Source organism: Macrobrachium rosenbergii, chromosome 22 (genome assembly GCF_040412425.1).
Source record: "Macrobrachium rosenbergii isolate ZJJX-2024 chromosome 22, ASM4041242v1, whole genome shotgun sequence".
NCBI classification, from domain to species: domain Eukaryota; kingdom Metazoa; phylum Arthropoda; class Malacostraca; order Decapoda; family Palaemonidae; genus Macrobrachium; species Macrobrachium rosenbergii.
This window is the reverse complement of record NC_089762.1, coordinates 35,603,391-35,668,390: the sequence shown is the minus strand read 5'-3', so window position 1 is coordinate 35,668,390 and position 65,000 is coordinate 35,603,391. Positions and strand designations below refer to the sequence as shown.

Here is a 65,000-nt window from a genome sequence, read left to right as displayed (position 1 = left end):
TGAAATGGAAATTGACAGTACAAGGTTTGAAAGGTGTAACAGGAGGAAATCCTCGCAGTTGCGCTATGAGGCAATTCTTAAGAAAGGGTGGAAAGTAAGATGGAAGAAAGACATTGTGAAAGGAGGTACAGTAAAAAGGACCGAAAGGGGTTGCAGCTAGAGGCCGAAGGCACGCTGCAAGGAACCTTAATGATCGTATATGTACTGTTTTTTTAATGACATAGAAGAGTACTCTCTACAGAGTTTGATATACCTTGATGAATTGCGCGGTAACTGAATAATATTTTTGTGGCGAGTTGTACTCTACAGGATAATGAATGGTTCTGTTATATACGTTTATTCATAGGAAGATTGGTGGACCGTTCTAGGAAACTGATTCAGCTTTCGCTAGAATCTGAGTCAACTTTATGTTTATATTTATTAGGGTAGGGGCTATTTCAAATGGAAATATGAATTATTGGCAGTTCAGAAAGTGGGTCAATTTTTTCTTAACATCTTTTAGAAGTGCTACTAGTGTGGATTCCTGGTCTCTTAACTATTATTTATTTGTCTGTCGTCTGCAATGCTCAGTAATTAGAATCATGTAGTGAATGAGAGAATTAGGAACTTTTTAAAGATCCTAGTCAATTGTCAAATGACTTGCGCATGTGTGTGTGCGTGTTTGTATGCATAAATGTATGAATATATGTATACACACACACATATATATATATATATATATATATATATATATATATATATATATATATATATATATATATATATATATATATATATATATATATATGTACACACACATATGTGTGAGCGTGTGTGTGTGTGTGTATATATACCACGCACTCACGCTTCCATACTAATAACACGCAGACGAACGAAGAAAGCATACGAAAAACACATAGCCAGGTCAGCTTGACACTGCTTTTAGAACTTTCAGGTCTACATATCCATTTAGGAGTCATGAAAGGAGGTTTAATGGCGTGGGAAGATGTCAAACAAGGTCAGGCCTAATTAGCGCTGCAGTTTCCTTGTTGACTGTTTAGGCAGGAATGTACTTTACCTTCTCGAAGTCACTTGGTGGACTTAAGGCGCAGGTGACTTTCGCTTTCTCTTTCACTTTATTTGAACTTTTGTTTTTTTATTAAAGCGAATGCCATTTTATTTAAGTGCTCGTGTGCCTGTTTTTCGAATAAAATGTGTAGTATTTTCATTACATGCTTAGGTACCTTATCAAGATTTTTTTTCTTATCGAAAAGAATACTGTTTTATTTGAATGCTCATTCACCTGGTTTTCGAATAAAATATGTTGTGTTTTCATTAAATGCTTAGGTACCTTATCAAGATTTTTTTTCAAAAAGTACTATTTTGTTCAGATGCTCAATGCACCTGTTTTCGACCAAATTGTGTAATATTTGCATTAAATGCTTAGGTACCTTATCAAGATTTTTTTATCAAAACGAACACTGTTTTATTTAAATGTTCATGTACCTGATTTTGGATTAAAATGAGTAGTATTTTCAAAAAATGCTTAGATACCTAATCAAGATTTTTTTATTAATGATTAGTATTTTCAAAATTGCTTAGTTGCCTTATAAAGATTTTTTGAAAAAGTACTATTTTGTTTAAATGCTCATGCACCTATTTTTCGACTAAAATGTGTAGTATTTTCATTAAATGCTTAGGTACCTTATCGAGATTTTTTATTTCTTTATTATAAAAAAGATTACCATGTTATTTAAATGCTCATGTACCTGTTTTCCGATAAAAATGAGAGCTATTTTTATCAAATACGTAAGAACCTGGTCTAAATTTCTCTTCCCATTACAAAAATTACAAAATGAAAACTTCGTACTAAAATATTTGGTCAGATTCAGCCATTGTTGTTCATACAAACCATCACAGTTGTTGTCAGATTTATTTATTTCTATTTTCGCTCTTGTTTTTAGATATCTAAGCATTGTTCCTTTGTATTTCTTATAATTTAATGCATTCCTTCAATGGCTTTCAGTTCTTCATTGGACAGATGGGTAGAGCTCTCGGCTAACACGCTGTTGGCCCAGCGTTCGACTCTCTCGTCATAATGTGGTTCGGATTCCCGTTGCTAGGTAACCAGTTGGTTCTTAGCCACGTAAAATAAATCCAATCCTTCGGGCAAGCCCTAGGAGAGCTGTTAATCAGCCCAGTGGTCTGGTTAAACTAAGATATACTTAACTTTTTTCAATGGCTTTCATGGATAGGGTCTATTTTCCGTTTGGATTTTCACACACATATTTCTGTTTATATAGACAGTCTGTTTGGAGGCTCGCAGTTAACCACAGTAAAAAAAAGAAGAGCCTCGGAATAATGGAAGGAGTGATGCATAGTCTTTTCGACATGAGTTATCACTCTCTCGTACGGAATTAGTGTGCGCTTTTATTTTATGTTTGGGATGAATAAATAAAGAAGTAAATATATACTGTATATATATGTGTGTGTATGTATGTGTATGTAAGAATGTATGTAACTACGTTTTATATATATATATATATATATATATATATATATATATATATATATATATATATATATATATATATAAATTTATATATATATATATATATATATATATATATATATATATATATATATATATATATATATATATATATATATGCACCACTTCTCCTTTGACTTGACAAACAAGTTCAGAGCAAAATATGTTTGCTAGCAAATGTTCCTCTCGGATACAATAAAGTTTGTTTGACATGCAAAATAATACTTTTAGATCACACGAAAGATACGCTGTTTTGACTCCGCGCTAAAAATCAGATACAGAAATTAAGAGTCACCGAATTATTTAGAGTGCGTTGCCTTTTGAATAAATCAAAGGCAGGTGAGTCAATCAGTGACATTCAAGTATCAGGTGATCTTTTAAGCTTATTTTGAACCCCATGATATCATAACATTTTAGTTAAATGTTAAGTATTGTTTATATCTGTAAAATGAAGAATGTTTGTACGTCCAATAAAACACCATGAAATCATAACATTTTCATAAAATAGTGATTTATGTTTTTCTGCAGATGTAAACATTCTGAAGAATGTTTACAACTGCACTGAAAATGATTTATATGCTTACACTTGGTGCTTGTCTTTAATCATTTATATTTTTCTAGAATACTTTGAAGTTATATTTTGTAACGATCAGTGACGCAAAGCGGAGTCTTTAAGCGTTAATTTGAGTATCTAAACTTTGTCATAATAGATATTAAAAATTATTTTTTGTTTTGGCTAAATTCAGACTACCTGAATACGTCGAAATAAATTTTGCTTGTTTGCCTCATACTCCTTTCGTGAGAAACGATTCATCATGCATGTTTGTTTTCCATTTATAATCCTCTGTACGACGGAAAAAATATATTTTAGACATCTATAAATAGTTCACTTTATTTTTGTTCATTTTGTAACCTTTTCTTAATCAAATATACTGAGTAAAGAATTATCCCTCTGTTTACCGTCTCATGCATGCTTTTGGTAAAAAAAAAAAAAAAACTTCATGGCGCATGCGTAGGTGACGAGTTTCCCGCTGAAGAAAGAAATGGTGGTTCCGTAAGCAAGTCTTGACTTTGAGAAGAGAGGAATTCTGGGTTTTGCTCTTTAGACAGGACGCCAAGTGACGTCAAGAGCTTGGTCATTAAAGTCCCTCTTCCCCAGCACCTCTCTCTCTCTCTCTCTCTCTCTCTCTCTCTCTCTCTCTCTCTCTCTCTCTCTTCTTGTGAAAGCTCTTGCAGCTTTTAAGCAAAATGTCATCGTCTTGCACGAAAGGAAGTGTTCATGCTGGCCTATTTGCTCTTATGCTCCTCTTAAAAATGGATGCTTCGTATGTTCTAACATTCATCCAAACAAACAACGTTGAATACTTAATAGGTGATGAAGGTAGGGTATAATTAGTATAATTAACGAGCAATTAACTAAATGCACCATCGGCTCCTGACTATAGCGCCTTAATTGGATGAATGTGTCGAGATGCGTTATAATTGAATCTTGCCGTATTAATGCGAGGTAATCATTATGTAATAAGTTATTACCATTAGGTGATTATAACAGTGACGTGAGAACCTCAGGCATTAATCATACTTAAATCTTAGGAAGACAGACCAGAGGGAAATAGAGTAAGAAACATTAGCATATTAAAAAAACATATTCACGGAAGAAGAGAAAGAGAGAGAGAGAGAGAGAGAGAGAGAGAGAGAGAGAGAGAGAGAGAGAGAGAGAGAGAGAGAGAGATTTTTTTTTACGAGAATGGAGTGAAAACTTTAGCGCATAAAATATTCTGGGTTTCATACACGAAACAAAGGAATAAAAGCAATATATTGTTTATAACTTATTGAACAAAGCAAAGACCTCGATAGATGTATGTTAATCACAGTACTCGATAAAATACGACTCACTGAAAAACAAAATTGTACAAGATGTAGGCTTCAAAGGGTGTTTGCTTTTGTCCTGCAATTTACAGTCTAAAAAAGACCAGGCGCTCAGTAGTAAATAAACTAACGATTTTATGATCTTGTAGATTTAAAAGAAACCGCTCAAATGATCAGCCTAAAGTATAAGCATTATAAAATGCTCGATATCTCATTCAGTAGCCTTTGAAGATGATGATTCATAAACCAGTCTTCATTTTATAGGGGTTAATATTTGATCATTTTATAAGAGCTAATATTTGATCATTGTATAGGAGCTAATATTTGATCACTTTATAGGAGCTAATATTTGATCATTGTATAGGAGCTAATATTTGATCATTTTATAGGAACTAATGTTTGATCATTGTATAGGAGCTAATATTTGATCATTTTATGGGAGCTAATATTTGATCATTTTATAGGAGCTAATATTTGATCATTTTTAGGAGCTAATATTTGATTATTGTATGGGAGCTAATATTTGATCACTTTATAAGAACTAATATTTGATCACTGTATCGGAGCTAATATTTAATCACTTTATAGGAGCTAATATTTGATCATTGTATAGGAGCTAATATTTGATCATTTTATGGGAGCTAATATTTGATCATTTTATGGGAGGTAATATTTGATCATTTTATAGGTGCTAATATTTGATCATTTTAAAGGAGCTAATAATTGATCATTGTATAGGAACTAATATTTGATCATTTTATAGGAGCTAACTTTTTATCATTTTATAGGAGCTAATATTTTATCATTTTATGGGAGCTTATATTTCATCAGTTTATAGAAGCTAATACTTGATCATTTTATAGGAGCTAATATTTGATCTTTTTATAGGAGCTAATATTTGATCATTTTATAGGAGCTAACATTTGATCATTGTATAGGAGCTAATATTTTATCATTTTATAGGAGCTAATATTTGATCATTGTATAGGAACTAATATTTGATCATTTTACAAGAGCTAATATTTGATGATTTCATATGAGCTAATATTTGATCATTTTATAGGAGCTAATATTTGATCATTGTATCCAGTTAATATTTGATCATTGTATAGAAGCTAATATTTGATCACTGTATAGGCGCTAATATTTGATAATTTTATAGGAGCTAATATTTGATCATTGTAAAGGAGCTAATATTTGATCATTTTATATGAGCTAATATTTGATCATTGTATAGGAGCTAATATTTGATCATTTTATATGAGCTAATATTTGATCATTGTATAGGAGCTAATATTTGATCGTTTTATAGGAGCTAACATTTGATCTTACTCAGAATCCAGATATCTTCACAAACTTCCAAAACATCATTGTCCAATTGCTCAATCTTCACAAAACCATTTTTAATTTGAGAATTATCCAGAGACATTTATCTACCCAGAGTACGAATTCCTACTCAAATTCCAAGAGATTCCAGCAAATTCCTAAGATAATATTAAGCTATGTTTAATAGAAATTTATGTGTGAATAGCTTCCTCGCGTCTTGACGTCCTCAGGTGAGAGGTCTTATATTGGCTCGAGTATTTGTGGGCGGAATTCTTTTGGCTACCAGGAAGATGTGGGAATTATTTGGTGAGCAGGAGACAAGGCTCACGCTTTTTTTTAATTGTTTGGCACGCGTGTGCAAGAACACACACATGCAATGTACGTGTGTATATATATATATATATATATATATATATATGTATATGTATATATATATATATGTGTGTGTGTGTGTGTATATATATATATATATATATATATATATATATATATATATATATATATATATATATATGTATATATATATATATATATATATATATTTATATATATTATATACTGTGTAAATCGTCATTTTATATAGATTAAATATAAATCGTCATTTTAGGATAGGAGATTAAAACTGTAGTAAATCGTCATTTTAGGATATTAAATATAAATCATATTTATATTAAAATAGTAAATCGTCATTTATATTATGTATAAATCGTCATTTTATATTAAAACTGTATAAATCGTCATTTTAGGACACACATTAAAATAGTAAATATCATTTTATATATATATTAAAACTGTATATCATTTTATATTATATATAAATGTATTTTATATAAATAAATGTAAATCGTCATTTTACATACATTAAAATATATATTTTAGGATGTGATTAAAATGTTCGTCATTTTAGGATAGGAGATTAAAACTGTAGATTTACTACCAGTAACTCATTAGCCTCCATTACACCAACGTAACTTCACGACCAAACGAAAAAGTAAAAAAAAAAAATGAAAACGTATTTCACCGATCTCAAATACATGCATTCGATTATCCACAGTTATTGTCTGGCCTAACTCGCTGCAAGTGCTGTGCTTGCAGGCATGCAAGACTTTAACTTTCCCAGTGCTGCAAATCAATCACTGTCAGTCACGTCGCTGTGGGATTCGTTATCTCCTCTGCCCTTCTCCTCTTTCAGCGTGAGATAAGGTTTAGAAACGGGGAATAAAACGCTGAAAATACTATACAAGATTTACACCCAGCCTTTGGCTACAGACTCTGAACTTGGAGGAACTGTTTCTGGTAATCTAGTCCGTTCAGATCACATGTTTTAGTTTTTGTTCAGATCACATGTTTTAGTTTTTGTTCAAATCGCATGTTTTAGTTTTTATTCAGATCACATGTTTTAGTTTTTGTTCAGATCACATGTTTTAGTTTTTGTTCAAATCACATGTTTTAGTTTTTGTTCAAATCATATGTTTTAGTTTTTGTTCAAATCATATGTTTTAGTTTTTGTTCAAATCACATGTTTTAGTCTTTGTTCAAATCACGTGTTTTAGTTTTTGCTCAAACCACATGTTTTAGTTTTTTTATCAAATCACATGTTTTAGTTTTTGTTCAAATTACATGTTTTAGTCTTTATTCAAAACATGTTTTAGTTTTTGTTTAAATCACATGTTTTGGTTTTTGTCCAAATTACATGTTTTAGTCCTTGTTCAAATCACATGTTTTAGTTTTTGTTCAAATCACATGTTTTGGTCTTTATTCAAAACATGTTTTAGTTTTTGTTCAAATCACATGTTTTAGTTTTTGTTCAAATCACATGTTTTAGTTTTTGTTCAAATCACATGTTTTAGTCTTTGTTCAAATCACATGTTCAATTTTTGTTCAAATCACATGTTTTAGTCTTTGTTCAAATCACACATTTTAGCCTTTGTTCAAATTAAACATTTTATTCTTTGTTCAAATCGCATGTTTAAGTCTTTGTTCAAATCACTTATTTTAGTCTTTGTTCAAATCACATATTTTAACCTTTGTTCAATCACATATTTTAGCTTTTGTTCAAATCACATTTATTTCTAATACAGAGGTCGATCGAGCAAGTGCTTTTCCCCTGACCAGACTTAATTATTGTCTTTCCTGGTGACTGAAATGAAATGAACTGGTTTCGAGGTGTCAGGGAAAATCAGTTCTGAAAATAGTTTTGAATAGTTCGATTGCTCTCGGGGTTACAATTCGAATCCTTACCGACATTATGCTGATAGTACAGTACTTTGCAAAAAATAAAAAATGAAGTCTTCAAGAAATGAGTACCCCTTGGGAGGTTAGCGCCGTCAGTGCACCTCACACGGTTCGTTGTAGGCATTAATCAAGGTTCTTTGCAGCGTCCCTTCTGCCGCCTAACTGCAACCCCTTTCATTCCATTTACTGTACCTCCGTTCATACTCTCTTTCTTCCACCTTATCTTCCACCCTCACGTAACAATTGTTTGATAGTGCAACCGTGAGGTTTTCCACCTGTTACACCTTTTAAAACCTTTTTACTTTCAGTTTCCCTTTCAGCGTTGAATGACCACATAGGTCCCAGCGCTCGGCCTTGTGCCTAGATTTTATATTCCATTCCATTAAAGAAATAATGAGATGAATTTTTTTTCAACTTTTAGCTTTAAAAAGTTTTGAAATACGCTAGGCGCATTCCTCTCCCAAGATAGAAAACCACTTGGCTAAAAGTTGAAAGTTTGCGAGTACTCGACAGCTTAGGAAAGCGGCGTATCCAAGGTGAATTAATTCTTTACACGAGAAAGCAGGACCCGTGAGCCTGTTAAAACTTAGTTGACAGAGATGTCAGGAATCTGGGAGATAAAATCCTCGAGTGGAGAGGGGAAGGGCAGGTCTTTCCTGATGGAGCCGTGAAAAGTCGATAAAAAAAGATATAATATAAAATATTTTTTTAGGAATTTTACATCCTAAAAATATTAACTTCAGCGTAAGGGCTCACATATAACACGCCTGCAAAAAAATATTTTCATAAAATTGTTGAGGAGAAAAAGTACAACGCAATTTGATTCATCGGTTTTTTTAACTGTTTTATGTAGTTATTTTCTATTTGGTGGTTATCTCATATTTGGATATTTAAGATAAATCTTGGATAATTGTTTGTCATGAAAATACTAATAGAGGCATATGATGTTTCATAAAATATTTTTTTAAATTATACTCATTTCAGAGAACATCGTTTTAAGCTTCTAGCACTGTACCGTATCAAATGATACGTTATTTTTATTGAAGAAACTTTTGTACTTTTAAACTGTCTTTTATATATGTGTGTGTGTGTGTGTGTGTGTGTGTGTGTGTGTGTGTGTTGTGTTTGTGTGTGGAATGACAACATGAATGAATTTCCATAGGTATAACGCAAATACATATGAAAACTCTACACCTGTTCCTTAGTGTTATATAGATATATATATATATATATATATATATATATATATATATATATATATATATATATATATATATATATATATATATATATATATATTTTTTTTTTTTTTTTTTTTCTTTTTTTTTTTTTTTATAAATAATCTAAAGAAAACCAACACGTCATAGGTATACATTCGGTCATTTTGTCTTCCCTAAGCTTCTCCATTAGCCACCCAGCAACCGAACAGATGACAGGAAGGCAATCATCAGATATTATAGAAACCAAACATGAATTCCTTCAAGTACGAAAAATCATGTAACGTAAGAGAAGAAATCCATTAATACTCTCTTTCAGCCCAGTGAATACCCTTGATTTCCGCAGGCAATCCTTCCCGCATTTTTCGTCGTAATACATCTCTCTCTCTCTCTCTCTCTCTCTCTCTCTCTCTCTCTCTCTTTCTCTCTCTCTCTTCTCTCTCTCTGGTTCTTTCTTTTTTGGGCCTGTGGTCAAATTTCTTCTAGAATGAGAATTACTTGGTTCTTGAGGCTTTGTGGTAACAAGCGTATCTAGAATAGAATAAATCGATATATATAGTTAAGAGGGCGTTGTGGTTATTACAATTATGTGTCTATATAAATATTATATATATATATATATATATATATATATATATATATATATATATATATATATATAAATATTTTTATTCATATATATAATATATTTGATATTATATATATATATATATATATATATATATATATATATATATATATATATATATATATATATATATATATATATATATATATACATATACAGTATATATCTTCCCCAAATCCTACCTATCATCACGTCAGAAAATGACATCAAACTAAGACACATGATCCTATTAGACCCCAAAAGCAGAGATGACAGTCTTCCGATTCTCTATCATGTTCCTCAGCACAAAAGATACCGAAAGTATAAAGAATAAAACCCTGGAGTTTCCAGAAAACCTCAAACCTCACCCGGCAAGAAATAGGAGGAGGAGAACACTGGCAAGAAAAAACCGGTGCTTAGCACAGGTAAATCCAGGATTCGCTTGAACCCTGTCGATGATCATGTCAGGAACTTATTGGGCTCTTTCTCGTGTTCCAAGAAATGCGATTATTTCTTTGCTTGATAAGTTTTGGCATCATTTTTCCTCGGAATTCGTGAATGCTTTCGTTATTTTGTACAGGGTGGTGCCTCAGTTTGGTCAAATGATTTCAGACTTTGTTGCTTTAGTTGAAGCTGCTATTATTATTATTATTATTATTATTATTATTATTATTATTATTATTATTAATGGTTAGTGTCGTGGCATGCCACGCAGATGTCGTGGGTTCGCGTCTCCCCCAGGGCGATGAAAAACCACTGGCTCTGTATCATGATCAGTTACTGCTGCAGTGTGGGGTCTGCGGTGGGAGGTTGAAACCAACATTCTTTGGAAGCTTGAATTTCGAGTCAATGGTCCCTTTGGTGTGCTTGTTCCATCTGAATAGCTTTCATCTACTGAAATAATAATAATAATAATAATAATAATAATAATAATAATAATACTGTTATTATTATTATTATTATTATTATTATTATTATTATTATTATTATTATTATTATTATTATTATTATTATTATTATTATTACTCTGGTAGAAGACCCTCTCAAAAAACTTCATTGAACTAAATAGCCGTCTGGACGCCATTTCATTTTGTATTGTAATTTCTCAGAGTCTCTCGAACGAGTGTCTTTTTAGCAGCAGGTAAGTTATACAGCAGCTGTCCAAAGTTCATTTATTCCCTGCCATTTCGGCAGTAATCTCCCCCATTTAACAAAAGGCGACTGAAGCCAGGGATACAAATATGCCATATTTATACCCGCGAGCGGACTTGCAGGAAATTTTTGGCCATTTTCTGTAAGCTCGCTACGGGTATAAATATGACAGAGCTGTACCCCTGGCGCCAATTGCCCTTTGGAAAATGTTAGAAAGCTTGACCGAAATAAAGGAATTAATGAACTTTGGACAGCTGTTGTATAATTTACTCTCTTTGGAGAGATTAAGAAACTGCAAAACACACTCAACGGCATCCAGACGGCCATTCTATTATTATTATTATTATTATTATTATTATTATTATTATTATTATTATTATTATTATTATTATTATTATTTATGACCTTAGAGAGAGAGAGAGAGAGAGAGAGAGAGAGAGAGAGGTGAGACCGGGACAGGGGCGTTATACTTTATCTTTTATTCTTGTTTCTTAATATTGATAACAAAGTTCAGAGCAGTAATTTTGTCATTTTTGTAATATTTGGGTGGAGTTCCTGATTGCTTATATATCGTATTCGTTACCTAATGGTAAGTTCATAAACATGTATTTATCCCTACCGAATAAGCACGATCACTATATTCATTATTTTCATCTTCATAATATTTCAATTATCATTATCTTTTTCATAAGTTGTGCTTTGACAGAGATCTTTCACAGTCACATAAGTTCCTCGTTGGAAGAGTCGGTAGAGTTCTCGGCTAGCACTCTGCTAGGCCGGAGTTCGAGTCTCCGGCCGACCAATGAAGAATTAGTGGAATTTATTTCTGGTGATAGAAATTCATTTCTCGCTATAATGTGGTTCGGATTCCACAATAAGCTGTAGGTCCCGCTGCTAGGTAACCAGTTGGTTCTTAGCCACGTAAAATAAGTCTAATCCTTCGGACCAGCCCTCTCTATAGGAGAGCTGTTAATCAGCTCAGTGGTCTGGTTAAACTAAGGTATACTTAACTTTTCACATTCACAGTTGATCCCTGGTCCCCTTTTCCTGCCGAGCGCAACCAGGTTTGCTGAACAGCAGTACCAGTATACAGTCAATGTGCCTCGCTTTAGAACGCCTCAGTTCCAGAGGTCCTTTATTCCTCACACCGCTGGACTGTGGAACACTGAGGCTGTCGTGCGACTGGAACTTCAAAAGTTCAAGAGAAGATGCAATGCATTGCTACCCTCTTGCAATTCTCCTTGCATTTTAATCACTGACTTAAATTTTGATCTGTTTATTAATTTGTTAATTCATTTTTTTCTTTTCTAATAAGTGAGATCTCTTCTTTCTGTATTTCCCTTTACCTCCTCTTACTTCTTTCTATTGAACACCATAATATTCTTTGGAAGCTTGAATTTCAAGTCAGTCGCCGCTTTGAGCTTGTTCCATATGAATAGGGTTCTTGATGATGTCTTCTTGATAATAATAATAATAATAATAATAATAATAATAATAATAATAAGGATCTTTCCTAGACAGTGACCCCAAGGGTTTTCGGGGGTCGTTATCTAGGACTAATATTTCTTGGGGGTCATTATCTTTATGATATTTACAGTCTTTTGTTTATGTTTTTACGGTCATCCCCAACGGGCTTGTACTAAACACGCCACAAAGGTGGATACATACCTAGTTAAAACCCTTCGGGGTCACTATCTAGGAAAGATCTTAATAATAATGGTAATATTAATAACATGACTAGTAGTAATAGTACTAGTAATAGTATCCTAGATGGTGAATCCCTGAGTGGTTTTGCTCCTCCGTTGCAAATCATCCCATTCCCAACGTTCCTCTCCGAAGTGCGTCTGAACATTCACGCCTCCAGCGGAATGGATGGGATCTCCTTGGGCCGAACTTTATGGGATTACCGATTCGATCCATCGACCGAATTAGATTTCCCGAATGAGATTCACCATCTGGAAAGAAAGTGGTATTATCGTAATTGAGAGAGATGCTCTTTTTTGAAACGGAAATTGTGAATCCTGAACTATTGTTTCCGTTTCAAGCCGAAGGGGAAGTCGGTTTCCCGCCAATGTGATTTCTTTATGGAAATGCTGTAATGCCGTGGTTTCCTATCACTCTTCTTCTTCTTCTTCTTCTTCTTCTTCTTCTTCTTCTTCTTCTCTCTCTCTCTCTCTCACACACATACATAGGTTATTCGTCTCAGATCTCGGTGAAATCTATAAAATACTGAACTGTCAAAATAAAGGCAAGTGGTTTATGAATTTATATCTTAAGCAAAATTGCAGCTGAAGATTTCCAGACGTAATCCGAGAACTCTTTGACATTTCTCATAATTTTTTTTTGTATTTTTATCATTATAAACCCTTGTTTATGTATTAGGGATTTCGTCAATCCAATAAATTGCTAATTTCCTGTTCATATTTCTTTATACATACATAATACAATTTAGGCCGAAGGCCAAGCTCTGGGACCTATGAGGTCATTCAGCGGTGAAAAGAAAATTGAGAGTGAAGGGATACAAAGGTGTAACAGGAGGAAAACCTCGCAGTTGCACTATGAAATAATTGTTAGAAGAGGGTGGAAAATAAGATGGAAGAGCGAGTATATGAATGGAATGAAAGGGGTTGCAGCTAGGAGACGCTGCAAAGAACCTTCAGTAATGCCTACAGTGCACCGCGCGTGAGGTACACTGATGGCACTATCCCCCTAAGGTGCATATTTCTTTATGATTACATTTCTATATGAACATGTTCGGAATTTCAAGATGGATAAGGCAAGGGAATACAAGTACGTTAGATCATTCTTCTGTTAACAAGAAATCCTTCTTTCAGCAATAATAATGATACTCGCTTTCCATTGTTTACATGACTTTGCATGATTTGTGTGTTCAAGGTGATTATTTCTGTCCATAGTTCTTTGATCACCTAATCTCCCCTATTTTTCAAACTGATACATTTAGGCACTTTATTCAGGTCATTTTATTTTAATATCATTGAAATGTTCTCATTTTGTTTACATTCCGACCCAGCTCTGCTTTTGGAGGCTGTGGAGTACCTTGATATCCACTAAAGCTCGTTATTTTTTTTTTTTTTTTTTTTTGTTTATTGCATCAAAAGACAGGATGTACAGTTATTCCTCATCTTCATTTTTTCCGACTTAGCTCCCCAAAATCTGGCGAGCGACTTACTGTATCAAGACAGCTTTCAATCTATATGATTCGATCTTATTTTTATCATTTAAAAAAAATCATTTGATCGTAAGCTTTCTATGATAAATCTGCCTGCGTTCATTTTCAGTTTGGAGACCTCCGAAGCTTCCTCCTCACCTTTGTAAACACATGTCACGTCAGTAATGGAACAGAATAGAACAGAATATAGAATTTAAGCCAAAGGCCAAGCACTGGGACCTATGAGGTCATTCGGCGCTGAAAAGGAAATCGACAGTAAAAAGGTTTAAAAGTTGCAACAGGAGGAAAACCTCGCACTTGCGCTATGAATCAATTGTTAGGAGGGGCTGGAAGGTAAGATGGACGAAAGAGAATATGAAAAGAGGCACAGTTAAAGGAATGGAAGCTGGTTCCAGATAGGGGCAGAAGGGATGCTGCAAAGAACTTTGAGTAATGCCTACAGTGCACCGCATGACGTACACTAACGGCACTAGTCCCCTACGGGGTTTTCAATTTTGAGACTTCCAAAGCTTTCTCCCCGTGTGGCGTCAATAATGAGATCCAGGTAAGGTAATGGGTTGACCTTCTTGCAGCCTTCATTTCGAGTTGACAGCAGCAGTTAATCTCAAAGTTTTCCATCACAGAACTCGGAGTGACGTCTATGACCCACGCGAAGATATGGGACGAAAACCTTGTAATCGTTTTCAGAACGTTACACGTTTGTATGAGTTCTTTGATCAAGCCAGGCCGAATATTTCTCATCTGAATCTTCAGTCAGAGTTAATCTGAAATTTTTCTATCCTGAACACCGAATGACGTCTACTGAACATATGACCCATGTGAGGATACAGGATGAAAAGCCCTTTAATCACTTACAGAACATTATACTTCCATATAAGTTCTTTGATCAGGCCAGGCGGAATATTTCTCAACTGAACCTTCCTTCCTCATTCTACCCAGAATATAGAATTTAGGATAAAGGCCAAGTGCAGGGACTTAAAAGGTCATTCAGCGCTGAAAGGGAAATTAACAGTAAAAGGTTTGAAAGATGTAACAGAAGAAAAACCTCGCCGTTGCACTATGAAACAATAATGTTAAAGAGGATAGAGAGTCAGATTGAAAAAAGAGAATAAGAACGGTGGTACAGTAAAAGGAATGAAAGAAGTTACAGCCAGGAGCCTTAGGGATGCTGAAAAGACCCTTAAGTAATGCCTAAAGTGCACCACGTGAGGTGCACTGATGGCACCGCCCCTCTACAGGGTCATTCTACCCAAAACAGATCACATTTCCAGATGTCAGTGAAATGCTCGTCCCCATTTGCACTAAATTCTGCTAAAAAGATTTCCAGATGCTTCCAGAGTGCAATTTGCCTCTTGTCTCTTTGAGGGAAGCGGAGTCCTTAATGAAACTCTCTCACTCTCTGAATGGATATTCTCTGAAAGGACTTAGAATTCAAGAAGGAAAGTGTTCGCAGATGACTATTTGGCAGTCCTGCCATTATTGCTTTATTGTATTTTTCCAACTTGTTTGAAAATGTCTTTGAATGTGTGTGTATATATATATATATATATATATATATATATATATATATATATATATGTATATTTATATATATATATATATATATATGTGTGTGTGTGTGTGTATATAAATATACAGTATATATATATATATATATATATATATATATATATATATATATATATATATATATATATATATATATATATATATATATATATATATATATATATATATATATTATATATTTCCACAGATGGGAACCTCTTTTCTTGCAACATCACCCATTTTTACATTTGCAAAGTAAATGAGAAAGATATAAAAAGTTATTGTCACTCATTAATTACTAGAACTGTGGGTTTCAACTCGCCCCTTCATAAACTCTCTCTTCATTCCCCAAAATGGTTAAGCCTAACACCCCCCCTCTCTCTCTCAGTTCAAAGTGACTGCTTTTAGGCCTAATTCCAGCTGACTGCCGTACCTTCCAATGCAAGGGAGGAGCCAAAAAGAGAAAGTTGGCCCCCCACCTCACCCTGGACCCTCCACGTGGGTCGACTGACACCGTCGGGAATTTCCTCGATAGGCACTGTATCATTGTGCCGATAGTCACATACCAGGTTTTCTCAATTTATTTACAAAAATAAAACCATCTCAATCACCATCCTTACTCAACAATCACACAAAACCTCCAACAAAAGCGCAACAACGAACTTACAATCCACGTGCCCGCAACATGAAACATGTGGGCTACACGACTGCCTTCAACCTCAAAATCACTGAAATTTAATTACAACTAACATAATGCCACCGCAGCCCACAAACTCCCAAACAGTTATTCTCACCCAATCACTCTCATTACACGTTACAACTATGTAGGAGCACTCACAATTTCAGGCTTTACACCAACCTTTAGGATCCCAAAAACACACGTGTATCCAAAACGAGATCCCTGGAGTGACAGGCGTGAGATAATGGCGCAAGAGTCTCACTTCCCTGTCCAGGCGGTTGCTAATTGGGATAATTTATTTCTACACACTTGGGCTTAAGGACTCCAAACCTACAACAAACCACTAGAACAAACAACAAGACGAAACATGACATTGCATACTGTAGCGGTACGTGCATTTCAATAAATATGCAATAACAGTCATGTTTATGTTGTGCCTTGACCAGTAAGTTCCAGCCATTCTGTGAAACCCCATAGAATCGGCAGGAGTTTGAAGGGAAAAAATCCGTGCACTGAACTTTTTCGCAACAGACACCATGCAGTCGTCATTATAGAAAAGGTGACGAAGATTGACCTTTGCTCCATCTGGAAGAGAAGCGATGCGTAATCCCCGAAGGATATTTATAGACGCTAAAACGAGAATCGAGAGAGAGAGAGCACTCAGAACACAACCAAGGGCAGACGTCCTTACCTTGCCTGTCCTTCTGAACCACGTGTTCGACCCCGGGGCTGGAACCAGTATACCTTGTAGTGGCATTATAATTCGCTCCTCCATCGCCAGCACCATATCGACGAGGACACCATCATCTTGACGAAGGTAATATGCCAGAATAAGGTTCTTTTTAGTCAGTCACGATCCCTGTTATTTCTCTGTCTAATATTTTATTTTGCTTTCCATTGTGCGATCACCTTCAGTAATTTGTGTTGGAGTATTCAGTGTTAAGGTAATTATGAATTAGTGTTGAAATGAGTTATTTGGCACCATCTGTGCATTCCTCAGTTTCCCTTTGAACGTCTTATTATTATTTCAAGTAACTGTCTTGCATATATTTGCAGATAGGCCTCGACTGTGGAATCTCTCGGCTCCATCCATGTACAGTCCCCCTTCTGTCCCCCACTGCGACGTTCCTGTTATGAAGACGTCGTCGAAGTAGAATATTTATTCTGTGTAGCATTCATTATTTTAGCAGGCCCTTGTTATTACCTGCTCAATAATTCGTCATTCTTCTGATCTGTGTTTGTTATGTAAATATAAATAGTTAAGAGAACCCTTCAGTTTACGTAATTTCCCTCACATGAAGAAGGCCCTAAGCCATAGATTTCTTTTGTTTTGTCTACGAATTGTCCTAATATTAGTCAGATGTGTAATAAATATAAGGAACTCCCTGCGTTCATCTGTTGCCGCCCAGAATCAAGTAAGTATCTCCAGACATTCGTAGCAATATACAGTATATATACAAATATATACTTATATATATATATATATATATATATATATATATATATATATATATATATATATATATATATATATATATATATATATATATATATATATATATATATATATATATATAATATATATTTATATAGGCACTCAAAGACGTATTCAAACAAGCTGGAAAAATGCGATAAGCGCAATAATAGCAGGACTACCAAATAGTCGTCTGCGAACACTTCCCTATATAAATTCTAAATCCTTTCAGAGAGCATTCATTCAGAAAGAGAGAAGTTTCATTAAGGACAAGCTTCCCTCAAAAGAGAGATAATTGCACTTTAGAAGGATCTGCAAATTTTTAAATACATACATATATATATATATATACATATTATACATAATATTCTTAATATATATATAGAGAGCATTCATTCATATAAGAGATATATATATATATATATATATATATATATATATAGTTTCATTATAGGACTATAATATATATATATATATATTATATGCACTTTAGAAGCATCTACAAATATATTATATATATATATATATATATATATATATATATATATATATATATATATATATATATATATATATATATATATATATTATATATATATATCCTTTCTCCTTTGGTTGGGCTTCAGATTATTTTCTGTTATATCATTTTTTTTTTATTCAGTTTACAGTACTATTTTTATATTGACTTTCTATAAATATCCAGAAAAAGTGAGATTTTGGCCATTAATATTCTCAATCAGGTGCTGATTTTACTGTACTTTTTATAAGTTAATAAATTCTCTAGATTTTCATTTATCTTTTTCTAAATAACTATTTATTTCCTTTCCTCTTGAATCTTCCGTCAATTACATCTAAAGTGTTCTATGTAGAGCTTACTGTTTGTTGCAAGTCATCATGGCAAGTTTCTCATCTTATATATTTTTTAATTCTGACTTTTCAGTTATTTCTCCTTTCTATGCTTTTATTTAATCTTATCATTTTAATCATTTATTAATATATTTTATCAATTCCTATATTTTCTTTCCTGTAACTGATTCAGTTTTGCTAAAAAAATTGAAGTCTAAATCCTTCAGGTACTCTTTAATTTATTTCGGTTTCATTCTCTTCATAAAATTCTGCCTTATATCTTCATTAACGAATTCTCTATTATACCTTATCCCAAGAAAGAGGTTGTGGATGGAATTGAACCAGAGTTTGGTGATGGCTTCTGAGCCACTAGGTCAATTTTCATATTGGATGGTTTCCTTAGATACAAGCATAGTTAGAAAATCAGTTTATTCAGTTGTAAACTGTAAATTCAATAATTAAATAACTAATTACTGTACAGAGATCAAATTCATAATGTTAATTACAAAAACGAACAATGCATTGTACAGAGTCCGTGACTTTGGTCAATGAAGCATTGGGAGACAACACAAAATCAATCAGTGACTTTAATGCCTCCTCATGTGCTGACAGAGTTTCTCCTTCTGGAGAACAACTTCGCTCGCTCACTACAAGCTTAAGGCCTCTCCCGTGTGGATTATGGTGTGGGACTTGAGATACGACTTCATGGAGAACGTCTTCCCACAGTCCTTGCAGGCAAAGGATCTCTCCCCCGAGCGGATCCTCGTGTTGATCTGGAGACTTGACTTCTGGAAGAACGCTTTCCCACAGTCCTTGCAGGCAAAGGGCCTCTCCCCTGTGTGGATCTAGAGACCTGACCTCTGGGAGAACGCTTACCTGCAGTCCTTGCAGGAGAAGGGCCTCTCCCCTGTGTGGATCTGGAGACTTGACCTCTGGGAGAACGCTTGCCTGCAAGGACTCCCTGTGTGGATCTGGAGACTTGACCTCTGGGAGAATGCTTACCTGCAGTCCTTGCAGGCGAAGGGTCACTCCCTGTGTGGATTCTCATGTGGATCTGCAGACTTGGCCTCTGGGAGAATGCCTTCCCGCAGTCCTTGCAGGCGAAGGGCCTCTCCCCCGTGTGAATCCTCATGTGGTTCTGAAGGCCTGCCTTCTGAGAGAACGCTTTCCCACAGTCCTTACAGGCAAAGGGTCTCTCCTCAGTGTGGATCCTTATGTGGTTCTGGAGAACGGACTTCTGGGAGAATGCTTTCCCGCAGTCCTTGCAAGCAAAGGGCCTCTCGCCCATGTGGATCCTCATGTGCATCCTGAGATTTGACTGCTGGGGGAATGCTTTCCCGCAGTCCTTGCAGGTGAAGGGTCGCTCCCCTGTGTGGATTCTCATGTGGTTCTTGATATTCGACTTTGTGGAGAACAGTTTCCCACATTCCTTGCAGGCAAAAGGCTTCTCCCCCGTGTGGATCCTTGTGTGAATCATGAGTGTCGACTTCCTGGAGAATGACTTCCCACATTCCTCGCAGGTGAAGGGCTTCTCCCCCGTATGGATCCTTGAGTGGCTCTCGAGCATCGACTTCCAGGAGAACAGTTTCCCACATTCCTTGCAGGTAAAGGGCCTCTCCCCCATGTGCACCCTCATGTGGATCTTGAGCTTCGACTTCCTGAAGAACGATTTCCCGCATTCCATGCAGGTGAAAGGCCTCTCACCCGTGTGGATCCTAGTGTGAATCTTGAGTGTCGACTTATGGGAGAACACTTTCCCGCAATTGTCACAAGTGTGGGTCTTTGCGTGTTTCTTGAGGTTGCTCTTAGTGGAGAATCCCTTTTCACACTCGCCACAACTGTAAGGCCTCTCCCCAGTATGCATCCGGAAATGTCGTTTCAGGCCACTCCTCCAGGGAAAGGCTTTCCCACATTCCCTACACACAAAGGGTTTCTCTTTATCAACTTCCCTTCTCATAGGCGGTGAATCGTCTTTGTCTATGATTGCTGACGTAAAATCCTCAGAACAATATTTCACGTCGCCATCGGACTCGTAACACACCTCCACATCCGTCTTCATTTCGTTCTTGATTTGCACCAACTGATCCAAAGAGAGAAAGATGTCGCTAACTGGAGCATCACTGCTCGCTAAATCTCGATTTCCATTCGTGATAGGAGACAGGGATACTGGATCCTCAGTCTTGATTTTCAATGGATATTCCAAGACGCTCATTTCAGCTTCTGGTCCTTCAAAACGGTTTGTTTATTTCAGGAAAAACCAACTTTTTTCCCTTCTTTTATTATTCACTTCCTATCGCTCTTATTTATTTCTTTTCTTATTTCCTCCATTCTCTCCTTTCATCGATGCACAAATCTGCTATCTAGGTTTCATAAAGTCATTGCTGGACACACATTCATTTCTAAAACCTTGATGCAACAAACTGACAACTTCTTGTGTGAGAGCAGAAAGTCTGAAATACGAGAAGGTAAAAGACTATTAGAAAACTTTACATAAAACTGGAGCTATTAATTTACTGTATTGTTCATAACAAACTCATCAATCATGCTGAGCCCATATCGCAGCCATGATTTCCACAGACACTCTGATTCCCAAGTCTTCTAGACAAACAGGTGTCCAAACATAAGTGTCTGTTAACCAACAGTTCATTGGAACTGCTTCGCTCAGTCTGGTGTGTGTCTCACATGACTCCACTCTGACGGACATAGTCTCACTATAGTGTAACCTGTAATATGGATGTTAAATACTGCTGTATGCTTCTAGTACTCGCTGAATTAATGTCGTACCACTCGTATCTGATGAGACCTTAGTCTCGTCAGGAGCCTCTGACTTAATGGCACGGCAGAAGCAAGACCAGGGGAATGGAATATAAAATCATGGTCAAAGGCCAAGAGCTGAGACCTATGAGGTCATTAAGCACTGAAAGGGAAACTGAAGGGAATAGACAGGTTTGCAAGTGGGGGGAACAGACAAAAGGAAAAACATTCCTTGACATCCCTCTCTTAGTCTTTTACCTCTTCCTCCAGTCAAGCCAACAAGAACCTGTGCTATTCACAGATAAAACAGTCTGAAAACTGTCTGGTAGAATCTTTACTGTCCCTGTCTCTCTTTCTAAGAGACCTTCATTTTCTAAGAGACATTTCCTTGAAGAGGCTTAATGAACTATATTTGGGCTGAAACTTGCTCTTTGAAGTGATGGTTAAAACTAACATATAGCAAAAAGTAAAGAACTCCTGGGAACACCTTCATTCTCCTCTGATGCTGGACTCAGACACTGCTGCATTACCAAGGATTGAAATAAAGCTTCGTTAAAGACTTTTGGGAATTTTTCGTATCATATTAGCAGTAATCGTCAGGGGAACTGGTTCATAAACAAGAACTACTACAACACAGAAAGTGCCTGCGCTCTCTGTCATGCCCTGGATATCTACGCTCAGTGCACTTTCTCCGAGGAGAAGAACCAAGCATCATTACTGGGACCTCAATCATGCAATTGCTTGAAACAAAAGTGAGTCATCAACAAAGAGTCATAATTTAAGTCAAGGGTTTCGACGACCAAAACCACATTAGACTCTGGCAGCAAGGAATGTTTCTATACAACCATACAGTCAATGAAACAGTGGCACCAACCTTCAATGCCTGGACCAGCTTTTAGCAGAGGTATATCCATGTAAGAGATGAAGACTCGTCTTCTGATAGGAACAAATGTACATTTAGCGAAAACTTTGTCAGGAAATTGTCCACAAACCAGAGGTCAGCAACTTTGTACCAAAGCACAATATAGCAAATTTTTTAAGTAATATGTATTTTTCCTAACATACACACCTGAAAGCCTTAACATAGGATTTAGCTTTCAATATCAAGCTGCAACGGCTGTTTAACATTCAGACAAGGTTATTAACTACCAACGGTAGGGGGAAAGCCCCCGCCCACTCGTCGGTCTGCACCCGACTTTGCCTTTTAGCCAAGGTATCAGAATGAGGGGTGGCTGAGGTGGGCCATAAAAGTAAAGTCCTTCAGGCTTGTATGTCAGGAAAAATACAAATTACCATAAAAATTTGCTATTTGTTCCTACACAAATACAAACCTTTGGTCTTTACGTAGGAGACTTACCTATTAGGGGATGGAGTCTGAGTAAATCTCTGAACCAGCTGATTGGTTCTACCCACCCAGGAATACTTTCCTGGTCTGAAAGAGTTGAGGAAGGAGTCCCACACCTCTAGCTTGTTGGATGTAACAACTGCTAGAATTCTGGGCTTAAAATCATGTGTCCCGTCACTACTTCGAAAAAAAAAGCTTGGAAGAACCCTAGAGTGTTGGAGACAATAAAACTTGCTAAAAAAGACCAACAGGTTTGTTTTATTGTCTATCCCTCTCTCCCCTTGTCTAGAGAGAGGGGAGAAACATGCATCTAAACCATCCACACAACATGAAGGACTGGATGCCCTCATCATGTGGTCACCCACAAACTTGCCCGTCCAGCACGTGACGGCTTGCTACCTGCCTCTCTATCTTAAGAGAGAAGGGAGGAGACCAGTCACTCACACATCTCTCTCACTACCGAAAACCTTAAACGAGATGCACGTGTCCCCTAAGGGAGTCGGATGAGCCACACAGCTTTCTGGGCAGCCACCACAAGATCCAAGGAAAAAGTGTCCCATGACTTATGGGCAAGTCAATACGAGGTAAATGTGGTCTGGTGTGACCACACAACTGCCCGTATTACCTGCTGAAACAACAGGTTCTTCTGGAATGCACAGGATGGGGCGGTGCCCCTAACTTTGTGATCTCTCGCCCAGACCTAATCCCATCTACCTCTCAGATGAAGAGCAACCCCATTGCTGTCTCACAAAGCTTGAAAGAGGATGTGCCCTTGGACACCTCTTCCTTGGCCTAGACGGTACTAAAAAACCAGTGTTGACACTCAGGCCTGAGATGTTGAATTCTCCTAAGGTAGTACCGCAACACTCTACCCGGACAAAGCAGTCTCATTCCAATCATAACTACAAAGTCCTTCGGGAAGGGATCAAAACGGACTCAAATCCGGCGTCTGGGACATACGGATTCTAAGTCTCAGTTATGAATTCCAGGGCCAACTCAAACATAATAGATCCCCTTCCCCTCAAGTGCTTGCATCAAAGGCCATGAAGCTTGCTACTCTCTTCACCGAAGCTAGGAAAGCAAAGAAAAAACAGTCTTTGAGTCAGAACTCTGTCTGACGACCTCTCAGTGGCTCGTAAGCTGTACATGCTAGGTTCCTTAAGATGAGAATCACACCCCACTTGGGGGCTTGATTTCCACAGGTGGGCAAGACTGTTCGAGACTTCTCAAAAGTATAAAGATCCTCATGGGGATGAGAGATCTATTCCCTTCAACCGAAAGACTTGGCCACTGAATATTCCACAAGTATCCAGACATCTCCTTGTTATGCTCCAAGAAACAACCCTCTCACTCACAAGAGATGCTGGATAGTCTCCAGGCATAAAGTGCCATCACCTCCACTACCTGGTAATACCTCTCACATGCGGCCAGTACAGAATTCTGTCATGGGGGAATCTCTCTCATAAAACAGAGCCAGCAGGCCATTGGAAGCCCTCAGAGTCACACTGAAATTTGGGTAGATCACAGTCTGTTGATCACCTAACGAATCAGACAAAAACAGAGAGAAAAGCATAAACCTCTAAAATGTCTTCTGGGTGCTGGAAAAACGTCTTCCATCACAACCCACAGTCCAGCACAAATGAGCTGTACTCCGGTAACTTCTTTTGTACCAGTTACAGTGAGATCATGGCTGGGACTCCCCATAGCTCGAGAGTCTCTGCAATATCTGGCATAAGGGCTCTGTCCCTATCACAGGCTCTGACAACTGAGCCTGTCTGCCACCTCATTCCAAGACCCCAGAATGCACCTGGCTGACAGCTTCACTGAGCATGCTACTGCCCACTTATGTACCTGCACCATTAACCTGTGTGGCTGGAAGGACACCAATCTCCCCTCCTAGTTGACGTATGCTACTACCGTAGTGTTCTTGCTCATCAACACCACAGAGTGCCCCACTACTCTGGCCTGAAACTCTGGCTGGGCTAAAAGAGCTGCCTTGAGTTTTAGGACACTGATGTGGAAGTGTCTGTGATTTTGGTCCAACACACTTGAAACAAACATTCTTCCAGGTGTATGCTCTATCCCTAGCAGATGCATCCAAAAAAACAAAAGAGCACCTCGGGAGAAGGGAGTGCCCAATGGTACCCCTAAAGAGAGGTTCATGCCATCTAGCTACCAAGCTAGCTCTCTCCTCACTTCCTCCAACAGAGAAAGATGAGAGAAAGGCAGGTCTCTCACCAGAGACCCATCCACCTTCATCCTCAGCTAAAGGGCGTAGAGGTGAAGCTACCCCTGAGGGCCCGAATCTACAATAGTGACAGGTGAACAAGAATGTGTCACTGCCGAACAGGTTGTTCCTGCCGAGATAGGAACTTCTGTGCTGCTTCTCTGACAATACTTTACCCTCTGCTTTCGTGTGAGATCTGACTTCTCAAAGTTGATCACTATACTCAAGTCGTGATAAAAACTTAAGTAGCTGACCTCTGTCCTAACAACTGTGGCAACAAGCCTGCCAGAACCAGCCAATCACATTGGTACTTCCATAGAAGTACCCATGCAATTGAGCTCGAGTAGAGATAAAAAATGAACACCTGAGTGAACCCTTGAGGGAGCGGTACTAGTCCAAAACAAACACCTTGAACTAGAACACCACCCCTCCTCAAGGGTAAAGAAGAGATGCTTGCGGGAGGATTGATGAGTAGTTATTGAACATACACATCCCTCAAATCCCCAAAAAGCAAGAAGTCGCCCTCTCTGATGAAACTGAGAACAGAACGGACTGTTCTATCTAGGATCAGTTCTGGTGAACAAACTGGTTCAGTGAGAAGAGGGTAGAAGACTCCCACAGCGCCTTCCAGGAGCATCATATTCACCTCTTCCCACAGCATGAGGTCCTTCTGAGCCAAAAACGAACCAGAAAAAGGGTGAGGGATGACACTGCCTAGAAGTTTGAAGCAGCCCAGTGTCTCGCCGCCGCCCCCCACAAAAGGTTGCTGTGTAGTGGAGGTGTTAGATAATATCACTTCCTTCCAGAATAACAGTCTCTTAAGGGCTGCATTCTCCTTGGATGTACAGAGGCCTGATAAAAAAAAATGATCCTAGACCAATGATAGACCCAAAGATCGATCTACATAACTAACTGGAATGCTGCTCTGGCAATCAATTCCAGTGCCGTTGCCTCTGCTTGCAATAAGGAGACTCCCTCTACATGGAGACATTCTAGAGACAGACCAGGACACAATCAAGTCAGATCCGGGTCAACCTAAAAGACGGCAATGCTTTCTCTGAAAGAACATGATATTTCCTTTGGTGGGCTAGAGGCAGAGGAAGTGCTTTGCATGAACAGCTGGACCAGGGAGAGTTCTCTTCCCTGTGAAAGTGCAGAGCAAGAAAAGATAATGTATCTTCCTCGGGATCATTAAAAAGACCTATCAGTCTAATGATCTCCAAAACAGGCCTCTGCAACACCGTACGAGGGAACCACTCACCAGAGCCCATGGCAAACTCTTAATCATTCAGCGTACCTCCTGTCTAGTCCACAGACCAGACCATGAACATGCCCTCCATGTCACAGGCTGGAATGGGAACAAAAACATTCCTGGTTCCAAGCCCCGAACCTGTCTGGCTCCTGTCTCCAAGAAAAAAATTCTGAGGAGGAGGGAACAAGTGAGAGATTGCAAGCACCTTCGCCCCACCTGTCAAAGTCCAAAGTCCCAGCAGGTAAGCGAGGCTGTGAGCAGTTGTCTACCGTGATGATGGTGTCCACCTGGGTTGGGGAGAGCGATCCCGCTCAAGCAAACGTGAGCAAGGGCCGTTCTGTGAGTGTGCTTCACTCTACAGTAAAACCCCCGTATTCGAGGGGGATGCGTACCACACCCACCCGCGAATAGCTCAAATCCACGAATACTTAAAACCCCTCTAACAACACTTAGAACTGCCTATTTTGATACTTCAAACACAAAAAAAACTCTAAAAATGCTTATACCCGAGTATTTTAATAGTTTTATCACAAAAAAGTGCTTTTAGTCATGAAAATTTCATGAAAATACAGTAATTAGTGAATATTTTTCAATGAAAAATACCGCGAATGGGCAAATTTTCCGTGAATAATGTGTATATACGTTCCACAGAGAAATCTGCAAATAGGTAAGTCCGCGAATTGTAAGACAGCAAATACAGGGGGTTTACTGTACTTAGAAGCCGCTGAGCAGGGACCCCCCTCTTGCCTTGCCCACGTGACCAGGCCGGTCACCAGGCCACAGTCCCAGGACTCCATGTCTGCTCTCTTAAAGAGCGGGAGGGAGATGAGGGAGCACCTGCATGCTCTCTACTCACCTTCCCTCGCCAGCTTGTGCTGGCAGCTGGGACCAGGTCCGTAGACCAGGGACCCTTGGGCTACTGGGGTCAGTGCTGGTGTGGGCCAGTACCGGTGTGGAGCTAGCACCAGTGCTGGGCTAGTACCTGTAGCCCGGTTAGGCCAGTACCAGTACACAGGGGTCCAATGAACCCAAGGTAGCTGTTGCACCCGTGCAGTAAGCAATGGGAGCAGCAGTACCACGGTACAGCTAGCAAGAGACCAAGGATGGTACCCCAGGTAGTGGTTACACCATGTGCTCAGCAACAGGAGCAGCAGTACTGCCAGCGAGAGACCAGGGCTGCTACCGAAGTCCCAGGTAGGCCTACTGGGGTCAGTACAGGTACATCAGGAGTCTGAAGAACCCTGGGTAGCAGTTGTACCTGTGTGCTCAGCAACGGGAGCAGAGGTACCACAGTACCGCTAGCAAGAGACCAGGCCTGGTACTGGTAGACTATGTAGGTGGGCTAGTAGAGCCTGTACCAGTGGTCTGGGTAGGCAGGCTACTGGGGTCGATGCCAGTACACCAGGGTTCTGGAAAACCCCAGTTATCAGTTGCACCCATGCGCAAGGCAACGGGAGCATAGGGCAACCTTCCTCTTCCTCTGCTTGCTAGCTTTGGAAGAAGAAGGGGGAGGAGGTGAGAGCACTTGATGACGAAGATGAAAACAAAGACAACAATGACAACTTCCTTCTCCTCTTCTTGAATTCACTAAGTGTGCCTTCTGCAACAGCATGTAGAGAACATCACTCAGAGATGATGTACCAGGGAACTCAAAACCTAATACTGTATGAGGGGTTATCAAAGGAGTAGCTAGCATATACCATGGCCGGTAAGTTCTCCTGGGCATGGTCAAAGGATATACTGTACCAGCAAGCCCCTCAAGCCTAAGAATGATCAGTTCAAAAGACACTCAGCTTTCCCAAGAGGTCTAGAGAGGTTCATAAGCCTTTAAGGACCTCAGCCTCCACAACACCTGAAAAAAGATGTTGGGTTAGATTGTTTATTACACTCATGTCATAGTGTGACATATGATAATAAATGAGGATCAAGCTCAAAAAAGAGAGAAACCAAATATACAGTCTGTCCTTCCCTGGACTGTGCCTAACCCAGCAGCTTCCTCTTCAAAAGTACTAAAGTGATTGAGGGATCTGTATATATATAAAACAAACAACATATAATGCAAGCAACAATCACAAAAATATATCAACAAACAACAAAACAAAACAAAGCAAACGGCAGTCGGGCAGAGAAGCGCAGAGACATCTTCACATGACCGGCTGGCAGCAAAGTAGAGTGCCGACCGACAAGTGAGCAGGGCTTCTCCCCTACCGTCAGTAGTTAACATTCTTGTCTGAAAGTTAAACGCCAGCTCCAGCTCACATCTGCAAGCTAATTCTCATGTAAAGACCAAAGGCTTGTATTTGTGTAGAAACAAATCTATGTAAGGATAATGTTGCCTGCTGTATGAACTTTCATAAATTCATAATGAATATAATAGCTGATTCATGAATTAATCATTTTAACAAACTTAACTATGGCCTTGATTGCAGTATGGATGGCATATGTCCTGTGAATTTCTCCATCAGCACACCCAACAGATATTGCCGAGGCTGGACAGCTCACTAAACTTCAAAAGACTGACTTTTTAACGACAATAACAGGAGCTACATATCCAACACCTATAACAAATATCTACATAAACCACAAACTCAGGATAATTTGCGTTTTTCCTATACACACAAACCTGAGTCTTATTTCGATAAACCTTCAACAAAAGTTGTTCCAGTCACTGACACCTCATAACGGGACAATTAACTAGCAACAAGTGAGACACCAACTCGCTAAGTTAGGCTATAAGTCAAGCGAGCACGTGGTTTCAACACCCCCTCACTCGCTTGATGCTGAGCAACAACCTCATTACCAAGCTTAGTACTCTATTCCTTTGACTGTACCTCCTTCCATATTCTCTTCCATCTTACTTTCCTCAACCCTCTCCTAATAACTGTTTCATAGTGCAACTGCAAAAGGTTTTCCTCCTGTTACACCTTTCAAAATTTTTTACACCCAATTTACCTTTCAGCGATGAATGATCTCATGGGTCCCCGCACTTGGCCTTTAGTCTAAATTTTATATTCCTACTCAATGACATGGAAAATACAGAGGTCTGTATCCTCAAAGGTACAATTATTAACTGGACCAAAAGCACCACCAAGCCTACGTCAAGTACCACATATACTGTACAGTACTTTTCAAGCCAAGACTGCCCAGATAAGAGGAGCCACCAATTTGAGGAAAGGACTTTGGCCATACAAAATTCATTTGAATTTCTGGGTACCAATTAATATGGGAAATTGAATGTAATATAATAAGCTTTAGAGTAATATTTTTAGATAACTCTCTTGAATTGAAAGTTAAGTGTAATGTACAGGTTAGCTTAGGTTAGGAAATCTGTGGAATTGCTGTTAGCTGTAAGATATCTTAAAATATTCAATTGCAGGCTATAATATAGGGTCTTGGTTACTTATTAGACTTCATTACTTATCACAAATCTACAAAATATTCAAGTGAAGGCTATTATATAGGATCTTTGTTACTTTACTTATCTGAAATCTAGAAAATATTCAGGTGCATGCTATAATACATTGCAAATTTTTTAAGTAATACAGTAAACCCCCGTATTCATGTTCTCAAGATTCGCGGATTTCTCTGTGGAACGTATCTACCCATTATTTGCGGAAAATTCGCCCATTCGCAGTATTTTTCGCTGAGAAATATTCACTTATTACTGTATTTTCATATTTTCATGACAAAATGCACTTTTTGTGATAAAACTATTAAAATACTCAGGTATAAGTATTTTTAAAGGGTTTTTCTTGTGTTTAAGCTATCAAAATAGGCAGTTCTAAGTGTTTTTAGAGGGGTTTTAAGTATTCGCGGATTATAGCTATTCACGGGGGGGTGCGGTACGCATCCCCCGCAAATACAGGGAGGGTTTACTGTATGTAATTTTCCTAACATACAAACCTGAAGGTCTTTACAAAGCACTGAGCTTGCGAACACGAGCTGGAACAGACGTTTGACGTTCAGACAAGGTCATTAACTACCGACATAAAGGGGATGACCCGCCAACTCATCAGTCTGCATTTCACTTTGCTTTTCAGCCCAGGTACCAGAATGAGGGGTGGCTGAGGTGGGCCATAAATGTAGTCCTTCGGGTTTGTGTCTAAGGAAAAATACAAATTACTAAAAAATTTGCTATTCTTACACAAATACAAACCTTCGGTCTTTACATAGGAATACAAACCTTCGGTCTTTACATAGGAGACTTACCTATTGGAGAGTGGAGCCCAGGTAAATCTCTGAACCGACTGGAAGTTCTACCCACCTAGGAATACCTACCTGGTCTTAAAGAGCTCAAGAAGAAATCTTGCACCCCTAGCACACTGAACATATGGGATTTTACAACTGCTAGATTTCTGGGCATGAAGTAATGAGTTTGTATCATTACTTCAATAAAGGCTTGGATGAACTCAGTGTCGGAGACAATAAAACTACTAATAAAACCAAACTACTAATAAAACCAACGGGTTTGTTTCATTGTCAATCCCTCTCTCCCCATGTCCAAAGAGGGGAGGAGATATGCATGTAACAATCTACAAAAGATGAATACAGGGTGCTCATGTTATGCAGACTCACCTGTCCAGCATGTGATGGCTCCCTACCTGCCTCTCTGCCCTACGAGAAAGGTAAAAGAGAAAAGAGAGGAGACCAATCATTAACACATACTCTGCCTCACACACCGTTCACCTTCGGCGAAATGCTACATGTCCCCTTACAGGAGCCCGACGAGCTACACAACTTGTTGAGCAGCCACCTCAAAACCCAAGGAAATCATGCCAAGGACCTGTCGGCAATGTCCTGAAGGTAAAATGATGTGAATGTGGTCTGGCAGGACCACACTCCCACTTGTAAGACCTGTTGAACCAACAAGTTCTTCCAGAATGCAAGGGACAGGGGGATGCCCCTCACCTTGTGAGCTCTCACCCGGACCGTGCTCCATCTACCTCATCAGACGAGAGTAGCCTACACTCGCTTGATCGTCTCACAAAGCCAGAAAGAGATTGACAAAGTAGCATCTCAGCCTAGGCTAGCAGTGTCCGAAGGTACATTAGGGCAGGCTTCTCGAATGTTGCAGCCTCTTGTATGTAGAGTGGCGGGTCCGTGACCCGAGAATTCCGAAAGCCGAGGACATCCTATAGCCTACCTTTGTGTCCGTTCCCCACCACCCAAAACCCCGGTTTCCCAACAAGTGTCCCCCTTACAGTCTGTTGTAGACTTTTGCATATCCATTCACTCCATGTTTACGAAAACTGGGCCAAGAACAGTTTTCGTGGGTTTTCTACCCGTATAATCCGTCGTGTCCGTTCCCCCCACCGAAAAACCCCGATTTCCCAACAGGGTCCCCCTTACCGTTTATTGCAGCCCTTTGCCATATTCATTTATTGCGTGTCTTCCAACATCACGCCAAAAAAAAACATTTTTTGTGTATTTCTTAATGAGATATGGCGTGCGAAAGTACAGTTTTACCTTCGCTACGAGTTCTAGGACAAAAATTTTATATATCGTATCGTATCGGAGAGGCCACCCTGTACTAGCACTAAGCCTGTGACCATGACTCAGCCTATAACTGGCGGTAAAGGTAACGTTCTATCAACACCAAAGGCTATTTGACAAGACCTCTGACCTTAAATGACCTTGATTAAACTCAATGGTACCTTAAGAGTGTTATAATTATTGCTCAAGTAGTTACTTGTAAATAAAACCGGGTTGGATTGTTTTTATAGTTGTAGTAGTAATTGGGAGTTTCACTTTGTAGCGGCTCTCTTTCCAGGTTCTGTTTTCCTCTGGTTCGGATTATTAAAGCATAAATTCTCTATTATATCATATTTTCTTAATAAATCTCCTATTTTCTATTCAATATCTATAAATATCTATTAAAAGTGAGATTTTAGCCATTTATATACATGAAAAGATAGATTTTAGCCATTAATATTTTCAGTCTACTCTTGATTTTACTGCACTTTTTATAAGTTAGAAATGCTCTAGATTTTCATTCATCTCTTTTCTAAATAATTATCTATTTTCTTTCATCTTTAATCTTCTTTTGTCAGTAAGACCCAAAGTGTTATATGTAGATCTTGCTGTTTGGCGCAGTTATCATGGTGAGTTTCTCATCTTACATATATTTTTTTTTATTCTGACTTTTCAATTATTTCTCCTTTCTGTGCTTTTATTTTGTTTTACCAATTTATTTTTTTATTAATATATTTTATCAGTTCCTATATTTTCTCTCCTATAACTGATTCAGTTTTGCTCAAAGAAATTGAAGTCCAGATCTCTCACGTACTTTAACGTTGGTACTTTAATTATTGTTTATAGGTTTAATGAACTATTTCTTTACGAAAATCCATCTGATGAGTTATTGATTTATACAATTTTTACTCCCACGGTGCATTGCTCATGTTATAAGTCATGTAAACTGTGCTTCCAGCCATTGAAAATTAATGTATTACGTCTAAACAATGTTTCTATTTGCTATTCAGGCCCAATTTCTGATATTTCTCCTAAATTCAATTATCACTTGCAAAAGAACAGGAGGTCTATGACAAATTGCAGTATTTCATTCCTGATCATACTGTTGTATCTTTTAGCTTTTTTATTGCAATATGTCATCGTACAATATCTTTCTATACTTCCGCGGTATGTATATACATTATATATATATACATATATGTGTGTGTGTATAGATTAATTAAATACTGTATAATATACACATACAGTGGAAGTATAGGATATAGTACGATGATATACAGTATAGCACTAAAAGAGCTTAAAGATACAACAGTTAATCAGAAGTTTCATAACTAATATTTCAGTCTGTTTTACGAAAAAAGATTTATTCTTGTCAGTCATTCGGTTAGCCCTCGAACCTCATTAGATTTTTACTCAAATTGTATATAGGTAGAGAGATATACATACAGATACGTGTGTGAAGCATGCATACTATTAATTATTATTATTGCCACATCGCAGGTGAATGTGTATATTCGTAATTATCTGAATATTATCTCAACAATGATTAGGTTTGGCCAATGTTGTCTAATTACAAACTAGTTTCCTTCGAAATGTTGTATTTCACATATCACAAAATACTTGAAAATCCTCCGAATATTACCGGAGAAACAAAACATACAGTAGTCTTCCTCCAGTGTAATACAATATTCCGAGGTTGAATTCAGGCTGGGAGCTCTGTCGTTGTATCGTTTTTCTTAGAGCGAAAGATTTCCGTTTCAAAAAGAACTGAACGCCCCCAGCTGTACTTTTAACATCGAATATTGTATTACGCTACAGCGTGATATTGCTGAATCTAAGTTTCCATTATTGTTATCTGATGTTGTTGATGTTGTTGTGATTACCTCTTGAACAGTAGTTGCAAGTGAGATGGAACAGGTAAGCAGGAAGTATCTCCTTCTAAAAGTAAATTGCCGAAGGGCGGGTTTTGTATTTCAGAGTAAATTTAAGGAAGAAGATTCTATTTCATCCAAGGGACGACATCCATCAGCGGAGATTTTCTGTGTTATGTTTCAAATTGTTGAATCTCTCTCTCTCTCTCTCTCTCTCTCTCTCTCTCTCTCTCTCTCTCTCTCTCTCTCTCTCTCTCTTTATGTGTGTGTGGGTGTGTGCGCGCGCGTTCTTGCTTAATGGAAAGAATATTATTCAGTGTTTATTACTTGATTATTCAAATAACTAGACAGTAGGTTTATTCATTTCTTTGGATTTTTATTTATTCATTCATTTATTTATTCAAATATCTAGTTCATTTTATCAATTTAAATCACCTTACTTACACATACTGTATATATGTATACACACACAGATATATATATGTATATGTATATATATATATATATATATATATATATATATATATATATATATATATATATATATATATATATGTGTGTGTGTGTATATATATATATATATATGTATATGTATATATATACATACATACATACATACATACATATATATATATATATATATATATATATATATATATATATATATATATATATATATATATATATATATATATTGTAATCTCCTGACAAAGAGAAACCTTTCTAAGTGTAAATGAGAACTCGCCTTTCTCTGAAGTCTTGATTGCATCTGAATTTTTTATTCCAGATAAAGAGTTGCAACATAAACTTCGCTTCCGCTCTCGTAATAATGCAATTCTTTTGTTTTCATGATAACCAAACTATATTTTCTATTTATTTCGATTTTTTGTTGTTGTTTGGTTTCTCTTGTTGTTCTTGTTCACGTACTAATTATTCAGTTTTTGATGTCGCCTGTTCAGCAACGGGAATTAACTCGTTAGCCGTCCTTTGTTTTGTTTGGGTTTTGTTATTCATGGCTCGTTTGGTTTTCAGTTTCGTTAGACGCAGATCAAACGAAGAATATCTGCTCCCGTTTAGTTTCCATTAGTTCCGTTTTGTCAACCTTCCAATGCAAACTTTTTAATGTTTTTTCAATTCCACGTCACAGAATCACATTTGCGCTTTGCTGCTGACGATGAAGTTCTTAATGAAACAACTAAATCTCAAACAAAAGGCTCCTTGAAGCTTTCGTATCCTGTTTGAGTTTTGTGATGAGTCAGAAAGTGGTCCTCCTCCTCATTCCTTCTTCTATCTGATTCTTTCTTATTTTGCGTCTGACATTTAGAAATTCTCACATACTGAATTGAAAGGAAAGGCCATTATATGAATGAAAGGGGAAAGCTATTATGTGAAGAAAAATGATTGCTCATTATTGGTTCTCGTGCATTAATCAGTTTAGACAACGTTTTCTCCTTAAAGAGTTTTCAGAGAGCCTGAAAACTCGTCCATGAAATATTCCCTCCGTATGAAATACTCAGGTCAAAGCAAAGAAAAGGAAAATTAAAGATATTTGTAATAAATTACAATTCCCGAAAACTAAACAAAAATCGATAACTTATGACAGGGGCTGGATTTCTTTAAAAAAAATGAGCCGCAGTTTTTCGGCGCAATCAAGTTTTCTGTACAGCGTATAATGCTGTTTGAAACTCCCAGCCACGGCCAATGAAACTTTCAGCATTGACCCGGTGGTGGCTTGTGCTTTTGGCACCTATAGCTGTGCCAGAAGCACGATTATGGCTAACTTTAGCCTTAAATAAAATAAAAACTACTGGGGCTAGAAGGCTGCAATTTGGTATGATCGATGATTGGAGGGTGGTTAATTAATATACCAATTTGCAGCCCTCTAGCCTCAGTAGTTTTTAAGATCTGAGGGCGGACAGGAAAAGTGGGGACGAACAGACAAATAGCCAACTCAATAGTTTTCTTTTACAGAAAACTAAACAGTAAAAAAGTTAGGCTTAATAGGTTAGAGCTCCACTGTCATTTCAGTCCCAGAACTCCATTAATATTTTTTCTCCAGCTTGTATCCCATTTCCCAAAATGAGTCCGTGTCATCCACTCATCGCCGTAACTAGATTCTACTTAGGCTGCCGGATTTTTACCTTTTCACCAGTGAAATGGAAGGCAGTGATGCCCCACCTGTGTGTTTTGAAAAATATCCTTGACCACCAGTAGGTCTTGTTCCTGGACAATACGAACAAACATCTAATATTCCTGGTTTCTTCTGACCTGTTCTAATCCTTTAGGCCACTAGCAGATCCAGAAAAATTTAATGGGGGCCACCAATTTTTCATATTATATTATATTATATATATATATATATATATATATATATATATATATATATATATATATATATATATATATATATATATATATAAGTTATAAAATAAATTTTTCATTTTTTCCCATTTTTATATTTCTCATTTATGTTATTATCCAAATCTTCAATATTATTATGTCATTATTTTTCATGGGGGCGGGGGGCACGTGCCCAGGTGGACCCCGCCCCCTTGGATCCGCTAGTGTTGAGACTTTTTCACAGTTTCTCACATTTTATATTTTCTCAAGTCTCTCACGTTTCAGTTTCTTGACAACTGTCTCGTTATCAAAATGGTGTCCATTATCCCTTAATTCCCAGACTTATGTTTTTTAATTACATTTTGTGATGTTTCATTCTAATTGCTTTGCTTTTCATGTTTACAAATTTTATCGTGGAGAAGCTTTTAACTAAGTTTCGTTAGTTATTTTATTCTTTGTTCTTGGCGTTGCCTATTTACGCATTTTATTGTGTAAAAGCTTAATAAAGGAAATGAACGGACTTGTTGATAATTCTTGTGATAATCACTCTTTAACCTTTAAAACCGTCAAAGAAATGAGGACTTCAGGACTGACTGATCTTATTATCCACATCAGTCCCCCTTTGCTTACCTATTTTATGTGATTATATCGAAGGAAATTTACCTATTTATAAACTTTTAGCTAAATTTATCTAATCATCAGCTTTGTTCTCGCTTTTAGTTTTTTCTTCCACTCAAGACTGGCCTCAGCGTAACTTTTTTTCACATACTATTTTAGTTACTGAGTCTTTAAAATGATTTCTTCCATTTTCTCGTTAGCCACATAACACCAGCGAGGCCACCATATCTCACACTTACATTATACAGTGAGATATTCCCAGACACGTCCTCGTTCATCGACTAATCCTTAGTTTGAGAAATTCCATAAGCTTCAGTTTTACCTAATTCATAAAACTTTTACTCATTTTTAAATAGGCATCTGGAAGTACCTCCCTTGAGCCTAGTCCTCTTTCTTATCCATTCGACTTTTAATCTTTTCCTGCAGTAAATAAGACCCATGATAATGAGTATTTTTAATGAATAATTTCCTTGTCATTAATTTTTTTTTTTTTACAGTTGAAGGCTCCCTCATAGGTTCATCGCCTTGTGCTTTAATCATTAATTTTTTTTTTTTTTTTTGCCAGTTTAACTTTGTATCCTTCCTTTTTCTTGTTTACTATCATCAGTAAACAAATTACATTTAAACTTGCTCAAGACAAACACAAATATAAAATAAATTTGAATCATCCTCATTTTCTCTCGAACGGGTTGGCTGAATATTTCCTACTGGCGGATATGCGAGAACAAAGAGATTTCCTTATCGGAATATCTCCCGGAGACTTAATCATTCGACCCGACCTTTTCTGAAAAGAGGGAGCACTCTCCCCACTACCCCCAGACTCCCCGACACTCCCTCTCCTCTCTTCCTTCGTTTCTTCCTTCCTTCTTCCTTCCGCCCAACAATTCCCCGGTGATCATTCCTTTTGGAAGGAGGTCCTCGCAAAGAGTAGATCCAATCGGGGATGGCCGGTTTCCAGCACCCAAAATCATGGACGAAAAATGAGAGAGAGAGAGAGAGAGAGAGAGAGAGAGAGAGAGAGAGAGAGAGAGAGAAAGAGTCTTTTTTTATCGTTGGTTTTTTTTACGTTTTTTATTTCTCTCTCTCTCTCTCTCTCTCTCTCTCTCTCTCTCTCTCTCTCTCTCATGCAGATAAGGATATGGAACAAAGAAATTCAAGCAGTCTTTGTCCATATGCTTTTATGTGAAGATTGATCTTTGTACTCTGTTCTGTTTGTTAGACCTGCAGCCTTATAATATATATATATATATATATATATATATATATATATATATATATATATATATATATATATATATATATATATATATATATATATATATATTATATATATAAATGTATATATATACAGTATGTATATATATATAAATAAACATATGTATATATGTACATATTATATATATATAAATATATATATATATATATATATATATATATATATATATATATATATATATATATATATATATATATATATATATATATATATATATATATATATATATACAGTATAATAGCCGCAATGACCAGTTAACTGCTTAATTTTCTTGAACTATTTTGTATAAGTTCCGAGCGGGGAAATAAAAAAGGCCTACCTTTCGTGCAGGGGTTCGAACCCATGCACCAATAGTAACTCGGACCAGTTTGCCACAGAGAGAGACAAAAACTATTGAAGTTCGTCCATATATACATAAAAAGTCATTGTGAATATTAAAGATACGTATATTATTTAACTGGTGACAGTTACCAATATATTCTACATATGTTTCAGCCTAAATATGAACTGTAAAATGATAATGGAAGACTACTGCAGACTGAAATCAATAAAATAAAATTATAATTTAATTTTACACTTACCAGCCCACGCAAAGAGCTCTTCTTTCGAAAGAGTTATCAGAAACATTCCGGATAGTTTGAATCCAATCATCACACGAAATAGCCTAAAGTCGCAAGTGTTTTCCTCGTAAGAAAAGTCAATAATATCTTGATTCTTAACAATCGCAGGGTTTAATTACTTAGACACGACCCCCGGGGGAAAAATGTATTTGCCGAAAGCTCCGGTGTAATTGGAAATACGATGTTGACATTCCATCAGGATGTTGACATTATTACGGGCGGAAGCCAACATTTGTTGACACAACATTTGGTGACATCAGCAAAGTAAAGAAAAAAAAAAAATTAAAATGCGAACAGAAGTAGCAAAAAGTTAATCGATATCCCGTAGTGATATTTTGGATCCTGATATTATATTTTCAAGAATGAATTGGAGATTTGCTACAAAGATGCGTACACTCTGCCACGCAGATGCATATACTCTGCTACAAAGATACATACTCACTGCTACAGGGATACATACACTCTGCTACAAAGATATATATACTCTGCTATAAAGATCCGTACACTCCTCTACCAAGATACATACTCTCTACAGGGATACATACACTGCTACAGAGATATATACTCTGCTATAAAGATACATACACTCTGCTACAAAGATGCATACTCTCTCTACAGGGATACATACACTCTGCTGCAAATATATATATACTCTGCTATAAAGATACATACACTCTGCTACAAACAGGGATACACACACACTCTGCTGCAAAGATATATATATATATATATATATATATATATATATATATATATATATATATATATTTATATATATATATATATATATATATATATATATATACATGAATTATATATATGTATGTATATATATATATACTCTGCTATAAAGATACATACACTCTGCTACAAAGATGCATACTCTCTCTACAGGGATACATGCACTCTGCTGCAAAGATATATATACTCTGCTATAAAGATACATACACTGCTACAAAGATACATACACTTTGCTACAAAGATACATATTTTCTGCTACAAAGGTACAGACACTCACCCACACAGGGACATACACTACTACAAAGATATGTATACTCTTCAACAAAGGCACATACAGACACCCTGCTACAAAGATACATACATACATACATACACTCTGCAACATAGATACATACACTCTGCTACAAAGATACATACATACACTTTGCAACAAAGCTACATACACTCTGCTACAAAGATACATACACTCTACTATACTAATACGTTGGTTTGGTACACCAAGTCTGTGACCTTGATATTCTGTTCATTCATCAATACCATTCATTTTTCTCACCTCCCTTATGATATCTAGTGCGATTTTTCCATAAATTATGGTTTTCTCTTTTAAAATGTAGAAGGGAACCTTTCTTTAGATACAGGTAAGCAAAACCTACCTATGTCCAAATGAAGTTTTTCACAAATTTCCATCCATTCTTGCTTTTGTATGTAAAATTCTCTTTCTCCTCCGTCATGTCTGAAGGAACTATTTCTCCTGAAATCTTTATCTCGTCTGTCCCTGCTTTTTCTACGTAAAATTTTGTGTTTTGAAACTCGAATAAACAAACTGCAACACCACACAATGATGGATGGAAAAGACACACTGAAGATGATAAAGGAAGTGGAAAACATTCCGTGCAAATATTTATACAAATTCAAGCCAATCAGTTGCTTACTGGGGAACCCTAACTTTGCAATGATTTATTTGAACTTTTTATGATACACACGGTGATTTATTTAAACCTGAACTTTTTATGGTACACACGGTGATTTATTTGAACTTTTTATGATACACACGTATCTGTTTTAAGAGTTTTTCCTTGTAAAAGGATATCATATTTCCATTTTGTTAACAGGTTATTTCCATTGCCAGAGGTTTTGCAATATCAAAAGAAAGAAAGAACCATTTCGAGTTCCAAGATGTTAAAATTCACTGCTGATGCAATTCACGTAAGGAAGAGCATCTTGTTTTTTTATTTTTTCCTTTCAAAACGAGTTGTGTTTGATAGAAGACTTAGATTGGTCTTCTATATTGGTTTTGATGCACAATTATATCATACTACTTTGCATCCCATTCCCTCGGCATCGTTTTTTTTTTTTTTTTTGCATAATACAATGAGCCTCCTCTTACTTAGTTCGCTTCAAAGGTTCGCAATTTGAATTATAAAATACTACTAAACCTTAGTTGCTTGAATGGTAAAGGATTAACTACTGGGACTCTGGAGGAAAACATTTACCACATACTGCTAGGCAACAATTTTTTGAATTATAATTATATGCATCTATAAACCTTGTGTGTGTGTGTGTATTGCATTGAATGCTCTTAGCATGAGTCTAGTGATGTTAACTACTGGACTCTTAGTTGCTTGAATGGAAAACATTTTACTCTGGATGAAAACAAACATACTGGACTGAAACAATTTTAATTATATATATATATATATATATATATATATATATATATATATATATATATATATATATATATATATATATGTGTGTGTGTGTGTGTGTGTGTGTGTATGTGTGTTTGTATTTATATTCACCATTCACATTTTTTCCCGCTCTTAGCATGAGTCTAGTGGTGTCATTGATAATTTGAGTTGCACGAGATACACTTTGCTTACTATGGTCTCCTCATCAGGTTTAACAGATGTTTTCTTCTTCTTCTTCTTCTTCTTCTTCTTCTTCTTCTTCTTCTTCTTCTTCTTCTTCTTCTTCTTCTTCCTCTTCTTCTTCTTCTTCATTCTGTCGAGCATAGAAGACCCCCATAAGCGTTTTTTTAAACAAGCAGACTATGACCACTTTCTATCACCACTTTCTTTGTTTATTTGCAGTGCCGTTGAGGCGACACCAGTCCTTCGCTTTCCTAATGCGTTAAAGTGGACCTCCTGGGTGTGACCTCTTCTCTTGAATGGAGAGACCAGGGGTTGGATTAGTAAATGGAATAAAGGAGGAGCCAATTCTGGATATTGTTTTGCTGTGTATTCTCTGTTCACGTTAAAGTAAGTTGTTGAAAACATTTTTTCTTTTTAATGATTTGGGCAATGAAGGTTTTACTCGTATTGTTGCTGTTGTTGGTGTCCTCATTATTATTATTATTATTATTATTATTATTATTATTATTATTATTATTATTATTATTATTATTATTATTATTATTATTACGGCATGAGGTTTCAAATATTCTTCTTAAGTTGTTCCACTAAATTGTTCAAGGATTCTCTCTCTCTCTCTCTCTCTCTCTCTCTCTCTCTCTCTCTCTCTCTCTCTCTCTCTCTCTCTCTCTCCCGTGATAAATGAGAAAGACAGAGTCTACTTCGTATGTTTATCTTGTAAAACGAACTTTTACATCATCTGGAATTGTTTCGAGCCTAGTCACTCGAGATGACTCTCTCCCATTGATAGAAAAGGTCTTATTTTTCATAAGATAAATATTCCTTTTTTTTTATCCAGCTTACGAGTGAGCTGTTTTTGTTGAGAAAGTCTCTACTATGGATTAAAGCTTTGTCATTGTTCGAAGTCTTATCTCTGAATTCTGCATACAAAGATGAAAGAAGGCTCGGCTCATTTTCAAATGTACAGTAATAGGTACAAGTATAATCTGTCGTATTTTGAATACAATAGGCTTCTTCTTCTGTTTAACCCCTAGGGGTGGCTAGTGCCTTCAGTGCAGCCCATGCGGTGCACTGTATGCATTACTAAAGGTTCTTTGCAGCGTGCCTCCGGCCCCTAGCTGCAACCCCGTTCGTTCCTTTTACTGTACCTCCTTTCATATTCTCTTTCTTCCATTTTACTTTCCACCCTCTCCTAACAATTGATTCACAGTGCAACTGCGAGGTTTTTCCTTCGGTTACACCTTTCAAACCTTTTACTGTCAATTTCCGTTTCAGCTCTGAATGACCTCATAGGTCCCCAGTGCTTGGTCTTTGGCCTAAATTCTATATTCATTTCAATTCAGTCTTCTGTTTAAATTCTGTGAAGGATGGGCAACGATAGTTGCCAAGTGCCTGACCTGAGCTTAAGCTTAACATCAATGGAATGACAGGTGATTAAAAGGAAAATGGAACAAGGGTCTGGAAGGAATAAAGTCATGTATTGTAAGGAAGGTAGAGGCAACGAGGAAGTCCATAAATCTTGAAGATGAACGGAATATAGCACCAAAAAGGAAACTGACATCACCACAGTAAATACAAGAGAATAATCATATTCGTTTTCTCGTTCGCGAGATGGAGGTATGAAATGAGACTCCTTTCGGTTATTCCAAATCCTGACTCCTTCTGAAGAACGATCCCTTGAGAATCCTTTACCTAATATTCCTTGACCAATATTCTCATTCATACAGAAGCTTTCTTTTATAAAGCTGGATTCGAATTCATTTCTTTCCAGTAGGTTTTCGAAATAAATGATCATTTTAGCCCCTGAACAACTGATGATATGATCGTTTCCAAAACGCTGTGGGAAAAGAAGCCATCAATTTGAGTGATGTCAAGGAAATGATCAATTTCCTATGAGCCTTTCGGCATCCGAATTAAGCTTTGAGACGCATTAAAATGTTAAATCTAACTTCCATGTTGCCTTCAGGAAGTGTAGGATTCTAGAATTCTTTACCTGTGTGACACCTGGGGACTGTCACTTTCCTTCAACAGATATGTCACCTGTGACTGTTAAAGTTCAGCTATGTCCCACTAAAACTACTGAAGGAGTGCTGAAGGAGTGCCCTTTGGATAAAGGAGGTTTAGGTTGCTAGTATATCTTTTTATTCCATATTCATTTACTGATCCTGCCAATCAAGTCCATGATTCTTTCCCCATCACAATCCCATCAGCTCCTGGGGTCCTTCTATTCTTTAATCTCTCACTTGCCCTTCTTACATCCTCTGTCACTTCAGGAATAGCCCTTATTTTTCAAGTATGCCTTTACATTTAATATTTGCTTACATACCCTGGCAATATATTTAATTATCCTTTGACCACTATGATCCCATCAGTACCTGGGGGTGTTTAAATGTTTTAATCCCTGTTACCCTTCTTACATCCACGGTCACTTTAGGAAGGACCCTTAGATTTCTCATATTCTTTTTTAATTTCATATTTATTTACAGGCCGTGGAGAGTAATTCAGTTATTCTTTCAACAACATAATCCCACGAACTCATGCAGTGGGGTCTTTCCGTTCTTATTCTCTAAATTTACCTTCTTAATATCCTCAGTCTCTTAAAGAAGTAAGCAACTGTAAACCTGAAGAAGGAACTTAACTAAAAGTTAAATGAAGAGTTGCCCCCTAATCTAATATAGACCATTGTAAAAATTAAGAAACTCAATTATAAAACATGTAAATAATGCGCCGAGGTTCTTCGGCACAATCGAGTTTTCTGTACAGCCGCTACAGCGTATAATCAAGTCCACCGAAAACTGATCTATCTTTCGGGGGTCTCGGTATAATGCTGGATGAGGCGCGGCCCATAAAACTGTAACCGCAAACCGGTGGTGGCCTGTCCTGTATCGTTGCCAGAAGCACGATTATGGCTAACTTTAACCTTGAATAAAATAAAAACTACCGTGGTTAGAGGGCTGCAATTTGGTATGTTTGATGATTGGAGGGTAGATGATCAACATACCAATTTGCAGCTCTCTAGCCTCAGTAGTTTTTAAGATCTGAGGGAGGACAGAAAAAGTGCGGACAGAATAAAGGGCGGAAGGACAGACAAGGCCGGCACAATATATTTCTTTTACAGAGAACTAAAAAGAGCAAAATGAATGAGGTTACACTGGCAGAAAGCAGAAACCTAATTACCTGACCGCCTACAAAATTATAAGAATATAAGAGAGGGGAAAAAATACGATAAAAAAAACTCTGGTCTTATTCCGTGTGAGAGAAATTATTTTTCTCTTGTCATGGTTTTTCTGTTAATACACTCGCTGAATATTACATTGGAAAATGGATTGTGGTAACACGTCCATTAACGCAATGACATTTAGATCCTGGGGAATACAACCAAATAAGGTTTTTTTTTTTCTGGGAAAGATCTTTGTGGCGATATGCTTGTGGCATTAATGGTAGCATGCCCACACCCAACTGATAATGTGTCACCTTAGACCGCCAGTGAATAGTTTATTATTATTATTATTATTATTATTATTATTATTATTATTATTATTATTATTATTATTATTATTATTATTGTATAAATTACTGACATCACAAGGTAAAATACCTAAGAATTTTAACAATGTTTTATATATGTATATGTACGTGTGTCTTTTTATATATATATATATATATATATATATATATATATATATATATATTTATTTATATGTATGTATGTGTATTATACACACACACACATATATATATATATATACACATATATATATATATATATACATAGACGTTTATATAGATTGTATGGATAGTTAGACAGACAGATATTCATAGGTGTGTGTGTTTGTACGTGTCTGTGCAAGTGTTTGAGAGCAGATACACGTTAAAAAAGTACCAGTTTTTTTTTAAATATTATTGCAAACAACCTCCAGCAATTTGAAACGCCCTAAAAAAAATCATATGTATTGAAGAAAACTCTCGTAGACCAGACATTGGATATTTGATGCCAATTTACAATACAATACTGATCTTTTGCTTCTTTCCCGCTGTGTTTGATCTGTTACCGATTACTCAAACCAGGGGATGAACAGTCTATACCAGTGGTTCTCAATCGGGGGGGGGGGGAATTTCAGAGTTTCAGGGAGGGGGAATTGTGACCACAGATTGGCAGGCTCAAACTGGCTCTAGGACCACACAAAACGCAGTGGGCATCGGTCCGCGCTACTGAGAGGTCACTCTCGGCTTTCTCTTTGCTAGCTTATGTGTTTGTTTTAGTATTTTGTTGCATATTATTTGGAATGCAACTTTTGAGACAGACAGTTTTGGGAAGCGGGTGGAGGGGAATGACATTCTGACACATGGTGTAAGGGTGCATGGGCCAAAAAAGGTTGAGGACCTTCACTTTTGTTTTGTGGATTCAGAGAAATCAAGACAGTATTGAATGAAAGGTGGAGATTTGAGCCCGTAAGAAAAAAAAAATTAGGGGGCTGGTTTTTTAGGAGGTAGTCTTTCAAAAAATATATTATTTTTTCTATTGTGGCAGAAGGGATATTCCGGAATGGGCTTGGTTTGATATCATTTATTCATTATAAATCATTTCATTGAGACCACTGATTCGTGATGGTGTCTGATAAAAGAGCTTTCATTTGCATACTTTCCAAGACAGCTTTCCATGTTACGATTTTCTCGGCAAATTTGACTGAACTATTTTATAAGACCGTCTGAATTTATTCAATTTACGAAGGAAATTTCACCCACCTGGATATCAGATAAAACAACCTTGATGGTTTTCGTAATTCTTAAATTATTTTCGTTAATGATCCGCTTCCAGTTACATTCTCCTCTCCTCCCAGCATAATAATGTAATATGTACCTTCCTTTGTCTAATAAGAAAACTGCAGATTCATCAAGGTTATAAAAAAAAAGAACGAAAAATACTATGGACAAATTTCAAACTTTATTAGCATATACAATTTTACCATCCGGGCTCATCATTATAAATTATAATGTTCGAGTATTATAATACCTTACATCGAACCGTTGAATAATCCTTACATAGACTTGGATGATATATTACTTATTAAATAGGTTAATGCGCTGTGTACGTGTACAAGAGACTTAAAACCTGTGGATGTATTCTTGTGTAGAGCTAAAATCTGAAGCAAGCAGTTAAAGGACAAATGTGGCAGTGAATAGGGCCGATTATTTTCTAAAACTATCGATATTCAGGATATCATTTAATCTCTTAAGATCAGTGGCGTAACTAAGGGCGGGGTGGGGGGGGGAAGTTGTCAGACCTGAACGGCACTGTCCGAGAGGCGGAACTCTGGCATCTTTTGAGCAGGTCTGCTCTGACATAATTCTAGATTTTTGTTTTAGCTTTATGACATAAAATAAATGACTGAGATGTTAAGGCTTAAAATGTGCGTTTAATTTTCACCGGGGCTGCCACTAACACTAATTAAGTTTAAAAGTGGAGCCTATGTGGATTCTAATGTCAATTTGTATCTTTTTACGCTTAATATTTCTAACTTCGTTTTTCATGTTATGAAAAATATTCTTTCTACTATTCTCTGAAATTTCAGGCGTTTCTTATGCGTGTACGCATGGCGTCAGTTTTACGTACTGCTGTCGAAGACAGTTCAAATAACTTTTTTTTATCATAGCCTGAGCCCCCATTGATTAGGCCTCTTTCGTAATTTTTACTAACACAGCGTTAAGAATACAGGAATGATAGCTTTTCTGCAGTCAACCCGCCATAGCGAGTATATGAGTATATATACAGTATATATATATATATATATATATATATATATATATATATATATATATATATATATATATATATATATATATATATATATATATATATATATATATATATATATATATATATATATATATGTATATATGTATATATATATGTATATATATACATACATATATATGTATATATATACTGTACTCTATATATATGTGTGTGCGTAATAGGCATACGTACACATAGTTACAAAAGCAGTCTGGTATATTTCGAACAAATCCACTCATAAGATGACCGATATGTCTCGGCTTCTCGTATTTGCATGCAAGGGACTAAAGACCCAGCGAGCGGAAATACACGTAAACTCAATTGAATGCTGACATCATAGATGGTATTGAGAAGGAAAACATTCAAGAATCCTCAAGGGTACTCAACCTCTGCAACCTTCAAGCAAAGACTTCGAGCGACCACCGTCTCGTCTTCCTCCATTCCGCGAAGGTAACCGCGTTTGTAATACGCATAAACAGCGGTATCATTTGGTTCCCCAGCCGCCCAACGGTAACCTTGCTTAGAATCGTCGTACATCTTCACCCATTTCCCACCGCCACCTTTGTAGATGCCGAAGAAGTGTTTGGTCGACGGGCCGTTTCTGAAAAACAGCTGTATGGCAAAGTAGAGATTCATGGCGAAGCGGGGAAAGTAGGCCAGGTCTCCACCCCTCTTCAAGCAAGAAGCTCGCCCTTGGGACCACGTGACCTTCTGAGAGGGATAGTCGTTTGTCACGAAGTACCTGTCCCAGAAGGTCTGGTGGTCCGGTGTCACTGGCGGTGGACGCCCGCCTAAGGAGAAAGAGTAGTATTTGCTGCAGATTTTAGTCACGGGGTCGTAGCCAAAGGCGATGCAGCCTCCGCAATACTTGACACAACTGAAACACAAGTGAGAAAACCAGGAATTACCCACAGCGTCAACTTTTAATACATATAGTACCGTATGTGTAATGGTATCCAGAGTCCTCTCTCTCTCTCTCTCTCTCTCTCTCTCTCTCTCTCTCTCTCTCTCTCTCTCTCTCTCTCTCTCTCTCTCTCTCTCTCTATTTATTTATTTATAAAGTTATTTGTAAATTTATTCATTTGTTTATCTTTCCTCTCTCTCTCTCTCTCTCTCTCTCTTTATCTTTCAAATTATTTTTATATTTTTTCATTTGAGTATCCTTCCTTCTCTGTGCAGAAACTAGCTTTTATTCTAAATGGGATGAGTTACTGGGCATTTGTTATTACCATCTAGTTCAAAAATTAATGATCGCTATGACTTTTCTAACATTAATTATTTTCATCGATTTTCAAAATGGAAACCTTGCTCTATCTTGTGTAGATGAAGATAACCCATAAGTCAAAAATCTGGGATCATCAGACTCACTGCGAAAACTTGAATATACATTACGTTGCGCTAAAGTCTAAGACTGGTCTTTGTAAAGGTTAAAACACTTGCTGTGCTAAGGGTCCATTTTGTTTTTCTCTTTTTTTTTTTTTTTTTTAGAAGTTATCAGGACGCCAAAAAGATATCAAGAAAAAGGAACAGATCAAAAACAGTCATATTTTGTCTCAAAACAAAACAAAACCAAAAATGGGCCTTTTTCTTTAGAGACAAAGGTTCTTGGAAATCAAGAGAACATAGGCAAAATAGAATTTCTGTAACTGACAGGTTACGCAAATCAAGCACAGCTGATCTCCAGCCAGTTAATGTGAGAAGGGGTGGCCCTGACAGGTGTTTCAGGGTCAGCGAGAAGAGGTACGAAGGACTTCTTTGCCAATGATAACGATGGCCAAAATGATACATGCAAAGTGATAGATAATAAGCTTTCTCGTGGCATTAGAAGTGGTGACCAAGTCGTAGAACAAACCAGATGTGAATTTCTTCCTTCCATACAAGGCCAGAAACAAATTAAAAAGTACCCAGATAACTAAAGTAGTGTTCCAAGGGACACTAGCGGGGGGCACCTGGGCACGTGCCCCCGCCCCCATGAGAAATATTGATAAAATAATAATGTTGAAGATTTAGATAATAAAATAATAAGAAATATAATAATAATAAAAAAAAAAATCGATTAAAGAAATATAATATATATATGTATGTGTGTGAGTGTATGTATGTATGTATGTATGTATGTATGTATGTATGTATGTATGTATGTATGTATGTATGTATGTATGTATGTATAATATGAAAATTGGTGCTGGCCCCCAATGAAATTTTTCTGGATCCTCTAGTGCCAAAGGATAAAAAGCTAAGTTGTCCTAGATGAGATAATATGACCGACAACATTTCAAAATTGAAAATTGTAAGTTGAAAATCAAACAAAAGATTAATACATTCTAAAGAGAGTTGGAAAAGGGAAAATGGAATTGAACACTGAATAGCAAGAATGAAAATAATGGCATTGTTGTGAAAGTTTTCACATAAAAGACTTGAAATATAACTGAAACTGACAAACAGAAACTTATTGCAGTGTCGAGTGTTGATACTTGGAATTAACTCACCATCGTGAGTTTCCCTCCTGTTCAGAGCATTTGCGTTTGACAGGAAGGTGAATCTATGCTATCAGTCTCTTGCCAAATTGTTAATTTCACATTCTTCAGTCCAGGTGATCCTTAAGGAATTGAGAGATGTCAAACGTTTTAAATATGAATTCTTCCTCCAAAACATTTTTCAGGTCCTATTGAAAAAAAAAGTTTAGCAAGCAAGCCAGAAATATCAAGTCCCTGCAACTAGACTCGTTTAGCGATAGCCTTTCATCTATAGCCACGCACTTTCTGTTTCCCGTCTAGAAGCCAAATCCTTCCTTTACTTTCCACTCATCCTTTCACGTACAATTTAACACTACTGCCTTCGTGTAGAAGGTAATCTCGCCCTATACTTACCCTTTACATCACGAAGAAAAGCAAAATAGACTTTAGACTTACCCTACCCATGTCAAGTTTTCCTTTGACTTGAATCTGGAGTCTGGCCTCTTCCCTTCCAGAACGACGTGAAACACTCTCGTTCTTTTAGGCTTAATGACAGAGCTTCCCTCGCCATTCATCAAGAAGAAGAGCAGGAAAACCACTCCCAGTAACTCTTTGGGACCCATTACTGACGAAGGCGAGGTGTCTGCTTTAGATGACTGCCTGGAAATATATATGAGAGATATGGAGTGTATATCATAAGTGTTTAATTGTTCATTGCTTTTTAGGCATAAAAATATATTTAGAATCTCCTGGTCACTTTTTTGTCAGACACGTATGTAATTCACAGTGTATTTGGATGCGTAGATAAGCAAATAATGTATGTATGTTTGTATGTATACATGTATATATGTGTATGGGTATTTAAGAATATATGCCCATCGTGTAAAGAACTGTGAAATTATGGTTCGTGTTTGCAGTAACACAGTTAAATGACAAATTAGTTACCCATTCATTTTATTCTGAATTGTATTCTGAACTGTACACTGCTTAAATTTCTAATCATCATTACGGGGGAAGAGGATGTCCTGCAGAGGGTAGGAAGTTGGAAATCCCGGCTCTGAATGTGCATTTACTGCCATTCTTTAGCCCTCAAAGAGATTTATTATCAATCTTTCAGTTTTTTATACTTGAATGTCTAGACTAGAGTGAGCCACTTGGGGATAAGATCTTTATTTTTAAATATAACTCATATATATATATATATATATATATATATATATATATATATATATATATATATATATATATATATATATATACAGTATACATACATATATGTATATATATAATATATATATTTATATCTATATATATATATACAGTATATAGATATATATCAGAAATATTAAGCCACAAATACAACCAAGTGGAATTATAACTGACAAATCTGTGGCTTAATATTTATGAATATAAATGAAAAAATTAATACGCACACACACACACACATATATATACATATATATGTATAAACGTGTATGAATGTATATGTAATATGTGTATGTGCTAAGGGTTCTTGTTTACTGAGATCATTTTAAATTACAAAACAACTCACCACAAAAGAAAAGTTAGTATCAAGGAGCTTATTCCTCACGGAGCACCTGAGAAAGTGTCAGGTGTTCAAGTGGCCGTTGCGTCGAATGACCAAAGAAAGTTACAAACGGTCAGGATTCGCTGTTCTTGATTATACGGCATTATATTAGCATCCAATATGGACCCGTTGCCTTTTTTTGATGGAGTCGAGTTATTACACAAAAAGTAAGTAGGACGCTGACATGAAATGTGGTTATTGCTTTTGATACAAATGGTGTTCGGGGGCTGTAATATGATTATTTTTTTTGTCCTGGCTTTTTTTTTTTTTTTCTTTGGCAGCTGACTTTCTTGTAAGGATAAACGTTTGCCGCAAATTGGTTTCTAGTTGTTTCCCGTCACGCTAGATACCAATTCGTATATTATAGACTTCTGTTTCTGTTAAGAAATTTCTACCACCGAGGATTTACTGACTTACAAGAGTTTTTGAGAATAAAATGTCATAATGTGTGTTCTAGGATTATTATTTTCGGTCCAAAATTCTCGTGGAAATTTGAATCAGAATTGGCCTAGCTGTAATTCCCAAAAAGTTGAAAGGGTAATTTTGTTTCAACCAAACCACTACAGAGTTATATATATATTGGTTCTCAAACCATGGCGGTTTTTCCCATAAAATTTCCATGAAAACACAAACTTTGTCGAAATCAAATTCGAAATATGTTACAGAGTTAAACAGACTGGTTCTCAGACCATGACAGATTTCCCCTAAAAATTTCCCTGAAATTTTTTTTTTTATTTTTTCGGAAGCGCATTCGGAATCTACCAGGGTCGCCGTTTTTTGTCTGACCGTCCTTAAATATTTACCACAAAAAAAAGCCGGTTGAATAAGGAAGTCTTGGTGCAGTTGATTCTGTGATTTCCCTAATGATGTCAACTTTGAATCCATTATCATTTCCTAAAGGTTACAATTTTTTTGTTCATGTTTTGGCATTCCATGGTAGCCAGACCTTCCCTGTTTGCAGGATTTTTCTCATATGAGAGTTGCTTGATCCTCTATCCCTATCCTTAGTAGGATTCATCTAAAGACACAAGTCGCGTAAGGATCAGCATAATACAAATCACTTGACCAGTGACCCTGTCCTTGACTTATATCTCAGTCCTCTGTCACTCTTCTGCAAGTATCATTTCAGTACTGTTGTCGTAAAAGCACGCGAATAATTCCTCCTGTCATGAGACAGCCTTGTAACACCCGTAAGGCCATCTCTTCTCACAGCCACTGTTCAACGACAGACTCTCTCTCCCTCTAAAGCAAAACTTGTGAATTCTCACCAAGCTTCTCTGTTCTCATGGACTTTGTTAATTTTTTATTCTTCTGAATCTCTTAAATAAACCATACCTTTCAACCGTAACCTTCTCTCTTCTTGCTTTCTCCGGCCTGGGTTACATAAGGACACTTGGTCATCGAATAAACAAATAGCAGTCTAGAGCTTTTATTATTATTATTATTATTATTATTATTATTATTATTATTATTATTATTATTATTACTAAAGACTGGTAATTATTATTATTATTATTATTATTATTATTATTATTATTATTAAAGACTGGCAATTATTATTATTATTATTATTATTATTATTATTATTATTAAAGACTTAATTATTATTATTATTATTATTATTATTATTATTATTATTATTATTATTATTATTATTATTATTATTATTATTATCAAAGAACTACAAGAAACAAGATCAGAAGCAGGCAAGAGCCATTAGTTACGTAAAGGCTGGAAAAGCACTTACAGTATTATTATTATAAGTGGAAGGCCCTTCCTTTACCAATACTTTTCCTCGTAAGTAGAAGTGTTACGTAAAAGCAACGAAAAAATTCATTACTATAAAAGCACGAATCTTCTACGTTCTATAATTAACCACACTTTTCGAGGGCACTCACGCCAACCGCATATTATTAGGAGAGCTGCAGTAAAAACTATATATACATACGTATACATACACACACATATATATATATATATATATATATATATATATATATATATATATATATATATATATATATATATATATATATATATATATATATATATATATATATATATATATATATATATATATATATATATATATATATATATATATATATATATATATATATATATATATATATATATATATATATATATATATATATATAAGAACAAGTGAAAAATGCGCCGAAGTTTCTTCGGAGCAATCGAGTTTTCTGTGCAGCTGCTACAGCGTATAATCAAGACTACCGAAAATAGATCTGTCTTTCCTTGGTCTCGGTATAATTCTGTATGAACCGCGGCCCATGAAACTTTAACCACGGCCTAGTGGTGGCCTATCTATATCGTTGCCAGAAGCACGATTATGGCTAACTTTAACCTTAAATAAAATAAAAACTACTAAGGCTAGAGGGCTGCAATTTGTTATGTGTGATGATTGGAGGGTGGATGATCAACACACCAATTTACAGCCCTCTAGCCTCAGTAGTTTTTAAGATCTGAGGGCGGGCAGAATAAAGTGCGGACTTATAGACAAAGCCGGTACAATAGTTTTCTTTTACAGAAAACTAAAAATCCTTATTACCCAACGTATTTATGTTCTCTGTAACTTTAGTTCGAAGCGAATGACGTCATGTTTTGTTATAACTTTCGTCAGTTTTCGATAACGGTGAATCTTGGAATTTCTGTGGCAAATATTATAATCAACCAACTTTACTCTCCACGACCAGATCAGTTCCAAGTTTCAGTCCTCACAGGTGCTAGAATTACTTGGTTGTTCACTCTTGGGTGGCTTCTGAAAATCAGTACCAACGCAATATAATTGAACTACGTAGGTCAGTTTCTCTCAGTGAGTGTCATTCATAACTGACAAAATAGTATGTTCTGTCTGTCAGACGTTACATAGGTCTAATAAAATCGTATGACATTCTCAAAAGACTTCACGAAAATCTTTAATTTTATTAACGAATCCGGAATATGGCAAAATGATCCTGTTGATATTAAAGTCTTTATCAAAATTCCCATGAAATTCTGTCTATCGAGTATATCAAAATTTGATATCAGTAACGATAACGATTATATTTCTATTGAGGAGATCAACACAAACTCGCGTGTGCAACCGGAATAAAGTTCTACCTCACATCAGGATCGAACCCAGGAGGGCCAGGACTGGCATTAAGATACTGATGTTAACGGTTTGCTTCTGTCAGGCATGGGGTCCAATCGTCACTTTTTTTTACTCTCTTTTTTTTTTGTTAGCCGGGGAAGAGGGGTGGCTTTTAACGGTGTTAATTAGGTCTGTCGTGGAATTCGATTTGTATTATGAAAATCCTGCAGACCTTACATAAACTAGACATATCATTACCTTCTGACCACTAAATCTCCAGACATAAAACTAGCAAACACTCATGATTCATCATTACTGGTGTTTTTTCCTGAGGTCGGTTTCGATCAGCCTAATAAATTCCGGGTGGACTTTCAAAAGAAACTTTCCTTAAACTCCCAAGGAAAAGCAGTTGGTTTAACTTCATTTTTATGAGAATGAAAACTTACCAGAACTTCATCTAAAGTTTTGCTACTGGAAAAGACCAATCTAATTATTCCTTTAGGGAACCTCCGCTGCGAACTAATTATTCATTGAATTTGAACTTCGGTTCTCTTGAAACTCTCTGGAAAGTCAGCTGTAGGAAAAAGATAAGAATTTCAAATTTAGATATGATTCTGAATTCATGAAATATTACAGAATATTTACAATCTGTTTCGTTTCAGATTAGTTAGAATTTGCATAACAATGGTTTATATTTGACGGATCGGCGTCTACCTTTAACACAAACTAAGAGACTAAATTCCAGCACCGCAACTGCTTACAGACACGTCTGCTGCTGAGAGAAAATATTGTCAGGATAAATAGAGATATTATCCACACATCAGTACCTTTAAGGGGACTTCTCTTGCAATAGTAAGACCCATAATTGCTTTCATAGTCCATTTACTTTTTTGCATGATAAAAGAACCCCCGCAAAAAAAAGCTCTATATGCAACGGGAAGAGAAATGCTATGACAGAATTGTAAATTAGGCTACACTAACCTTTTTTAACCTCTCTCTCTCTCTCTCTCTCTCTCTCTCTCTCTCTCTCTCTCTCTCTCTCTCTGTCCTTTGTTGTTCCAGTCCCTGACATTTCGAACCATACATTTACCTTACAAGCTAACGTGGCGTAGGCTATATGCTTCTCCTCGCTTGCCCTTTTGAATTAAGTTTATGTTGACCATTTAAAATAATACAAATTTTTTAGAACACACACATATATATATATATACATGTATGTATATATATGTATATATATATATATCCATATTCATAAAACGGGCATCTGTAACTTGAGGTGTATTCAGTGACCCCACGGGAGCATTTGGGTCAAGGTCCCCTCAAATTGGTAAACTAATAAATTTTCTAAAAAATCAACATGAGTTACTCGATTTTGTGTGAAGAACACAAGAAAATGCATATTTAAAAGTATGCTATTATCGCCTGAGAAAGTTCGCTATCATTGAGTTTGATGTTCTTTTCCTCAAAATAAAATCATTTTTTGTTCTTTGCAGATTACTTTGTTATGAATTAATTATATAATCAATATTTTGAATATGAATTTACCTATTAAATATTTAGGTAGCAAGAAGTTCATTTGTAGTGTCTCAGAGAGAGACAGTTCATTAAGAAAATCCTTAAGCGAATTCTCTCATGACATGTTAATGCTATTAACTAAATCCACTTGAGTAAATCGTCTTATTAAGGCTTCTGGGAGTTCATGGGAATTGTAGTATATGTACGCGTATTATTATATACCGGGAGAAGAACATAGGTATTCGATTGACCATAACGTTGCATCGAAGAATTCTTCTTCTTCTTCTTCTTCTTCTTCAATCTAAGTGCTATACAAATACGTGTCAAACTCTTTGGATGTTCAGTTATCTCATCTCCGAGAAGTCCATGAAACCTTTACGATCTATAAATCACAAAGAAATAAATTGGATATTAACAATTTCTTCATTCATACGAACAAGGTTTTGAAAATATGCACAAAGCAAACTTCTTTGTTTACCGTAAAAGTTTGTTTGCATAAAAATGCGTTTAATTAAACATTCTCGAGAAGAATAGCAAGCAATGAAATTTTAATAAAGTTCTTTATGATCCTTTTTGTTTTATGTACAAGTCCGCAAGCATTTTAAATGTGGCGAAAGAAGTCTTCGTAATTAACTGAATTTCTGTATAGGTTGATATTTGTGCATTCTGGAAAATATAACAGCTCGTGAAATGCATAAATGTATCGTCAAATTTGACTGTTATATATTTTAATACACACTGTGATTTCTCCGTTGCATGATATTTCTTGGGAAATATCGGGTGCTGATATTTGAACTCAGTGTGATTTGTTCAGAAAAGTGTCTGGAACTTCTGTGGTTCATGAGTGGATGTGTGTGTGTATGTATATATATATATATATATATATATATATATATATATATATATATATATATATATATATATATATATATATATATATATATATATATATATATGTGTGTGTGTGTGTGTATGTATGTATATATATATATATATATATATATATATATATATATATATATATATATATATATATATATACACATACAGTATATATATATATATATATATATATATATATATATATATATATATATATATATATATATATATATATATACTATATATATTAATATATATATATATATATCTATTTCTATGTATATATATATATATTTATATATATATATATATATATATATATATATATATATATATATATATATATGTATATATTTATGTATATATGTATATATATATAAATATATACATATTTATATATATATATATATATATATATATGTATTATATATATACATATATATAAATAAATATATATATATATATATATATATATATATATATATATATGTGTGTGTGTGTGTGTGTACATATCTGAAAATAAGAAAAACCTATATTTTCTATTTTACCTAAACTAACGGTGTGAATAAGTAACGCTATCCCACTCACATTTCGATATCAATTGTGCTATTTTTCGAAATGTTTGAACGTCATGTTAAACGGTATACTGATACATGCATGAATATACCTCCACATCACTAGTGGTATTGCGGCGATTGAAAAACATTGAAAAGGAAAACAATACATTTTTACTATTCGAAAAAATATGCGAATATACTGATGATTTTTTTTCTTTCATGAGAGATGGGAAACTAACATTTAGAAATCGTATATAAAATTTTAGAATTATAGCACACACACACATATATATGAAATTTTGATCATATCGTGATTTATATATAATCATGAAGCTACAAATGTCGCTTAATATCAAATTCACGCTACCTCGGGAATATCCCCGCTGGGGAATTATCACCGAAGGGGAATTTGTAAGTGATAAATTCATGGTACTGCCGGGTCTCAGTCCTTCGACACAGTTACTTTCCAGCGACTTCAGTCGACGGTCTACCCACTGAGCCATCAAGAGAAGTATAAGTTAATGCCGAGTCTGCTGTACTTGTTTACCCGTCGAGAGCGGGAAATGTTCCAAACGTACCAATGAGCTATCATGGTGGAGCTGGGTTAATGCCGAAGCTAAATCAAATTTCCCCACTCTCGACGGGTAAACAAGTACAGCAGACTCGGCATTAACTTATACCTCTCTTGATGGCTCAGTGGGTAGACCGTCGACTGGAGTCGCTGGAAAGTAACTGTGTCGAGGGATCGAGACCCGGCAGTACCGATCCATTTATCACTTAAAAATTCCCCTTCGGTGATAATTCCCCACCAGGGATATTCCCGAGGTAGCGTGAATTTGATATTGATATATATATATATATTCATGATTATATATATATATGAAATTAACTGAAAACAAATAAGATAACTAAAGAAATACTAAAAATAATAATAACTAAGAAACTAAGATAGACTTTCAGAATGATTGGATGAAAGAGGGCCAACATGCACTTCTATAATTATGAATAATGACTTTCATATTTCCCCGCGTGTATTTCAGGAGTAAATTAGCAAAAACAACACAAGCTTAACGCCAACAGCTTCCCGTGAGCTTCTGAGCCTGGTTTGTTTACTGTTCTTCTTCATGACGACTCGCGAGGGAAGTTAGGTAGCAGTTTCTAAAAGAGCGAGTGTTGCCAGGTTGTAATTCCAGGGAAGAGACCCAGCTTAGGGAATGCCACGAAATGGTCTTTTTAAATAAGTTTTGGGGTAATGTTAAGGGAAAAATTAAAATCTTAAGGACTAGAACGAGCCTACAATGTATTCTAATCGGTCACATATCACACACTTCAGTGTTCAAGATTTGTAGTTTGTTATTTATAAACTTTTTTTATCAAAGATTTAAATAGCAGGGGACCCCCGTTTCAGTGAAAAGCACCTTTAGAAGAATAGCGACTGATGGAAAGGTTTGTTTCTGAAACAAAGTTTGAATAAGGTGTTTATGCTTTGCTCAGTACACTCTGTTCTTAAAAAAAAACTAATTTCATTGAGTAAAGAATGCCCTTGTTGAATTTGAAGGACATGGACACTGTTGTTACCAAGAAGTAACATTATCAGGATTTTAACCTTTACTGCACGATGGTGTGATGACATTCTGGACTCAGTTGTTTGGTTGTTTTATTTTTCTGAAATATTCTTGTCTTCATTTTCTTGCAGAAAATTCTCTTTTTATTTAACTGTAAATATGAGAGTAAAAGTAGTAGAAATACACCATGAATATAGTTTTGTGAAGAATAAAAAAACCCACAGAAATTGAAAATTATGAATAACAAAGGAAAGGATCCCAAAACATAAACATATGCAAGAGTGTCTTGCCACAAAAAAATAAAGTATGGAATCCGAAAACATACATAACTGCACGAGTCGAATTTGAAATTGCAAAACCATAAATCCTCATGTTCTTTCCATCATGGAAATTACCCTTCTGAAAACTAGGCATATTTACTCAAGCTAGTCAGAACAAAGGTCCCCTTAAGACCAGCTTAATGTATCAACAACAATTGTTGTTTTTTAAGAGTGGAATGATGCAAGAATCCAGCTTAATCTACAACAACAACTAAGAACAATAGCAAATTAAGAGCAAGATGAAAAGGCTCAGTAAATGAAGAATTACTAAACAGATAAGAGAATAATAACGAAATCGGAAAAATAAAAATAAAAATAAAATGAGCACGATTTAACTCAAGACAGAAATCGTCCTGGACGAGGTCTTATCAAACTAAGCACATTACAAGTTTCTATTCAAGTGAATTGAGCAAATCGTCACTGCAATTACGATTCAATTCAGAACGCTCCGTTAAGGGGAAGGCTGCGACCGTTACGTCATTTTTTTTTCTCGGAAGGCTAGGTACTTCAAAATCTAGAACATAAATATTGTTAATTAATTTGAATGTTGCTCTAATTTGGTACTTCAGAGTAACGAAATGAACACGTATGAATATTTATGTATGCATATTTGGACTCTTCTTTAAGCCTTGTGTTAAGTGGAATTCTTATGTTCATACAAAGTCCGTACTATTTATTTTTTAAAGTTCTTCAACAATAATAATTCTACTGTAACAATAATGACGCTCATACAGAATTGATATATACTGTATATATATATATATATATATATATATATATATATATATATATATATATATATATATATATATATATATGTATATATATATGTATATATATATATATATATATATATATATATATATATATTATATACATCTGTATATATATATACTTATATGTGTATATAACAGAATTACATCTATCAAATAGTTATATATATATATATATATATATATATATATATATATATATATATATATATATATATATATATATATATATATATATATTTATATATATATATATATATTAACTGAAAATGAATATGGTGATATGATAAAAAAAGAGCCAGACCAAAATATGCGAAGAAAAACAATCATATCTCGTAAAATGTACAGTACGGAAAAAACATTTTAAAAAGAAAGTAAAAATATACAAGCAAACAAACACTCTACAAATACACCCCCAACTGCCTGCTAAAAAACAAATAAAAAAAAAAGGTCTTTGTAAACAAGAGAAAGGGACGAGGAACATGAAACCCTTTCAACATCACACGAAACCGAATTAATAAACTCTGTCGTAGGCGAGGCAGCATTTTTATGAAAAAAAATTTCATTAAAAAAAGAAGGAGTTTTTCATCACAGTTGTAAGATCTATTGGGCCTTTGTATCATGGATCCGGGGACCCAAATAAAAAGCGTCATATGCTGAGTCTGCCTTCGGCCGCATCCAGCAAAGGGAAATTTGTCAACAAACACAGCAACAGTGTAAAGAAAACGCGTTGAATGGAAAATTTTATTTCGTTGGTTACTTTCAGAAGTCGCGATGCGAAATGCTCAATTATTTTACGAATGAAAGACTGCAAAAATGAACATTTCAGAACGTTTATCAGTTTTTAATTATTTTCTTAAAATGATTCTATGCAATTTTGAAACCAGTGAGATGACATCTTGTAAAATGAATTAAATAAAACTGTTCGTTTTATTTTAAAAATTAATTGTTTCTGCATAAGCAACAGTTACGAAAAAAAGCTATTAAATGGAAAATTTTATTTCGTTGGTTATTTTCAGAAGTCACGATGCGAGATGTTGAATTATTTTACGAATGAAAGACTGCAAAAATGAACATTTCAGAACGTTCATCAGTTTTAATTATTTTCTTAAAATGATTCTATGCGTTTGAAACCAGTGAGATGACATCTTTAAAGGATTAAAAACTGTTCGTTTTATTTCAAAATGAATTGTTTTCATAACAACAGTTACGAAAAAAGCTATTAAATGGAAAATTTTATTTCGTTGGTTATTTTCAGAAGTCACGATGCGAGATGTTGAATTATTTTACGAATGAAAGACTGCAAAAATGAACATTTCAGAACATTTATCAATTTTTAATTATTTTCTTAAAATGATTCTATGCAATTTTGAAGTCAAGCGAGGTGACATCTTGTAAGATAAATGTAAGTAAAACTGTTCCCTTTTTAAAAAAATGAGTTGTTTCTACAAATAGATAACTTTGAATTGAAAGACATCATACAATAATAAATATATAATCGAGGCTAAAAGCCAATTTCCTGCTTTTATAGAGGACTGTTGTCCTACCTTTGCATAGCCGCACTATTGGAAATCAGATGAGGCACCTTGTTATACAGATAGGACCAGTGTTACAAAGGGCCACATGAATATCCACTAAAGAGGACTTGTTCGAGTTGCCCAGGGCCCGGAAAATGGACCCTGAAAATGGACTTAGAAAATGGACCCTGAAAATGGCCCAGAAAATTGACCCTGAGGACGGACCCTGAAAATGGACCCAGATAATGGACCCTGAAAATGGCCCTAAAAAATGGACCCTGAAAATAGACCCAGAAAATGGACCCTGAAAATGGACCCAGAAATTGTACCCAGAAAATGTGCCAGAAAATAGACCCAGAAAATGGACCCTGAAAATGGACCCAGAAAATAGACCCTGAAAATGGCCTCAGAAAATGGACCCTGAAAATGGGCCAGAAAACGGACCCTGAATATGGACCCAGAAAAAATATATACACATAAATGAAATTTTTGGGGGTTAGCGAGAGATTAAAAGATTATTTACCAAAGGATTATATATATATATATGTGTGTGTGTGTGTATATGTATATATAGGCCTATATATATGTACAGATTCAAATAGAATCCTCTATTTATATAATAAAACTTAATAATAACGATTGAATGCCAGTGAAAGAACAAACTAAACTCAACAAGCCTTCCACAATGATTTAAGACGCGACGGCCTCTTTCCCCTGTCATAATTCAGTCTGTTTCTATGAAACGGAGATTCAACTCGTTCATAAGAATCACCGAAAATTCCAAAGAAAGTCCTCTTTTCGCTCCCTCAGTTCTCTCTCCTCTCATTGTGAGTCTACAGTTCACTGGAGCGGATAAAATTGGATGATAAATCTACAGTTATGTGGAAAAGACAGTTTCAGACATATTTACATATTTATAGAATTTCTTTTAAAAGTGAGTTCTTGCTTTTCTCCGTCTAGACGATATGTCTGCTTTAGTGATGCGCCATTGGGTTACGGGTGCAATATGCTAATGTTTTTATTTCGGTAAGTTATGATTCTGAACTTCTGAAGTTATTTTTCATTCGCTATTTCGTCGCTTTTTAAATTTATGGTCATGAATTCAGTGCTGATATTACTGCGACCATTTTCTCGGGCAATATTTTTTTTAAGGTTTGAAATAACGAAATAGAAGACGTGTATGTAAACATATATATATATATATATATATATATATATATATATATATATATATATATATATATATATACATACTGTGTATACATACATATATATATTTACATACATGCTAAGTAAAGGACGACAAGTCGAAAGGCCTCGCAGCACTCCATTTTTCTTTTTCATTCGTGGATTTTATCTTCACTTACATATTCATCAAGGTCCATATTTTCGTGATTCAGTTATATATATACATATATATATATATATATATATATATATATATATATATATATATATATATATATATATATATGTGTGTGTGTGTGTGTTTGTGTTTATACGTGTATGTGTGTATGTGTGTGTTTATGGAGCAAGAGAGAGAGAGAGAGAGAGAGCCTGAGAGCAAGAGAGAGAGAGAGAGAGAGATGGGGAGGTAAAGACTGGCAAACAGACAGAATGAAATATCACATTTTTGCTTAGGCATTCATACACGATTCAAGCTGTCTTTCCATTATTTATTTTGCTGCCGATTTTTTTACTTATTTTTTTGTGCGCTACAGATTTTCTTCCACCACTCGTTCAAGAGGGGAGGAATATTTCATACTCCAAAAACACGGATATGTCCGTTCAATTAATTCGCTTTTCGCTAAACGAGAAAATTAAAAACTTCATCATTGAGTTTTTACGAAACGGGTGCAGACCGATGGCTAAAAGTGCAGGTTGGTCTAAGCCGAGTTCTGATCATTCATTTCTTAAATTCTTCCATTTTTCTATGAGTGCAGTCATTTCTCATGCTGTCCTGAAGCAAAAGGTTGAATAAGTGTTACCAAATATAGTAATTTTCCTAAGACAAATTTCTATTTATTGCAGAGGGTGAAAGCTGAAAGCTTATTAAGCTCACTGTATGCCCCTTCCTTGGTGGGCTTAGTGAATCAAGTCAACAACAAGGTTTCTTCTTCTTAAATGAGTACAATAAGAGGGGGAGAGATTTCTCCACACTTATTTCCACCGTGATATAACGGCAGAAATGTCAACGAAAATGAATGAAAGATCTTGAGATATTGTTATTGGTAGAATTATTTTCATAAATGTATCTGGTATAGATGATAATTTTTTTTTACATGGAAAACTCTCCTCTCTACAGCTAAGGAGATTTCAGGAAATAAAGCTCTTTTAAAAGATCCCATGGCTACACCATTTATCTATCAGACCTCCACTTTCTGTGAACAGGAGGATATTTCCATAGATCCATAAAAGGTCATTTCTTTAGTCACACTTTTAGTAATGTTTAAGATACACTACCACAGTCAATTCGTAGATCTGATTTTGAGTTGCGTTCATAATTTCAGCAAAACAAAAATAACAAATTAAAACTTCTGTCAGAGGTCTCCTATATTCCATTTAAATAATTCAGTGGTATCTGAAAGTCAGTGAGTATTAAAAATTAAAGAGATATGCTTTGACATCCCTAACAGGCTTCAGCTCATGTTGAAATGCGTGTCAGGGTCCAAGAGAAATATGTAAATGTAAATGGTACTGAACAAAATAAACTAAACTACTCCTGAATTCCATTTATCGCAATTGGAACCTCAAAAGTCCAAGCGAAGATGCAATGCATTACTATTGTAAAACAATTCATCCCAATTTTTACCTATTTAGTTATTGATTCATAAATTTATCCAACTTTCTTTTCTACCAACGTATCTCCTCTTTCTGTATCTCCTGATGTCTTCTGTAATTCTTTCAAATGAACACCATATTCTTTGAAAGCTTGAATTTCAAGTCAGTGTGTCCTGTAGGTTTACTCCATATCGGGTTTATCTTCTGAATAATAATGATAATCATTTTGGGTGCACAACTGACCTTTCTATATGGGATCTCAAAATCATGCGCTGGTTTTTCTTTCGTTGATTTCAAGATGAATGACACGGATGCCTGTGACTGGCTGCCGGCGATCTTTTTTAGGAAAGGACTGAGTAAGATTTTCGATGTCATTGTTCTAGTTTGTCAGAAATGTACTCCAATATTTCAAGCTGTCTGTCTCACTTATCAACAGTGTAAAGCTTTGGAGGTTCTCTGAGATTTTCTTAAAGTAATTACTCGAATGAATCACCGTACACAAAAGGTATGTCGTATCTTCCTTTGCCTCCTCACAACAAAAAAATCATTAGATTGATTTACCACACGAACTGTTTATTGTTAGTGAGTTATTTCCTTATTATCCAATTGCTAGGACTGTCATGTCTCAGGCCTTGCTGATTTAATCAGATGTCAGTATATTGATCCTCTTTGACTGATTGTACAGGTTTTAGTGCTGCAATAAGATAGGAGCCTAGCACGGGAAAAAAATTAAGAAAGATTAAATCGTGTAATAAAAAATAAAAGATGAACGTTTTAATGCAAACCTTTGTGAAGTCAGGTCTAAATTTGTAAAAGATGAACATATAAAATAAAACTAAAAAAAAGTAATAAAAATGATTAGGTAAGACGTATAATGCATCAAGCTAGAATTAAAATGTAAAAATAGATCCATTATAATTTGCAAGAAAGTTCCGTTTCGCAGCAAAGAATGAGATGCTAATGGGAAGATATTAGCAACTCTGGAGTAAAAGAAGAGGGACCTTTTAGAAGAAGTTACGCGAACTCGAAGGGTTCCAATTATGCCAAGGAGACCTGATAAAAGAGGCACCAGACGGATTCCTAAAGGGA

At 35.8% G+C, this 65,000-nt stretch overlaps 1 protein-coding gene across 5 annotated transcripts; it reads right to left on the bottom strand.

Annotated features, from left to right (window-relative positions):
- Positions 1–19,087: 19,087 nt before the first annotated feature.
- Positions 19,088–31,978, bottom strand: LOC136850758 (gastrula zinc finger protein XlCGF26.1-like). 5 transcript variants are annotated; one of them, XM_067124711.1, is made up of 2 exons: positions 31,941–31,978; positions 19,088–21,123 (listed from the first exon to the last, which is right to left on the bottom strand). In XM_067124711.1, the coding sequence occupies exon 2, from the start codon at positions 20,883–20,885 to the stop codon at positions 19,377–19,379; it is 1,509 nt and encodes a 502-aa protein (XP_066980812.1). In that variant the 5' UTR covers positions 20,886–21,123; positions 31,941–31,978; the 3' UTR covers positions 19,088–19,376. The 5 variants fall into 5 exon arrangements, 4 of the variants coding, with proteins under 4 accessions (XP_066980812.1, XP_066980810.1, XP_066980811.1 ...); XM_067124709.1 differs by having other exon boundaries at positions 31,906–31,972; XM_067124710.1 differs by lacking the exon at positions 31,941–31,978 and adding an exon at positions 31,875–31,940.
- Between the last annotated feature and the right edge of the window lie 33,022 nt (positions 31,979–65,000).

Excerpts from the sequence above, each read along its gene's own strand:
- LOC136850758 (XM_067124711.1), bottom strand. The coding sequence starts at position 20,885 with ATGAGCGTCTTGGAATATCCATTGAAAATCAAGACTGAGGATCCAGTA.